Below are 53,797 nucleotides of genomic sequence, written 5' to 3'. Positions count from 1 at the left end.
TTTAGTCTAGGCCAATTCCTTCAATTGCTCAGGAAGGCTGCACGGATTGAAAACCATTCCTGCTCGACGAAGAGACCATTTTGGTGGTGGTGGACCACGAAGGGTTGAGGCTTGGGCGGTCGGAAGCTTGGGAGCTTACGGGCAGTCGTCGGTTGGACTGATCGCCATTCGGAAGAAACTGTGGGGCGGACGGATTTGAATCTTCCATTTTGGCAGGCTGGCTAGGTTTGCCTGATTGGACTGGAATATGCCTACATACGCAAAGTTAAGCAAAGTACCTGATTAATACCTGGAAGTTTTCATCGTGGAGTAGGCCCCAGGAAGGCCAAAGAATCGCTCTTATTATTTACCTCATCTCGAGTGGAGAGGCTGGTAAGACTACCCCGCCAGTTTTGATGATGAGAAGAGGGCTTCCTACCCGAGTGCGGTCGGAATCAGAGGAACAGACGGTTAGAGTCCTTTGGAAGTCATGACCTGATGAATAGCTTCCTTGCGGGTTGCTGCGGGTGGTCTGTCTCTGTATTCCTACAGACTGGACAACTGGCTAGGAAGTCGGATTAAACATTTTCCGGTTGGAAAGAGGTCCCGGTTTCATGAGTATTATTTTACTGTGGTATCAACTCCAGAAATTCTTTTAGCCAGGGACCCGTGTTCTACGTCTCAATTAGACAAAGCCAAGGCCAGTAATCGGATAAGGGTTTCATCAGTATAGGATTCATTGACGCAGTGCGACAATGTCAAAGCTTATGTAGCACTTCTCGACGCTCTCCGAGCTGCGCTTCGCCGCCAGCGCCAGTGCTCACCAGCGAGCCTGCCGCCACGGGACACGGCTGTTAAGTTAGGGACTGTGAACGCGGACATCGCTCAAATTGAAACATATGAACCAAACTGTCTGCGCGGTACATACTTATGTACCTTGTCTCCATTTTTACTGGTAAAGATTTTGTTGCTGTCGCATCGGTGTCTGACTGATGGCTATTTTAGGAGGACATTGCTGCTCACCTGCAGCTGTGGTTCTTGGTCCGCACGAACTACGTCAACTGGCCACTGTTTACCCTCTGAGTTGTCGGAATTTTCTATAATTTATCACCAGATCAGCACCTACATAGATTCTACATCAGAGCTCCATTTCCTTCTTGTCGCAGCTCGCCGGTACAACAATTTCTAGTGTGCCTCTTCTCTCTGCGTCGATATAGCCACTAGAACTTAAATCCGCCTCAAATTCCCTGGAGACTTGGAACTTGGAAGGTGGTTTCACTCTCTGCAATAAAAGTGAGTGTGATGCCTACAACCCCTCCACTAATTACACAGCCTTGACTCATACTCATCCAACGATAACTTTGACGTGAAGGACTTGATAGAAAGTGTCAAAGATGATGTTTTCCCCAGTATGGATTCTTGGTCTGCTGTACAGCATCGTCCACGTTGAGGGACTCGCGGAGTATCCTCACATGAGGTTATGTCCTGTTCCTAATCGTCAGAAAGGCGAAACGGACCGGGTCTCTGTGGAGTTTATGATCAAGAGTCCTTCATCTGATTCAGAACTCTCTGAAATGATCACCACTGCGACACTCAAAACGGAGGATATTAAATCGGCATTGGCTAAGCTAGGCGAGACGGACGAGAAAAGAGACGCAGTGGATAGCTTTAATGGGTTTCTAAACTTTAACGCACGCGAAGGCTTCTACTCGAATTATTTAACTGTGGATGCCGCTAGAGCCCCAGATGGAAGTGCACTAGGATATTGGGAAAAGGCCGATAGGTATGATTACAAATGCCTGGAAACCCTGGCCCCCGGACCGGCACAGCTGGTCAATCTGATCTGTGCCGAGAAGATCGCAGCTAAGTTTCCCAAGGAGTATCCTCACATGAGGTTATGTCCTGTTCCTAATCGTCAGAAAGGCGAAACGGACTGGGTTTCGGTGGACTTTATGAGCGAGAGTCCTTCATCTGGATCAGAACTCTCTGCAATGATCACCACTGCAAAACTGAAAACGAAGGAGATTAAATGGGCATTGGCCGAGCTAGACGAGACGCACGAGAAAAGAGACGCAGTGGATAGCTTTAATGGGTTTCTCAACTTCAACGCCCGCGAAGGCTTCTACTCGAATTATTTAACCGTGGATGCCGCTAGAGCCCCAGATGGAAGTGCACTAGGACATTGGGAAAAGGTCGATAGGTTTGATTACAGATGCCTGGAAACCCTGGCCCCCGGACCTGCCCATTTGGTCAATCGGATCTGTGCCGCGCAGATCTCAGCTAAGATTACTCCGGAGGTGGGTTACTCTCCAAGCTAGATTCTGACTCTTCCGCCAAGCCAATCGGTAAGCGGCGATTGTTGTTTTTCTCTTCCTATGATCAAATCTCCCTCTTCTGGGAGAAACAAAAAAAGACAAGTTGAATGAATCGCTCATTTTTACTCTATCTTCCGAGATCAGTTGTAGTGTCAGTCTCTCGAGAATCACATGGCCTGAATCCATCGGAAGAAGAGAAAGTGAAATAGATTCAAGCAGCTTTCCCTCTTTGAATTTTATCTTTTCCCACCATGTTCTTGCTCTGATATTGTTTCACATCTGCTTCTTCTGTTGCTTACTTCATTTGGCGTATTTTACCGTATCCGAATAGTCTATCCTTATGTGATCACGAAGCTTGTTGACATGTGGTGCAGTGTGGTGCTGATCAGGTGGAACACCATCTTTCATTTTCCTTTCTGGCCTTTTTTTGGCTTAGCCTTTTGTTGTGGAGTCCTGGAAATCTCTGAAGAAAATGATTGGACCAGGAGAAGGATGGAATTTTGATTGGCAACTATAAGACGCTCAGGGAGCGAATGCAAATCTGACGACAAGAGATGCGTCGCAGATCGGTCAGCCTCGCTCGGTATCGTGTCCAACCTCGGTGAGGAAAGGTTGGAACCGGTACCGGCGGAAAGCTCCGATTGGAAAGATTAACACTCACTTTTCGGTCGTGATAGGTACACGATCTTTGAAGAGCTCGAAGATAACCCGTCTCGCCGGTCCATTATCGACCGAGAAATCGAAAAACACTCGTGGGTTGCTGGGATTGCTCATGGTGTATTTAGATAAGTATCCCTCTGGTTCGTGCTGGACTGGGGACGGCCCGACGGGGTTGTTCACCTTGGGCGATTCTCACGAGCTTAACTAAGCATCTCTGTTAAGTTTCGGTGTGGAGAGGAGGGGCAAGAAAAGAAAAAAACTGGGAACCAGACTGCTTTTACTGTTGAGGGGGGGGGGGGGGGGGGAATGGGGTCACTTGGGCAGGGTTAATAAGAAGGACAGAAAGTGGGATGCAACCTGTGGATTGATTGGGTGGCACAGGGGGAGGTGGATTGATATACAGCTAACCCAGGAGAGCTTGCAACTTGGCGCGCAAACTCCGAGACTTTGTGCCGCAGCGGCCAGACTTGTCCGCAGCTCCAGACATCCGTGCGCGCGGACCGTGCCCGGGGGAACCCGGGGGAGGAGCCTGCAGGAGAGCTGCCTGCCGCCGACCCAAACCCTGCCTGCCGCCACCACCAACCCACCACCCACCACCGCCGAATCGACTGCCGAGCGACGCCAGCCTGCCACCGCCACCAATTTCATCCATCCACCGCCGCTGTCGAATCCAGCCACCACCACCATCATCAAACCCAGCAGTCGCCACTGACATTGCAGCTTGGATTCTCTCACAGGTATGTTCCTATTTGATTTCCCTTGAATGTCACAAAGCTGATCCCTCCTCTAGACACCATGTTTGTCAAGTATTCAGCCTCCTTCAAATTCATCGTTGTTCAGGCAGCCCTTGATGGAAAACCACTCGCCGAAATCAACGCGGCAAATGGATCTGAGGTTAGTTCTGATTCCCTCCGACGGTGGTGTGTTCTATACAAAAAGACTCGTTCGGTTGTCGTCGATCCCGAAACGTACGAAAAAAGGGGGCGCCCTTTGGCTCTCAGTGAAGAAGAACGATTGTTTCTCTTGGAGCTAGTCACCGACAACCCAACGATCTACCCACAAGAAATTCAGCAGGCACTATCCACCGAATGCAACCTCCAAATCTCAGTCCAAACCATCTCGAACGAGCTTCATGGACGCCTCCAAATGAGTCAAAAAACTATGCGTAAGGTAAATCCGAATCAAGACCGGACTCAACGAGCCAAGTACCTCCTTTTGATGGCCAACTTTGAGCCTGAATGCCTCGTCTTCACTGGTCAGTTTTATTTCTTCTCTCTCTGAATTTTTATTTGTATATAGTAGCTAACACCCTCCCTCTCTGAAAGATGAAAGCGGGGTATGTTTGGATGCAGTGATCCGCACTCGGGGTTGGGCTCAAGTGGGTGAGAGGACGTCACGGCTCCCGGTAGCGCGGGCTACCCACCGCTTCAATTTAATCCCAGCGGTGGCCCTGAGCGGGCTGGTTGCAGTGATGATACAGTCTGAAACTGTCAAGCGAATCGATTTCGAGACATACTTAGAGCATGTGTTGGTGAGTAGCTTGATGGATTCTGCGCGCGGCATCCTAACTGACCACTTTTTTTTTTGAAGCTTCCAAATATGAATCCATACCCAGGACCCCAAAGCATCGTTGTGATGGATAATGCGCAAATCCATCACAACGGGAACATCGAACGCATAGTTGAGGATCACGGCTGTCTGCTGATCTATCTTCCGGCCTACTCCCCCGACCTGAACCCAATTGAAAAGGGTTTTAGTGTGTTAAAATCATCACTCAGACAATATGGCGAACTTGATGGGGGCAAAACCGATGGGGAGGCAATCGAGGCCTTTGCAAGGCTTGTTTTCACCGACGAACTCATGCAAGGCCTGTTCCGAGGGTCTGGTTACACCGATTAATGGATCCCCGGACTACCGGCTGCCCGTTTTTTTGTATTGATAAACAACTTGCTCAATTCTTTGTAACATTACTTTGTAATCAATGTGCTCGATTCTTTGACTTAACATTCGGTTTTTCTGCATATTTATCTGACTCCGGATGTAATTAACCACAAGATTGAGACTTCATTGGGAAAACGGGTCTGCTGAGATCCACCACAAGATTGAGACTTCATTGGGAAAACGGGTCTGCTGAGATCCTCCCGTTCCAAGAGCCTCCCATTCCAAGAGACCCATGTGATGCGCAAACTCATCTTGGACCAATCAAATGGACTATTGATTGCTCCTTCAAATGGACTATCGATTATAACAACGTTAACCAGTTTTATTTACAAAAAGAGATGGTTGGAAGGAGGTTAGAATTTACATAAAGAGATGGTCGGAAGGAGGCTAGAATGCTGGAGCTACAATGTATTGATGACTTTGAAACAATAAGGAAAAGGAGTACATAAGAATGGATCGGGGGAGTAAGATACTTATTGGTTTCTAGAAACCTTCATTAAGTGATGCGCATATTTCTTTGCAGATGAGACAATGGATCGGGCGGGGCCTTCGGGGATACCTCTGCTGGCAAGCTCGTCAGAACTGAAGGACTTGAACATAGTCCAGTGAGTGATCCCAAGGGTTCCGATCCCCTCAATGACTCCGGGGGAATCTGGATTGACGTGTGCAAATTCGAGGAAATCCTCAAGGCTGTGGTCCTCGCCGCTTGGAGGGGTTATTGGTGACAAAGCCCGGGTGGGATGTTCTGGGGTGCTGGGGCCGGTCGGGCCGGTCATTGAGTTTGAGGCGGCCAGTTGCGAGGCGGCCAGTTGCGAGGCGGCCAGTTGCATTGGGTTCAAGAACACTCCCGGAGGCATTGAAAATCCAAACTGTGTTGGATATTGGAATCCGGCCGACGTTGTTGGATACTGAAACGCGGCCGAAACGGGAGCTGGAAGTGTGGGGTGAACTGGAGCTTGAGGCGGCGGTACATCCTCCTTGGTCTGAAATTGAAAGCTGTCCGATTTTGGGGGAACACGGAGGGTGACTTGGCCGGGGTTGGTCTTCTATGAATCTCATGAGCAGTCAGATCAGATCCTCAGCCATACATCCCAAGGAAATAAAGGGAATAGAACACACTCACAATTGCTTTGGCCCACATAGCAATTCGCTTGGGAGTCATCTTGAAAAACTCGTTGGGGTTCTCAGGATTGATGAACACGCCGACCTCGTGACTTCTAGTCAGGTGTTCAGCGGGTTCGTGGATACAGCCAAGTTGCTGCACCAAGTCCGTGAGGGAAGCCGCTTCCTGTGCACCTGCGGAGGGCCCATTGGATGGAGTTTCTTCAGAGCTGGGACCGGCATGCATGGTCCTGAGGTGTTTGTAGGCAGATTCTTTCTAAAATATCACACAAAATGAGGTCAATGAGACATTCCGACTGGGTTGAGGTGGACAGGAAAAAGCCACTTACCTGAGCTACAACTATCGGATCTTTCTGGACCAAGCGACATATAATCTGGCGGCTTTCCGGAGTGCCCTCGGCAACCAGGAGGAACTGGGTGAATATCTCATCGGAATCAATTCTTTTTTTTTGGGCTGCTGAAAACACGCGTCCATTTGGGATAATCGCATTCCAAACAATGTTACCTTTTAGAGCTTGGGCTTGGGCAAAGAATCCAAGCCCCTCGTCTTCGCTGTGTTCAATCTCATTGATTGCCGCAGCTTTGAAACTCTCGAGATTGTAGTTGTGAGTGTCCCAGTTGATCATCAGCTTGCCAGGTTCCGATTCGACTTTATTGTATTGGGGGCCAATGGAACCAGCTAGGCTTCGTCGCTTGCGGGGGTTTGCAGCAGGAGGTTTGGGAAGGGGCGTAAATAGGATGAACTCGATACTTATGGGAACCTCAGGGCGGCCCGAAGTGGATCCTGCACGATTGGGAAGTGCCTGGCTGTGTTGTTGAGAGTTGGTAGCCAATGATTGAGATAGTATCAAGTCGCTCGATCGGCTGGTGGCTGGTGAAGCTGGAGGTAAGCCCGAGAGTGATGGGTCGACGTGAGACGGTCTTTGCTGGCTTCGTATGAAGGCGTCCCGGTGGCGGTTGCGATCCGCGACCAAGTGAGCAGTGCCATCAAAAAGCGAGGGCACGTGTCTGTCGGCAGGCGGCGTCAGTGGATGGTGGAACCATTCGCGGTATTCGGACGGTGAAACTGAACGATAACGGGAGTTATTGTCCATCCCAAACCTGCTACTTTTACGGAAATGATCAATTGCGGCATAGAAATTAGTTCGTGGTGAGAAAAGGCCCACACATGATGATGATAAACCAAAATAACTCACGCGTGTTGGATTGTTCCCCAATGGCACAATGGTTCCAAAGGACCGTTGGGGTTGATTTTACTGGGGGTGGCGGTGGCGGGGTTGATGGATTCGGCGGTGGTGGGTGGTGGGTTGGTGGTGGCGGCAGGCAGGGTTTGGGTCGGCGGCAGGCAGCTCTCCTGCAGGCTCCTCCCCCGGGTTCCCCCGGGCACGGTCCGCGCGCACGGATGTCTGGAGCTGCGGACAAGTCTGGCCGCTGCGGCACAAAGTCTCGGAGTTTGCGCGCCAAGTTGCAAGCTCTCCTGGGTTAGCTGTACTTCGTATATACTTGTGGCGGTGGTACTGGAGCCGCAGCCGGAGGGTAGGTGAGTGTCTAGCTTAACTAAGCCTCTCGAACGGAGGGTCCGGGGGACCCCGCCCGGAGGGCTCTCCGTAGGAGAGGCTTATGAATAATGTCTGCAGGCTGGCAGACAAAGGAAGGATTTTCAATCCTAAAAACACGAAAGCACAATTTAAAATTCACCAAAATATGTACAAGAAAAACTGGATAGACAGTTTTCTTGGCAGTACTGATGGGCACCCTCCCCCAAGTTTTTGAGGCATGAACTCCAAAACTGATTGAAGGAATCCGTTTTGGAGGTCAAAGGAATCCTGGAGGATATTCCATTGCACTGAAGATCCAGTTTTGGATTTTCTGATAATATGCACAATTGAATATCCTATCTGCATCAATTGGGTGGCTACAGGTGTAGGATCTGCAGATATCTGCAGGCTTGTGAATCCAATATCCACAAGGCATGATGGTTGTAATGTCTTGGTTTACATTCCTTTGTGTTTTTTTATTTTTACAACATTAGTACAGCAAAAATGATAAGGATTGGGGAGATGAGACCAGTGCCATTTGAAAGCTGAGATTGAGAAGTGTAATTTGGCTCTGGGGCAGGTCCACAGGAGCTGAGGGGGAGGCTGGGTGATGCTAAGTATTTTTCCTCCAGCCATTGGTGATTTCTTTCTCAGCCAAAATTTTGACTTTGTGCACAAGTCCCTCCCTGCGGGAGGGGCCGCTTTGCGGCCAGCCACAGCGAGCCTCCCACCAGGGGGGACTTGTGTCAAGTTAGGGTGAGTGTGGTACCGCTCCAGCCTAGAACTGTAGACTTGATTCAGACTGAAAAATCATTACAGACAAGGATTTCAACCTTAGCTTGAGCCCCTGATTCTCATACATTTTTGGTTACTACCCCCCTTGCCCTCAGAAAAAATTCATACAATTGAGGTGAGTACCTTTACCGGCCAAAATGACCATTTGTACATCTGGGGTGCGTAGGTTTTTTGTTTTTTGACAAAAAAATCATACATTTTGGTTACTGTGTTCCATAGGGGCTTTCCTGGGTCCTGTTCCGGTCCTCTAACAGCAACCAATTCCTGTTTTGCGACATGTGCGCGGTGTCGAGTGTCACGGTCATCCGCTCGAACTGTCACAATCGCAAACTTAACAGAGATGCTTAGTTAAGCTCGTGAGAATCGCCCAAGGTGAACAACCCCGTCGGGCCGTCCCCAGTCCAGCACGAACCAGAGGGATACTTATCTAAATACACCATGAGCAATCCCAGCAACCCACGAGTGTTTTTCGATTTCTCGGTCGATAATGGACCGGCGAGACGGGTTATCTTCGAGCTCTTCAAAGATCGTGTACCTATCACGACCGAAAAGTGAGTGTTAATCTTTCCAATCGGAGCTTCAATATACCTTGACTTATATTACTGGTTCTTCTGTCGCAGTTTTCGCGCACTTTGCACGGGCGAGAAAGGGTACAGTACTATCGCACCAGAAACACCGTTATGCTACAAGGTCCTTTTTTTGTCTCATCTATCCTCTTTTTTCACAAAAAAAAAAGTGAACGCATACCGTCTGTTCTGATAAGATAACTTGTTTTCCGACGTGTATCTACTGCTAGGGATCACCAGTCCATCGAATTGTCCCCAACTTTATGATCCAAGGTGGTGATATTATCCAGCAAAATGGGAAATCTGGTCAGTTGAGTCTCAGTTTTACCAATAATCTGCGTGTGATGAGAAAGGAAAGAAATTTGTTAGATTGTTCAGATGCTAATCGAGCTACACCATTCTCCAGGTGAATCCATTTATGGTGGTGAATTTGACGATGAGAATTTCGAACTGGCTTGTGACCGAGAGGGGCAAGTACTCGATTAATCGACAAATCACTCGACCAACCAAAAAAACATTCCCGCTGACGTTGTTTTCACCAAACTTCATTCACTCCAGTTTGCTCGTCATGGCCAACAAGGGTCCCAATACCAACCAATCTCAGTGGTTTATCACTTTGGCACCGGCAGAACATCTTACAGGAAAGCATGTGGTCTTTGGTCGAGTCCAGTCCGGGTTTGAGGTCGTTCAAGAGATAGGTGGGCTCGAGACTGATAAAAAGCATCGACCTTTGGGCGGAGCCGAGTTTGTGAAGATCGTACATTGTGGTCAATTGGAGCGCAAACAGAAACCCCGGCCGGAGAAAGCTGCCGATGATTCCCATATGAGTTGCGCACCAAACTTCACCCGGGACCTCTCAATATCACCGCACAGACATGCCAAGACTGATTTTTTTTTCTTCTATTTATGGTTCTTTACATGGCCACCATACAGACAGGACTGATTCGCACCATGATCGAAAACGTCACTCTCGCTCTCCAAGTGAGACATCTACGGCTTCGCAACGGTCGCACTCGAGTTCTGGTAGCTCTGAATCTTCTGATGCGGCACGGAGAAGACGGAGGCGAGAAAAGAAGGAGAAAAAAAAGTCTCGCAAATCTCACAAATCCTCGAAGTCCAAAAAACTTAAGTTCAAAGAACAAACCAAGGAAGACGATCCTTCAGAGACCGAAGATCCTCGCGCCCAAGAGGAGCTGGCGCTGATGACAGTAGAGCTGGAACATCAACAGGCCGAACGACGGCGTCAAGAAGAAGAAGAGTTGGTCCGGCTCGCAGAAGAAAAAGCACGCAAAGCTCGGGCTCTCGAACTTCTTAAGAACAGCCAACAGCGGAAAGAGGGCGGCGTAATTTTTAAAGGTATTCTAGTTCTTACCCGAGGATATCCATCCGAATCACCTTTCTCATGGTTTGCGCTTTTTTTTCACGCGATAGGACGTGGGACGATGCGATATCGTGACGATGAGGTGACGTTCGGAAAGAGGGCTTGGAAGGACTGATTGTTTGTAAAACTAAGGATTGTCGTATCAAGTGGAGTTGTCAGTTTGAACAGATCATAAAATCAACAACCAATCTTCAGGCTCAACCTGTGGCTTACCTGAATGTAGCCTAAACAATCATAAATGAATGTGGTTGTTGATTTGCAAAAAAAGCTAAATAATGCAACCAAATGTGAAAAAGTAGGTAATTGGATGAGCAATTACATAACTACATATCCTTTCAGAGCCAAGCAAGCACGCACTGTGATTTCTCACTGGCATGCTGGCAAGGCATCACCCCCCGGACTTAACTAAGTCCCTCTCTTGCCTGAGGCTTTGCCGGAGGGACTTGTGACTTGTCAGGAATTCTTGCATGAGAGAACTGGATATTTCAGCCCTCATTTTGTTACATCCGCTGTATCTCATGTAATTCTCAACCATCATTCACAAGACCAACTTTTTATACATTGCATGCTTTTTCTCATATTTTACACATTTTTCAGATTCTCTATTTCTTAACTCAAAGTTTTTAAACATCTGATTGAGAAAATAATGATTCAATAAAAGTACAGCGCTTTGGCTGAGCGCGCGCGGACCTTTTCTGTGTGATCTGGTTGATTTCTTCAAAAATGAGACTTTTCACAAAATAAAAGAGGGATGAAGATTGAGCCCAGGGAGTCTGAAATTATATGAGAAGGAGGGACAGATGCAGGCGTACCATCCTGTACCATCCACCAAAAACATAGAAGGTTTGTGATGGTCAGAGTTGAGTTCTGGTGGTTCAAAGGAAAACACCACCAAAACAAAAATATCTCTCATGGAAAAATTCCCGATAAGTCATAAGTCCCTCCGGCAAAGCCTTAGGGGAGAGAGGGACTTAGTTAAGTTCAATCACCTCCGGCTGCCCAGTAGCAATAGCATCCCTGGGAAGCAGGCACACAGTTTAACTGCTTGCAGCAATCTTGCCCAGAATTCACCGCCTGGCAAGTGGAAGAAGCTCCAAGGATGATGTACAGTGGGTCATCTAATGTTTTTGGAATCACATTTTTCAATGCAGAATCTCAGGTCACAGACTTCAAGTCATGAGATTAGCTACAGTGGTGGAAAAGAAGTTCCCAACAATGATTATGAAAAAAAAGTATAACAAAAAAAATGAAAAATGTGAAAAATATCTGATTTCTTGCCAATTTCTCATGAGACGGACTTACTTCACACACTGCGGAAAACTCTTCATGCACTGCAGGTGAAGGAATAAAAGTTTTCAAGATTTCTTTTTGAAGAATCAATTGAAAGGCCTTTGATTGCCCTCTGCAAATTTTTTTAGGTGTTTTTCAAAGCTCCCTTGTGTGCTGAAAACATCCTTCAAGAAACAAAACAAGGTCTTTTGGGGAGCTTGAATTGAGGTTCCCGCATGCCAAAAATTCCAAATAATTTTTTGAAGAATGATAGATATATATTGAAGTGTTTCAGAGCTTTTTGGCCACTTTGTGCAATAATATTCCTTTGAACAATTAGGAAATTTTGCATGAAATCTGTCAAATGCGCCAGTAAGTGATGCTATCTCCTAATCTTTCAAAGCCTTGTTCTTGCACAACATGGCCAAAAAGTTCTGAAACACTTTAATATATATCTATCATGCTTCAAAAAAATATTTGGAATTTTTGGCATGCAGGAACCTTAATTCAAGCTCCGCACATGACTGAACTTGTGTTGTTTATTGAAGGGTGTTTTCAGCATACAAGGGAGCTTCAGAAAACTCCCCAAAAAAACGCAGAGGGCAATCAAAGGCCTTTCAATTGATTTGTCAAAAAAAAAAACTTGAAAACTTTGATTCCTCACCCACAGTGCACAAAGAGTTTGGAAATTTGCACACTGCACAGTGCACAAGGAGTTTTCTGCAGTGCGCAAAGTAAGTCCGTTCTCAGAATTTTCATTACTGTGCTCTCCAATCTTCCCTCCTTGGTTTGAACAGTAATGAACATTCTGAGAAATTGGCAAGAAATTAGACATTTTTCACATTTTTAATTTTTTTAATTTTTACTTTTTTTTATTTCATAATCATTCTTGGGAACTTCTTTTCCACCCCTGCAGCTAATCTCATGACTTGAAAAAACATTACATGACCCACTGTACATGTACATACTAACATTCCAGAGATGATTTGTCCCTGGCCTTGAAGTTGTACCTACTGGCCAAAGCCCTTCGTAAGCAGATACAAGGTGCTCACTCAAGAGGGAACCTCCTTGAAGAAAGGAAGAGAATCCATTAAAATACTTTCAGTTGGTAGTTTAGTGTAGTGTGGCAGAGCTAAACTACCACCAACAGGGTTTTCTGTTAGCATTCAATGATTTCCTGCTACTGCTAAAGGGCTTCCCTGAAAACTGCAGGGCCTCTATTGGCACTATTGACGCTAGCAGTGCTAATTAGCCCCTAAAAAAGCAGATGGCACTGTTAGTGCCTGTTAGCATAGCGTAGTGGCCCCGTAGCAGTGCTACCACTAACGGCATTGTGCCAGTAACTAAGCAACACTAAACTAGCAGATAGTGCATGCTACCACTAGTTTTGCGTAGAAGCCCAGTGTTTTGGCATCACTCATGAAAGTTGAGGTTGGGGGTTTGATTCCTTCATTATGCAGGGTTGTGAGTTCAACCCTCACATCTCTTAAAGTTATCTTTTCACATAGTTCAATAAATTTCTCCACTCACCCAAAGGATTCCTCCGGTGTAAACACCTTGCACCTGCTTGCCATGAAATCTTCCTCTTCAAGCAGGTTGTAAGTTGTTGTGGGGGAGCTTAAGAAGATTTCATCCCTGCAAAGTACAAAGTTGTACCCATTTGGAAAGCCTCCGCAGCAAGCGCGTGCATAGGTGCATGTACCTTTTTGCCCGGGATGATTCCTGTACTTTGGCAACCCCAGAGGAAGCTGCAGCATGCATACCTACTTAATCTAGTATGTAAAAATGTGGTTTTTTTTTCAGTCTGATAACCATGGGGATTTCCCAAAAGGAGAATTTCTTAGGCTGGAATCACCCCAGCTCCTGATACTGGTCAAAATTCAGTGGCTTAGATTGCCCCCCCCCCCCCCCCAAGAATCCATTGAAAAACTGGCTTAACCCATGAGTCAGCAGCTCCGGGCAGGTATGAGACCAATAACATGACCTTGGCTTAGTCATCAGTGAACATGGCGGGGTTGGAGGCAATGTACAGTGCCACTTGAGTGCAGTAAGTCTCTTCCTTTTCCCTGCGTGCTCTGTTGTATTTGTTGGAGGTCCCAATCTTTGGTATTTTTGTAACCACAGACAGAGCTGCCACTGTGAGGAGGTTGCCCCCCCCCCCCCCCCAGAGTCTTTGTTAGGTGAGCTTTGGCTTGTTCTGTATGCAGCTGCTTTGCCATGTTGGCTAGTTGCTGTGAGATTCCTTCTGCTTTGGCTGTGTCCATTTTTGAGTGTGTCAGAGGTGCAGAGTGGGGATATTGAGGGTTTTGGAGGCAGATTTGGGGTAGGGAGAATGGAATCAGAGGTGAGGAGGTTTGGAGTAGGGATGGAAATGGGTTTGCAGTCAGTAATGGGAGATGAGGGGTTTTGGAGTAGGGATAGACAATGCTTTGGAGACAGAGTTGGGATTTTCAGGGTTTTGGAGGGAATTGGTTTTATTTCTGCTGTTCTTATGGTTCATTCTTTTTGTCTCTGTGATATAGATCCTGCAATATTTTATGGTCTAGTCAATGGAGAGAAAGAGAGTCTGGGTTCTGGGGTTCTGGATCCTAAGATACTAGGTTGCAGGATGAGGAAGCATTCTGTAACTTCAGACTCTGAAAAATTGAGAGTGCTGTATTTTACATGTACATGTAAGCTATTAATGGGAGCCTGTGCTGCAGAGCCCACTCTACAGCTCATAACACAATTTCAGCTTAGCTCTCATGTCTGAGATATCCTGTCTCAATACTTCAATCTTCTCAAGATTGTTCTTGTATTCCTCTGTATCAAGATGTGAATTTCATGAGGAAACAGAGCCATTGTGATTTCTTTTGGGGCTGATAAGCTAAACCAAGACATATTTTGGCCGCCCAATTGGGGGCAGCCTTTTCAATTTCACTCTGGAGAACATGTTTCTCCTCCTTCAGCCAGTTTTGCTTGGCCTTCACGCTGGCCAATGCACACAAGGCTGCTAGACTGGCCTTGGAATAGAAGATCCAGAAGAGGTTGACTGTGTCAAATTTTTTGATGTGCTCAGAGCCTTTTGATGAGGCCAATATTTACCAGATTGATTCCACTGGTACACAAATTGTACCACTCCTTTGACAGGATAGGATCTGGCTGTCACAATTGTATAGCCATGCTACTTGCCTGGATGATACAAAAGCAATTGTCTTTTGAGGTATAATTCTGTGCTGGGGGTGCAGGAATTGTAGTACAGCCTTCTGGTTGTAATTTTTTGGTTCTAGATGCAGCCTCAAGCAGAGGATCTTCATCATTGTTTTGTATGGAAGCCATCAGAGAAGTTAGAGGATCCATTTTGTGAGGCGGAGGATCTTCCTCAGTGTTTGCAACCACTGAATGAAAAGAGCCAAGTACACATATAGAGTTTGAGGAAGGATAGCAAGTAGATAGTACTTCAGTGGAACAAAGATAATGGATCAAACATGTAAAGGAACAAGAAAGGGGAGATGGGTGAAGGAGATAAAAAAAGGGAGGAGGGAAGAAGAGAGCTTGATATAAAGGCTCCAATCACAACAATTTGTTTTGATCACTTAAGCTTGGTAGGTGCTTTAGACAGCAGGCTCTTGAGACAATGAACCTAAAAGCTGGGTTTGGTATAATCTGGGGGATCCTCCTAGTAGCAAGTACCCCTGTATTTAAGCTCTTTCATCACATAAGTTCACGCTTGGACCCATACTCTTTAAGAGATTGAGAGCCTAAAATACCTTTACAAATTTATTTATAGGGCAATGAAGACCTTATCAACTGATTCATCAAAAAAATAGGCAAAATTCTTGCCCCTTTTCTGCAGGGGTCAATCTAAATGCACACCACTTTTTGACTAGATGCACGCCAAAAAAGTGGCGTGCACGCCTGTACGCCAAAATAAACGGCGTACAGGAGCAGTGCACACCATTTGTCTGGCGTGCGTAGCCCTGCACGCCAAAAATACTCTTTTTTGGAAGAATTTTGGCGTGTACAAACCCTCCACGCCATTTTTTTTGGCGTACAGGCTTTGCACGCCACTTTTTTGGCGTGCATCTAGTCAAAAAGTGGCGTGCACCAGAACAGTGCCTCCGCCAAGCTCCGCACTATGAATAGTGCCTCTGCCAAGCTCCGCACTATGAATAGTGCCTCCGCCAAGCTCTGCACTATGAATAGTGCCTCTGCCAAACTCCGCCAATGAATAGTGCTTCCGCCAAGCTCCGCCACTATGAATAGTGCCTCCGCCAAGCTCCGCCACTATAAATAGTGACTCCACCAAGCTTGGCCACTATGAAAACTATTCATCCTGGCACTATTCATAGTGGCGGAGGCACTGTTCATCATTCCGTTGGGGCGCAGTGGCCAACTGTGCCCCCAAAAAAACTGCATGTAAAACGCAGCACGCCAACTCTTGACTATAGGCACGCCAAAAAAGTGGCGTGCAACGCCTGTACGCCAAAAAAAATGGCATGGAGGGTTTGTGCACGCCAAAATTCTTCCAAAAAGGAGTATTTTTGGCGTGCAGGGCTACGCACGCCAAACAAATGGCGTGCACTGCTCCTGTACGCCATTTGTTTTGGTGTGCAGGCGTGCACGCCACTTTTTTGGCGTGCATCTAGTCAAAAAGTGGCGTGCATTTAGATTGACCCTTTCTGCAGTGCGTGAAGTACTGCAACATTGGGAATTGGTTGCCCAAAGTGCACAAAGTGTGTTTTATGGTGCACAAAGTAAGTACATTAAAAATTATTTTTTTTGGAATTCTGAATGCATGATAATTATTTTCATCATTTTAGATGGATTGTGATTTGTGATACTAGGGTGTTTCAAAGTAGACCCGCACGTGCATGCAGGTCACTTTGCATAACCCAGTTTTGCGGGGAGACTGCAAGTCGACATTCGACATTTGAGTTGAACGCCGGCTTGCCTTGCCTTGCAAGTGGCATGCGCGGGTCTACTTTGAATCCCGCTACTATTTGTGTCATGTCAAAATGAGGAGGAAAAAACTGGGTATGATTCATGAATGCGGAATAGGGGGTATGCAAAACAGGCATGCGACAAGAATGATAATAAATGAAAAAAATCCCAAAATATATTATGAATTTTGGTGGGCACTGAAAACACAACAGGTCCTACGGTGCAAATTTAAGAAGAGCTAACTGCTTCTCTCACTCTTTAGAATCTACTAGCATCTCATCCGTTCAGCACCCGTTATCTTCACATAGCTATCCACAACTCCTTTCATCAGCTAAAACATCGACTCAAGCTCCCCGTAGTCTTTATTTCTTCCATTATTATATTTCTTCCATTATTATCATCAGCATACCCTCGTAATTTTGGACAAGCGAAGCAGGTTTTTGGGTCAAGAAGGAAGCCCACAATCGGGGAGTCTTTCGATTGCATACTGTTTCCTTTTGATGAACATCAACTATTGTGACAACGGTTATCAGAAAGCAAATGTGAATATGAGACAGAAAAAAGTTAGACTAAATGAAAAAGACGAACTGGAACTCCAGGAATTTTCCGCAGACGTCTTCTGAGACCTCTATCGCATGTAGCGACGATATAACAACGATGTGCGGTAACCCGTTGAACGATGCAATCGTCTGCATATGTGCCTCGATGAGAGCAAGGCAGCCGTTCGACTCGGGGATCTCTGGCCAGATTGAGCGCTAATCGGTACCGAGTACCGAGTTTTTCGAGCTCGGCGAGAACACAATCCGAGACGCATGGGATCGCCTTCGCATATAAACAGTCCAACATCCCCTTGATGAGATCGATCCGGTTGGTCAGCGATAAATTGAGAAAGTTGGTGTCCACCAGGACTCGATATGGGGGTGCGAGGGCTGTGTTATGAGTCAAGAACATCGATGTTGGTGGTGGAGCGCTGAATTATCCAACAAAAAAAACAGATTATATATATGTTTCTGTTCAGGTTCGGCGGACGGAAGCTTACACATGTTTCTTTTGAGCTTCTTCTTCTTTCTTCTTTTTCTCTTCCTCCTTCTGTTGATTTGATTTCAGTCGCGCATCGTTCGGATTGATGATCTTTTTAACGGCGGCAAACTTTCGGAATTTCGGTGCTTTGGGCTTTGATAAAGATGGGGACAGAAAAAGAATTTATTCAGTACCGCTTGTTTTTTTGGACAGTTGAAAGATAGATTCTGAGATCGATAGTGCTTACCATGTTGCAAATAGGAGCTAGGATACGTTGGACGGGTTGCTGTAGGTTCTGTTCGTGACGGGTTCGGGAGAGATTCCTTCGCTGAAGGAGGCCGCCGGGGTCTTCGGATATGTGCATATGCATATATGTACATAGCCCTGTATAACGCCCGCTGGGCCCGCCCCCAAGCGCGCAAGCCCCACTTGGCACATACACCACGGGACATGTCCGATGTTCATCGGATGTGGACTTGGACATGTTTTCTGCCGTCCAGAACTCGCGGGGCAGGAAGCGTCCAGCGGACACTAGTCTGCTGGACGGATCCTTAACATTTCAGAGCGTCACATCCGCTGGATGGTATCGAGGCATCCAGCGGATGTAACAAACCCATCGAGCGGATATGACAAACCCATCCGCTGGATGTTATCAAGCCATCCAGCGGATGTTACAATACCATCCGCTGGATGGTATCGAGCCATCCAGCGGATGTGAGAGAACCATCCACTGGATGGTATCCTATGGCATCGAACCATCCAGCGGATGCGGCAAAACCATCCAGCGGATATGAGTTTGGACTTTACGGCCCTGAGTGTCAATGTCCACCGGATATTCTCACTTGCCTGGCTGCAGCCAAGCTGCTGCGGCCCATTTTTTTCACACCAGTTTTGCTGCGGCCCATTTTTTTTTCGCACCTGCGGACCCAATTTTTTTTTTTCGCACCTGCAGCCTTTTTTTTTTGGCTGGCTCACGTACATAATAACGTTTTCAGTACTTTATTATTTTCATCGGTGAGATTGTAGCAAACAACACATATAAAAAGTGAAAATGTTGAGGGAGAAGCCTGCAATCCTAGCAGGATGATATCGGAGATGGTCATTGAGATGTTATCCAAAGTTGTTCCAGGTCCCACCTCCAGGAGACTGGTCGGAGACGATGAAAAAGTGAGAAATTTGGTGGGAGGGGCTAGTCGGGCCTCAGATCCTACCAGAGCAAGATTTTAGATGCTCGTCGAGCTGTTCTTGTTCTACCGGCACGAGTTCAATAGGCCTCAGATCCCACCGGAACGAGATCGGTGATGCTCATCAGGTTGTTCTTGAGCCTCGTTAGAGGTCCTACCGGCACGAGATCGCAGAAGAATGTTGAGTTGTTCCTGAACCTCGTCATCGGTGGGCATTTCGATGGTGTTTTCCTTTGCAATTTGTGCAAACGTTTTCCCCTGCCCAAAGAGGGCATGATCCTTGGCCAGGACTGCCTTGCCCCAGCTTTAATGAGTAAAAAATGTCAGGCTACTTTTTTGATGAACATAAATACGGAATATGCAGTGAAAGAGAAATGGAGACACTTACGCCGCACAGTAATCGGCGTTACGAGTCGCGAGTTCTTTGAGCTTTTGATCAACTAGGTCCCATTGCGAGATTTTCTTGAGTGGAGGATTTACTAGGTGATCGACGGTTTGTAATCGAAGGTGGGCAACTCGGGCGATGAAAAGGACTGAGATATTTCTAAGCTGCTCGTTTGAAACAGATGCTTCGACAGGGTGCAGGTGCCTGTAAACTGTCTCGGCAAGCTCATGGATATTCGGAACTTCACCTTCCTCAACGAATCCAGAGTTGTCGGGTCGAACAATGTTTGAAAGGAGCTTCTCACGGACACCGTACCGGACGTGGCGCTGGATCTCGCGTACTTGGGAGATAAAATCTTTTGTGGCTGCGTTGTCACCATCAATGACCCCTGGCGGGAATTCCTTTCTGCGGAACTCAAGGGGGAGTCCGTGTAAACTTGGCTGTTTAAATTGAGATCAGTGCTATGCATCAAGAATGAGAAATCATGTCAAAGACAACGCACCATTGTGAGGGTGAGCAAGGACCTGTCACCTGTCCCAGGGGTGTATCGCTTTCGTGTGTAGGCCTGGATGTCGGATCGCAGCATTGTTTCTTTGGAGATGTCCCGGATACGGTCCTAAAGAAAAAAGCACACACCAATGAGGATATGACATGAGAGAGGGAGATTGGAACAGACCTTTAGGACATTGCTGTACTGAAAACCTTTGGATGGGGGTTCAGCGGTGCTGTTGTTGTTATTTGCGGTGACCTTTGGCTCGTGTGTGGCTGAGCCTGAGGAGTCCTGCTGCAAGCGCTGCATCTCTCGGAAGACTAAGAAGGGCATGGCAGCTCCTGGCGTCTTTTTGATACAACTTCAATGAGATGGGTGGAAGCCAAAGAGTGAAAAAAAATGCTTACATTCAATATAGTGATAGCATCTTGATAGTGCTTATCATCAAGCTTGGTTTGAATCCGAAGCTTCCTGAGGAGATCCACAAGGGGATCGTCCTCGGTGGTCATAGCAGGGGCCGTTGAGGATGTTGCCGAGGGCATCAGACCGGATTGATTGCTGTGGAACAATTGATCTAGTTGGTCTATCTCTGGGTCTATTGATGGACCGAGTCAATTGGGGTGGGTGCTATCTTTGCCTGATTCTTGGATATAGTTTCCACCATCATCACCGTCTTCACCATTGCTTGATGAAGACGGACTCGCTTCACGGCGGGGCCGCTTGTGACTGCCTGAAGGTTCTGGCCCTAGTGTGAGCGAATAGAGACAGATGTCAGGGTCAGTTGGTGGCGGGCAAAAAGAGAAGGATGGTCATAGAAAAGGCTTAAAACGGTTGGGTGCTTGGTCCGGCAACTGCTGAGAAAGATTTTTTCTTGCTGGGAGCCTCAACACTGGTGTTCGAGTTGGTGTCATTGCGGAAAAAAGTTGTCCAATCCAAGTGAGATGGAGTGAGATGGTCAACCGCAGGGGGGATTAATGGTCAATCGAGTGGCTGATGCTGCTGGAGCTTTCAATATCGGATCATTTGAGAAAGTCAAACCGCACTTCATGGGCTGATGCTGGAGGGTTCAAGTCCTTTCAAGCAAGTCCCAACACGGCATTCGGCCCATAGAGCTGATCACTGGTGCTTGAGGAACGTTCGAGCAAGTTCCGCAGTCATCACTCACTGCAGGAACAGGCCCCTTGCAAGGGTAACACTGCACTGATTCTCATAAGTTAGCCCCCCACAAATCAATCAACTGCACTTGCGCACAATCAATGGCTGAGATCAACATGAACAAAAAACAAGGTCAGCTCATTTTGGTCTTATTTCATGAGAAAAAAAATTGACCCTTAACACCACTTTTGCAGAAAAAGTACCGGATTTCTTTGTATCTAGACTCAGAATCAGGGACAGACGTATGGTTTGGAGATGTGAGTTGTGTCAGGGCGGGGATTTTTTAAACTGGCGTCAGCATGCATTGGGAAAAAATCATCTGGAGAATCTCCAAGTGCATGATGAGCAAGTTTCAAGGGAAAGACTTGAAAGATACAAGGCCGAACTTGAAGAAAGCCTCCCTCAGCCGGATGTGCAAGATAATGATCTCTATCAGGATGAAAATCATCAAACGTACAATCATCAAGACGACCTCAATGCCATGGAAGCAACCACTGCACTTCAGGAATCACAAATCCAGAGCAGGTTGAACACGGACGATGAAATCAGTCTTCATGATTTGATTACTGCGCATCTTGAGGAAATGCTGCGTGAGGAAGATGCTGAAGTGTTTGATGGGCTTCCAGACAGCAAAAATGATAATGATCCAGGCGATTCTGCAAGGTGGTTCCCATTCAAGAACAAGATGGTGCGTCTTTTTTTTCTAAAATTGGGATCAGCAGTAAATATATTAAATATATTATGGTAGAAACCTGACCAAAATAACCATGTCCACCTGCAGGAACTTGTGGGCTCAATGTTGATTGGGCACACCCACTCCCTGATCTCAAGAGCAATCTACAACAAGGTCCGTGCTGTGATGTCAATCTGTGACATTAAGCTACCAGCCTGGGCAACTGTACGCAGTGCACAAGTGCGTGTCCGCAAATTGCTCCAGACTCAACTGAAAACTGCACCAAGTCCCTTTGGAACTCCTTGTTTTTCACTCAGTATCCAGGGAATCTTGTCGCAAGTAAGGAAGACTCATGGATGTTATTTTGATGATTTTTGGTCAAGAAATTGACTACTCTTTCCTATTTTTAACATATAGGATTTGGCAAACCCCTTAGTGAGTCGGCACATAGATTATTATCCCGAAATGACAAGTCAGGGCCACTTCAAATTTTCACAATCCAAGAAATGGCTTGAGGAGCTGGCGCCACAACATCGTGCTCCAATGTGTGAAGTCAACGGAGAACATTACTATCTCTACGAACCGGTTGAATTAGCTTCCGGATTACTCTTGATTCCAATTTACTTTTACATTCAAGATTCTCAACTTGTTTCCAAATGCATCGCCCCGGATCTTGAACCATTTGTCAAAAATCATCAAAACTTAATCAAAATGAAAATACCTCAAGATATCGAGTTCAATCATCCGCAACTTCTAGTTATCCCTGCGAGTGAATTCAAGAATTGCTACTGCAAAATTCAATTTAATGGGCAAAACCTCTCTAAAATATGTGGTGATGCTATTTTTGGTACTTTAAATTATCTGCTTCTTTGGGGTATCAATTTTGTTTTGATTACTAACAACTAATCTCCTTCCTTATAGAATGTGATGGTCAAAACAACCAAACAAAAAGAAAATTACCCAATCCTTGGCGCAAGAGAGCTGAAGGAAAAGTTATTCGACATATTCCAATCACCCTATATTGCGACGATACTTCCGGAAACATATCAAAGAAATTCAACAAACACATTTCTTTTTATTTTACGCTTTCTGGTCTTCCGCCAAACTTATCCAATCAGGAGTACAACTGCCATTTCTTATCCACCTCCAACAGAGCCTCAGCATTGGAAATTCTGGAGCAATTAGTTGCTGAAATGAAGTAAGTGCCACTTTTCTTTAGTTTTGATGACTTTTATTTTGACTAAATTTTAATTTTTTGCAGTGTTATTACAAGAACTGGTTTCACAGCATTTGATTCATCTATTATGCAGGAGGTTTTAGTTACTGGACTTGTCTTTTGCATTTTGGGAGACTCACCAATGCATGCCGAGCTCACAAACACGCCAAATCCTGGAAGCTCTTTGAATCCATGTCGGATATGTACTTTACACGCAGATGGAAAGGATCAGCGTAAAACATTGGATTATATGTTTCAATTCTTGCGAATGAATCCAGATGGATCTGAAGTAAGTATGATATGATTTTCCACATTTGGGAAGGTTTGGGTCATGTATGTATCTGAAGAATGTTTTGTTTAAAATTTTGGGGCGGATTTTAGGCCACAGGCAATGAAAGGATTTGGAGTCTTACCCACGAAAGAACCTATGAACTATATTCTACTGCCATTGAAGAAACTAATGCAGAGTATCTTCGAAAGAAGCGTCAATGGGGCCTCACCGACTCAATCAACACACGTTTTTTGGAAGAATCAAAGAACAATTTCAGAATTAGAGAAATTATGGAAACTCTTGAACAAAATCAGCCTGAAAGATTGTTCAATCCCATTTTAGAGCTTGAAGGTTTGTCTAAAGCCATTTGAGTTCCTGCTACCCTTTTTTGAACTGAACAAATTCAATCATTAAATTCTTTTTAAATTGATTGCACAGGTTTTGATGGTGTTAAGGATACTCCGGTTGAAATACTCCATGTTGCTCTCCTTGGATTTGTAAAATATCTTGCAAGGGATGTACTTTCCGGAAACAAACTGAAACCCCATGAAAAAACCCAACTTGCCACACGTCTCCAATCCTTCAACACTCTAGGTTTGAATATTCCGCCGATAAATGGGAAATCTTTTGTCACTCACATCAAAAGTCTAGTTGGAAAAGAATTCAAGATTCTTGTTCAAGCCGCCCCTTTATTTTTTTTGATCTTTTGACTCCCGAACGCAAAGAAATCTGGACGGCTCTCTGTCAACTTGCTCCCTTTATTTTCATTACAAAAATTGATAATATGGACAAATACCAATTAAATCTGAATGCTTACATCAAGAATTTCCTTTATCACGCCATCAAAACTACTGCGCAATGGGTCAACAAACCAAAATTTCACCACCTTCTCCATCTCCCTGAATCAATCCTTTGATTTGGACCAGCAAGTCTTTTTTCAACTGAGAAGTTTGAATCATTCAATGGTGTATTACGGAACACATCAATCCACTCAAACAGACAAAGTCCAGGACAAGACATTGCTATCACTTTTGATAATTATTATGTACTCCGGTTTATTCTCTCTGGCGGCTATATGTATGATCATTTAACTCAGACCTATTCCCAAGCCTCCCAAGAAGTCCTCAATATTTTTCTATGCAACAAAGTTATCCGCAAGTCTTTGGGTTACAACCTTGCCACTGCAAATCCGCTCTTGCCCCAACAGTATCCATTTGCAAAAATTACCAAAGTCCCTCAAGAAGACCAGCTTGGAGTACCTCAAACATTAATTGAACACTGCTCAAGCAACAGAATCAGACAAATTCACCAAGTTCAAATAAACCAACATGAAGTTTTGGAGAGAGGATGTTTTGTTCTGGTTAGTCACTTGAATTCTTGTTGTAATTGATTTTGTATTTTAACCATTTACCATCATTTATTGATTCAATTTCTCCTCACAGATTCCGCAACATGGCTCACAATTAATTGTTGGATCAGTTGAATCATTATGGGAACATTATTCAAGTGCAAGGTCAAAGTTCTATGTCCACGTTAATCATTTCAAGCTAATGGGAACAAATGAGCTTTATTCAATGCGAGAGATCTGCCGCACAAAGACAAATCAGTATGTTAATGTCAAAGTGAGTTTTTTAATTTGAATGATCCATTTGAAATTCAAGAATATTAACTTGGGGCACCTTTGTAGGATGTGCAAGCTTGTATCAACGTTCAGCATAATTGCCACAAAGGAAAATGTCCAATCATGAACACAGGACCATCCAGAATTGAACGCCAAGAAACAGAAATCAGGACCACTCAAGTCAAACACACAGACAACAGAAACTATGTCATCAACACTGCTTCATTTAATGATCCATTTCATCACCATCAAATCTCCCAGACTCATCTACCACAGATTTCCAATCAAGATATGGTTCAATCTGTTTTAGATGGCTTACAAAACTGGGGCTTACATCGCTTTGAATATCAACAAACCCATGCAGGGGATGAAGATAATGATGTGGATAATTCTATAGAGTTTTAAATTTTAGGCAGTGTTAGAATCTTGGATTCTTACCGTATTTTAGGTTATAACATATAATTTTGTTGAGAAATTACATAACAAATGAGAAATGATTGTAAATCCAAAATATCATATTGGAGGGTTTGAATTTTTTTTGATACTTTTTCTGGAGTAAATGACTTGTAAACAAAAAATCCAGGCAATGAAAAACAATGCTACCGTGTAGCAATAGTGAAATTAGGCACAGTTTGCTGGTGACTGCACTTGAGTTCAATTGTTCAATCAATGTCCCATTGGACACTTGTGCTCAGAGTGTGCGAGTGGCAGTCCTTTTTCTGGCTCCATCGGAGTGTCCGAAAAATGCTGATGGTGGGTGTCCATCGGACACACTTGATCCGCAGTGTCCGATGGATGGTGTCTTGTTAGTGCCCATCGGACACTCTCAGTGGAGAGTGTGCGGTTGTGGGTGTCCATCGGACATTCTTGATCCAGAGTGTCCAATGGACGGTGTCTTGTGGGTGTCCATCGGACACTCTCGGTCGAGTGTTCAATGGACGCTGTCTTGGTGGTGTCCATCGGACGCTCTCGGTCAAGAGTGTCCGATGGACGCTGTCTTGATGGTGTCCATCGGACACTCTCAGACAAGAGTGTCCACCGGACAGTGATGCTTTGGTGTCCATCGGACACTCTGCCTGGAGTGTCCGATGGATGCTTGACCCGAGGTGTCCATTGGACACTCTCAATGGAGAATGTCCAAAGGACGGTTTTTTGGGATGTCCACTCGACGCTCTTAAGAGCGGAGCATCACATGAACGCTTTCAAAAAACGTCCACGTGATGCTCAGCGCACCTGGCATCCGCGGGATGCTCCCTGGCCATCCAGTGGACACTCTTCAGTCCCAAGTGTCCACCGGACGTGTGCCGATTCCAGGAACACGATCCGTGGTGTAGCCAAGTTTGGGGGGTCCAGGGACAAGTCAAACTGAGCACAAGTCGCCTGCCAAGGGACGCGGCGCGAAGTGCCTCGCACTAAGTACGACCTCCCGTCAGCGTCAAGGAGGGACATGCATGCAATTCCTGATTTTTGGCATGAGAGCCCCACATACAGTTTGAGTTTTTTGCAGGTGGCCAACTTCGTGCCCCCAAAGACCCCACTTCCCAAAGGAAATGACTCCCGCCTCCACATCACTTGAAAGGCGCACTTCCCCTCTTCAAAATGGCGGCAGAGACTGTGAGCCCCACCTTTGGGGTCTCACAAGAACCCCTCACAAGACTTTCACATAGCCTTTCACAAGATTACATAAGCCTATTGTACTTAGTCTCAGTTCATCCCTTCCCTAGTGCAGTGGAGAACTTGGATCCCTTCTCTCTACTGGCTAGGTAAGCCTTTTCATTCTTCTCTTCCATCACTCTAGTTGTACTTAGTTGTACTTACACAGAGAACTTGGATCCCTTCTCTCTACTGGCTAGTCCCTGAAATCCAGTATACGTTGGCACTGGAATCACTTCCAGGCTCTTCAGCCTATCCCTCATGCCTCCTTTTGACCCATCAGTGAAGACCCCTATTTAGGAGTCTTACAGAGACAGCCGGATAGCTCTTGGTTCAGAATCATGGCCTGGAGAGCGGTTAGAAAAAGGTTTCTTTGAGATGCAGGTGATCAGCTGATCTAAGCAACAATGCAGTGTTCCACTGCCTTTCAATAGATTGAAACAGCTTTTGATACACAGCCATATGGATTTACAAAACATCTCTCCCTCAATATGGTTTCCTTTCTTGGTGTTTAGAAATTTCAAACACAAAGATCAGGCCTTATATTGGCAGCTACAAGGCCTAAATTGCATCAGAAGAAGCACACTCCCAAGCACTTCTTAATTCCAGAAGGGCAACCTCAGTGGGCTGACAGTTGATTTATAAAAGAGGAAAAGGTGAAAAAAGCCTGATACAGGCCGATATTCCTGGGGCTCTCAGACAAGATACAGGTTTTTGCAGGTAAGCCTCTCTGTGAGGCAGATTGGAGGACCCTGGTACAGCCTGGGGTTATTGGGCGGACTTGGACACAGCAGTTTTCACAGAGCGCGACGTCGCGAACCTAGTTGATAAATGGACAAAGAAGGGCGGGGTCTCCTCTGTAGCGGATTATCATGACTTCCGCAAATCTTGGGACCCCATCCAGGCATATCTAGTCTTGAAAAATCATGTTGAATCCGAGGAAGAGCTGAAAAAGCAGTTCTATCAGGCGTTCTCAGCGGGGTTTCAAGGTCGCATTAGGGATCAACTGATCAAGGATAACACGCTGGTAATGACGGCCAATAACCGTGCCAGACTCTTATCCTTTAAAACCCTCCGCAGCGCCGTAGATACTGTCATGAAGGGACAGATTTCCCTCTCCTTCAAAGATATGCGATCATCAGCTCCGGTAGCGGCTCCCTTTCAAGAAGCAAATGAGACCATGAAGAAGATGCTTGCAGATCAGCGGCCAGCGGCCGCCTCTTCAGATCCCAAACCCGAAACGTCGATGGAGGATCTCACCAAGATGTTTAAGGCCTTCAAGCAGTTTATGAAGCAAGGTGGAGGAAAGCCGGGACTGACGGTCAACAGAGGACTGATGATTTGCTACTACTGTCACAGGGAAAATCATGGGACTCTGCGTTGCGCCGAGCTCCAAAAAGATAAGGAAGCCGGTCTGGTCGAACAACGCAGTAACAATTTTTTCTTGCCCAATGGGGCGCTCATCCCATTCAATTGAAGTCGCCCAATCCGCCACGTAGTGGCTTCCTTTCCATCCAATCAGGCGTCAAGTTCTTGGGCCCAGTCTCCCGGCCCTTGTCCAACATCTCACTCGGCCTCCGTGGAGTTTAAGGCCAGCTGTGGGTCTTTAGAGCAATGGTACCCCCCGGCGGTTTCATCTCAATCGTTTTTGGGTGGGTATGACTCGGAAGCGGCTGGCAGGAAGAGGCATGAGGATTCTAGGCCTTACAAAGCTCCTTTGGCTCCGCCATCTCAGGCTAAACGAGGTGGTAGTCAGCACAGGTACCTGGGCTTACCAGTAGTAGATTCAGTACTAATATTTCTTCATTCATTTAAAAATCACATCCTAATCAATCATTCTACCATTATCTCTTGGTTATCCTTCTCCTTTCCTTTTTTCTTTTGTTCTTGCTTCTATCAACGCAAAACTCCACTTTTGATTAGATCGTTTTTTGAGTAAAATGCCACAGCCATCCCTGTCATGACAGATGAAGCGCTGGGTCAGACACATAATCCCTCCCAAAGCTAAACGATCTAAATTTCAACATCCACAGTGGTTGCTGTTATTGAATGATTTTTAACTTAGTTAGTTCCAAACTACAAGTGAAAACTGAAAATTTGAAAATCTGACCTGGACAGCTGAGCACATCAAGTGCCATTTGAATGAGACCACCATGAGTATTTCCACAGCGCCCTTGCGCAATCCACCATTTAAGGGGGTTCACTGGAATTCTTCCCAAATCCAGATGCAAACCCCCAGCGAGCCACATGCTGAGCGCGTCAGTGGAGATCTGCCCTGATCGGGCTTCAGACGCACCACTCAGCATGGCAAGCACATCCGTCTGAGGCCGCTGTGTAGTGTGCAAAATTTAAGCTTTATTCCAAGAGTCAATGCAACATCAAGGAGAAGATAGAAAATATTCACCTTTGGAGGAACATTGGGCTCTTGTAACATTGTTTCCTGAGTTCTACTTTTGTATTGAGTTTCCCAAATTTCACAAGCAATTTGTATTGCTTTGGAAATCCATTCTGGTTCCCATTTAGCCAGTTTGAAATATTCATCCTTGAACAATGGATGAAGAACTAAAAAAATAATGTGCAATCAAAGTCAAAAACGATAAATGATCAAGAGAAAGCAAGAAATACAAACTCATAGCAACTTGGTAAAGCAGAGAGCAGTCCGTAAGTACATCCCTATTTATAAAGCTTAGGGCTAAAAACCCGTCAAAATAAGGGTTTTGGGCCCTAGCACTATAACTGTGCTGATGTAAACACTGGTAATGTAAATTACCAAACTTGTTACGTGGCAAATGTGGCCACTACAAGGGTTTAAACAGTCTGTAACAGGGGAATGATTACATACAGGGAATTAATTTGGCGTAAAAAGTATGTGGTAAGTGCTTAAACTGATTGGCTGCTTAACAGAGGCGGAGGTCTTACGGCAACTACTTATAAGGATAAAGCTTTAAATATGCTAATAAAGGATTTTTGATTATTTAAAGGGTTTAATCCAGTGAATTTTGTGTGCAAAGGGTGGTTTAAAAGGAAAAGGGGCTACATTAGTAGCAGGGGAGAATATTCACGGCAAACTTACAGTTTCTGGGCAGTGAATGGTCTGGGGGATCTTTTCCTGAGGGCCAAATAGGCCTCTATTTATAGAGGGGACTTTAGTGGGTGTAACCACTAAGTCCTTTTCTCCCTATGGGAGTATCCTGAGGTGTAGGTGTGAGCAAAGCTTGGCTGTGGTCAACTTATATTATAATAGTCTAATTTCCCTGACTCTGTCACATGCATGACATGTTTATATAGTGCAGTTTTGACTTTTTGATGTGTTTTCACTGCCCGCAAAATTTCTGAATGGATTTTGGACTTCATTTTTTTCATTTATTATCATTCATTCCACATGTCAATTTATTGATTCTGATTATTCATTATTTTTTTGGAATGGTATTGAAGATTTTCCAAAATTGTCATTTAATGCAAGCAATTTTGTAAATTTTGTGATGTTCCAAATACTTTTTATTTTCTTATATACATTCTTCTGAAGTCGTTTTACACACTCATTCTTGAATACTCATGAATTCAAGTTTGTGGGTTGGCCTTCTAGAATGAGCTTTTGGGGGTACCAATGTATCTGTCCAGTGACTGTTCTTTTTATTCTTTTTTCACCAAATTCCAACACCTAGACCCAGAAACGGCACAGGCCCGCATGTACCAGGTCTATACAGGTATTGTTTGGTGATCCTTAGTGGATACCCCATTCAACCAAAAAATCCTTGAAAATGGGTTCAAGTTATTTTTTTCTGTTTCATCATTCCTGTCACATTTGTTCTCTAATTTTCTCTCTTTGGTTCAAACAATGATAATAAAGATTCTGAGTAGGGATTTAAATGGGTTGAGTTGACCCACAAAGACCCAAGACCCAATGGGTTTTGGGTCGGGTTTGGGCAGCCTTCAGGCCTCTGTTAGAAAATTCAACCCGACCCATTGAGACCCAATTAGATTGTTGGGTTGGGTTCAGGCAGGGTTTTTCCCATTTGGTTTGGCCCATGAACCCAATTGCGACCCAACTAACCACACTTTGGGGGGGACTGAAGATCAGTCCCACCACCAAGTACATTCTCAACCACCAATGGCCCGCTCAAAAAGAAACAGAATCATTCAATCATTGGCATCCTTGGAAGCTGCCAATATCAAAGTGACTGAATCTTCCCCCAACAGTCAGAAAGAAGTAGTTACTCCAGAAGCATCCCAGAAAACCTCAACAGAAAATGAAGCTCTTGATCTCACTACCGATTCCGATCAAGCCAAGAAGAAGCGCAAGGCCACCAGCAATATCTGGGCCCATTTCAAGAAGAAGGGGCAGGGTTTGTTGAATTTTTCTCTGTTTTTTTTTTTTTTTTTTGCCTGGAAAGTGGAAAATATTACTAATCTCATTAAATTGTTATGTCCCCCAGCAAATGACGTGAAGGAAACCTGTGTTTATTGTAAATCTCAGTTGGATGGGAAGAGCACAAACAGAACCAAATACCTCTGGCGCCACCTAGAACAATGTAGCTCCTATGCAACATCAAGCAAGCAATCTTTGCTGAAACTTGCGGATGGGTTGTTGTAATTAACAACTTGGACCTTTTCCCCCGAGAAATCTCAATATCTATTGATGCAAATGATTATTGCACATGAACATCCTTTCACTCTAGTTGAGCAGCCCCTCTTCTGAGCATTTGTGAACTCGTTGCAACCCTGATTCAAACTCCTTAGCCGTGGCACTGCCAAAACCGAGATCATCAATCTGTATAATTTGATGAAAGCCCAACTTATGATTGATATTCAAGACATTGATTGTATCACCTTGCACCAGGGGAGATATGTTCCCACTCCCCAGGGAGTGCCAGAGCTGAATTTTATGTGAGTTTTGGTTGGATGTGAGCCTGATGTGGATTAGTCACTCATCCCCAAAATAGTAAATTGGATGGAGAAGTTAGTGAAAAGTCAGTCACAATTGATTTGGAAGTCAACACAATGTTGTGTAGAATTCTTTTGTTTTCCATGTACAACTGTAGGAAGAAATATGATGAAATGATATTTCACCAAAGTCCAACTCATCAATTGCTCCTGTTTACTTATTTTCAAGGATAGCAAAGCAAAATTCCCATTCTCAAAAGTAATTCCTCCAAAAAAATGGGTTTCTTGTAATTCACATTATATGCCCTGATGTACAAAATTAAACTAAAAGTTGACTTGGTATTATTGGGTTTAGATTTTTGGAATGTGGTAATGTTGCAGTCATTGAAATTGAAACCCATTTTCTTGGAAATGCGGGAATTAATTTGAATTTGGCTGATAAAAATGACAAAAAACTGTTTTAATAGGGTGAAAGTCTGAGTTAAGTCAAGGTTGGATTGCGGTGCCAATTCACTTTGGCCATATATCCTGTCCTCCTCACAAAAATGATCTAGTGAATTTTGTATTTTTTTGCTTTTCAAAATTCACATGTGCACATGCAAGTTAACCTTTTTGCACTTTGCTAATAATCACCCTGATGTACGCGCGTACATTGAGGTGGAAATATCACAGGATGGGCCTTTCACAGCCACATGAAAAGTAAATTTTTTGTTTTGAGACACCAATTGTCCCCCTGATGTACACGAGTACATGAGGGGGAAAAAATCACAGGCTGGGCCTTTCACATCTCCATGGAAAGCACACACTGGTCATGGAGCCAAGAAAGGACTATATTCTGGATGAGTTCTGGATGAATTATAGATGAGTTCTGGATGATTTTTTGGCAAGTTATGGTTTATTTCTGGATAATTTCCAACTGATTTCCACACTGACTTCCAGTCTTGTTCATACCTATTCAATATTGCTTTACCAAAGGCCTCCAGCACAGTTATGGAAAAAAGTTACGGTAAGGCACTCCCTGGGGAGTGGGAACATATCTCCCCTGGTGTTGAAAACTGATGTCTGGACCTCATCAAACCAGACACCTTTCATGGTAATCACTTCTCATTTCATCGACTTCAACTGGAACCTCAAGAAAAGAATACTGTCTTTTAAGCATTTTCTAACTCCTCATACCGGTCTAGCCATTGCAGAGCAGTTGCTTACCACTATTGCCGAATGGAAGATATACAATAAGATTGGCTTTATGTCCGTGGACAACGCACTTGCAAACAACATCGGCCTAGCTCAGATCTGCTCCATTCTGAAAGATCAAAGCAGTGTTCCACCCAATATGAATGGACAATTTTTCCATGTTTGTTGTGCTGCTCATGTAATCAATCTGATTGTGAAGGATGGCCTCAAGCACGTCTCCTATTTGATCAACAAGATTTGGGATGCTGTTCAATATGCTAGAAGTAATCCTTCTCACAAGCAGCTCTTCAAGGAGGCAATCGAGCTAGCTAGCCTTGAAGGAGTGCAAGCCCTCCCCTCCCTTGATGTTCCGACCCGCTGGAACTCAACTTATCTGATGGTGAAATCAGCTATTCCTTACAAGGATGCTTTCACTACCTTGGCCTTGCAAGATGCTAACTTCACTGACTGCCTGACCCCCACCAAGTGGCAGGAAATATCAACTATGAAGGAATTTTTGGCAATATTCAATTCTGGTGAGGATTATTCTCCAGTTAGAAGTTATTTTAGTGACTGTCTGAATAATACTCTAAAAGGTTGTTCTGTTTTCCTACCCACTATGTAGCAACAAATAAACTCACTATGACCAAATATCCAACAGCTCCTGGTGTTTATAAATACATGAAAAGGATTGATGTGCAACTCAAAGCAAGTTCAAACAATGGCCAAGCAGATCTCATCGACTTAATCAATCCAATGGAGAGAGAAATTTGACAAGTACTGGGACAAAATGAAGGATTTTGCCGCAATCAACCTTGTTTTTGATCCTTAATTGCTGTAAACTGGCTATGATAGAATTCCTCCTTGCTGACAAGCTTGGTACCAATGAAGCAGAAAGTACTATTGATTCTATAAAAAGACCCTCTTGACCTGGTTTAGCAAAATCTTATCCAAGAAGACAAAGCCAGACGGGGATGGAGAATCTGCAAATACAAATCAATCCCAAGTTGATAAACCAACTTTGACTCAAGATGACGACAATGTTGACTTGCAATTCAAGAAATATGTCTCCGCAATCCACTCCACCCAAGTGGTATCAACAACTGCCAAGCTTGACCTTTACCGTCAAGCACCCCGGGCAAACCGGGGTCATGACAGGCATACAGGTTGCACAGTCCTGCATGTCACATAAAAAATTCCCGCGCCCTGTGTCATGCATCATTTGCAGGACTGGCTTTCATGTATGTGAACTGTAGCTGACAGGTCTGTGAAAGCCTCTGCACAGTCACTGTGCATGTGACATGTTGGAGATGTGAGCTGCATGTCATGATCCGGACAGCTTGTCATGTATATGTGACAGGACCTGCATGACCTGACATGCATACAGGACCATGCAACCTGTACAGCTCTCATGACCGTGATTTGCCCAGGGTGAAGAACCCCCAGTTGTGAATGATTCTTCAAGTTTCTTGATTCTTACCTGGTGGAGCACCCACTGTGGAAGATTTCCGAATCTCTCTAAGCTAGCTAGATCTTTATTAATGGTTCCAATGAAATTGATTGCTTCCAAGTCTGCATTCTCAACGTGGGAGAGTACTCTGTGACTATTGAACCAGGTTGAAGCCTGAAACACTCAAGGCCCTTATTTGTGGGCAAGATTGGATCCGCTGCAAGGACGGTCTATACCCAGAACCTGATACCAAGGCGGAGGAAATTGATTAACATCTGTCAAATATTTCATTCATTTTGTCTCTATAAATTCTATAAAATTGAACTCAGCTACTAGGGGGATTCAAAGTTGGCCATGCACGACTTGCATGCACTTTTGCAAGTTGGTGTTCAAGGCTTCTATTGAACACCAAATTTCAAAAAATACATTCAAGCAGGCTTAGGGGGTGTAGTACAGTGTGGCTTGCATGCACTTTTGCAACTCGGTGTTCAAGAATGAACTTGAACACCGACTTGCAAAAGTGCATGCAAGTCGCATCTGGCCAACTTTGAAACCCCCTACTATACACGATATTAGTCTGTTTTTTTTCTTTCCCTATGAAAAATTTACAGTCTACGTCTCATTTCTGAGAATGATTCAGCGAAAATGGTCGGGTCAACCCAAGACCCAACCCGGACCCGACTCCTCATTAATGGGTTTGGGTTTGGGCAGTACATTTGCAGTTTTGTCCCGACCCGACCCGACCCGGTGCTCACGTCGGGTCGGGTTTGGGCACCATTTCCGACCCGAACCCGACCCGTTTGCATCCCTAAAATTTCTGAGCAATTTGCAACAAATTGGATAATTTTCACACTTTTGATTTTCATCTTTCACAATCATTCTTGGAAACTATTTTCCACCCCTGTGGCCAATCTCATGACTTCAGGTCGGTGGCCTGAGCCTCTGCAACAAAAAATGTAGTGCCAATAACATCAGCGCACCCGCTGTACATAGTCCTGGTTGCAAGGGCCTCTTTCTGATGCTCACTTGGCGAGACGCCCCCGGCGCGCCGGTCGCCCGGCTCCTGAAACGAGGGAATTGTGTCACGCCACACAGCAAAACCCCCACCCGACCGCGTTCACCTATGGGCATCCCATCCCCACCCAAACAAACAAGCCAACAACGCGAGATCTAGATTACGAGAAGAAGCGAACGCAGAAGCGCCGGGCGAAAAGCGCGAAACGATTTGTAACATTTTGGGGTGTTTTGTACGAGGGGAGGCGAGGAAAAGGAACAGAAAAGCGGTCTCCGCGCGTGCGTCTCCCTGCGGCCAATAAAAAGCCCAATCCCTGGCCCTACACAGGCAGAAAAAAAGAGGAATAGAGAGGGAGGGATGGCGAAGATCAAGAAAGAGGAAAAGAGAAGCGTATTATCTTGTGATGTTGTTCTGTGACGTATATAGGAGGCAGGAGTGCTACAAAGAGAGAGAGAGAGAGAACTTGTATATGATTATCGAGAGGGATTCGAATGGGCGGAGGCGAGCACGAATCTCTTCTCCTCCCGCGCCTTCTGACCGTAATCCCTCCCATCCTCTCCGCGCCCGAGCCCATGTCCATCATCATCATCATCATCATCGTCGTCGTCGTCATCGTCGTCGAGATGGTCCTCACGAGTGCTGCGCCGGGTATGGTTGCTGCTCCTGCCGTTGTTGTTGTTGTTGTTGTTGTTGTTGTTGTTGCTATGGATGTGGATGATATCCTGGTCGTCGTCGTCGCAGTCCATAAACGCCTCGGAATCGCCGTCGGGAAAGCGGTCGATTTGGCCGGCGACGGCGGCGGCGACGACGGAGGATTTCGGCGGGGGTGTGAGGGTGGAGATGAGGGGCGGGAGAGGGGCGGGGTCGAGGGCGGCGTGGGCGCCGAAGGGGTTGGTGCTCGGGTGGACGTTGGAGCTCATGTACCGGTTAACAAGCTCGCGATGGTTGACTGAACCAGGTTGGGCGGGAAGGTCGGGCTGGCGTGCGGGTCGGCTGGTGGTGGTGGGAGTGGAGTCGGGGGCGGGCAGGCTGGGGAAGGCGGGGCTGAGGCTGAGCAGGGCGGGGTCGCAGTTCTCGAAGTTCTTGCCGAGCACGTTAGGCTCGAGCAGGCTGTCGTTGGTCTCCGGCTGCGGCGGGACAAGCTCGGCCGAGGATCCGTTGGAGGCGGGCATGATGGCGAGGATGTCCGGGGCCGCGGCGCTGGACGATGATGGGCCAGCGGCGAGCAGGAGCGGGTGGTGGTCCGTCGGGCGCAGCGCAGTATGGGGCGATACGCCGCCGCCGCCGGACGAGGGCGGCTGGGGCGAGTCGTGCGGCTTGAATCTCTTCTTGGCCCCGCGCAGCGGGCGCGGGACGGCCTTGATCTGCTTGAGCCGGATCAGGCCGAGCTCGAGCTCGAGCAGGATCCGCTTGCATTGCTGCAGCTGCAGGTTCTTCGGGCCCTTGTGGATCACCTCCGTCGTCAGCTTCGAGCCGCCCACCAGCTCGATCTGTAGGCCGATGGCCGCCAGCCTTTCTTCGGTGTCCGATCCGGGCCAGTGCATCTGTTGGTTGTTGGTCACATGGGAAATCAACTTGCCTAATGCGGCACTAAACAAAGCCACTTTTGATGTCAATTTTTTTGGTCTTCATATATATATATATAAGTTCTGTGTTGATACTTACCTGACTAGATTCCTAAGGATGGCAGATTGACCTAGACAGAAATCGGAGTGGGGGGGGGGGGGGGGGTCAATATGAGTTGGGGGATGATCGCGACTTGAAGATAGCTTACGACGCGAAGATTTAGCACCGCTGATACACGGTTTGAAGTAGTTTTCCAGGAGGGTCGGATGGGGGAGGAAGGAGGAATTCGGGTCGGTAGTGCTGGAGGGGGCAGGACTGCTACTGGTGATCGGCTGGACAGAGATGTCGTTGGAGGAGTGTTCTTGGGTTGGGTTGAGAGCGATGGAGTGGTGGAGGTTGAGTGTGCGGTGCTGGGAGCGTTTGAGGTATTGGGAGTAGCTGAGATGGTCTGGGACCGAGAATTCGTCGAGGAGGGCTTCGTCGTAGTCGAGGGCTGCGTCTGGCTGTTCGGCCCTCTTGCGTTTTGTGCTGAGCAGGAGTGCTGCGGAGGCTGATGATGGTGCTGCTGCTGATGGTTCTGCGGTCGGTTGGCATGCTGCTTGGAAGAGGTGGATGGGGGGGCTCTGTGGGTGGGGCGGCTGCTGCAGGGTGGGATGGATGTTTGGGTTGAGTGGTGTTGCTTGTGGGGATTGTGGGGATTGTGGTGGTGGGGGTAGTTCGCTGGCTGGCTGGATGAGGCTGCTGATCGCTGCTGGCTGGTATTCTCTGTGGGTTTCGAGCTGGATGATCTGCCTGCTGAGCTGGTTCTTCTGCTGCTTGAGTGCTGCGTGGCGTCTGTTGCGCGTGTCCCTGTCCGGGGTGCTGGCGTTGGAGATGAGCTGTCGGTCGATCTCGCTGAGCTGCTGCTGAGCCCGGTCGAGTGCGAAGTGGGTGTGGACTGAGTCGAGGACGTCGGTGAGCAGTGTCTGGACTGCTGTCTGGAACAGGCTGAGGGTGTGCTGGTTGTTGTGCTGGATGAGTTTGATGATCTGCTGGATGAGTGGTTCTTGGGGTGTGAGTGCGTTGGTTGACTGGTTGAGCTGCTGGTGGATCTGCTGGCACAGCTGTTCAGTGTAGTTCTTCTTCTGTTGTTCTTGTTTTTGTTCGTGTTCTTGTTGTTGTTCTTGTTCTTGTTGTTCTTGTTGTTGTTGTTGTTCTTGTTGTTGTTGTTCGTGTTGGGTTGGTTCTGGGCTGGACATGGCTGGTGGCTGGTGGGTGCTGGGAGTGTTGCGCTGCTGCTCCAGCTCGACTCGGCCCGGGCCCCGGGGCACCCTGGCTTACGTAATCACCCAGCTGCGGGCGCAGTCACTCCCTCAGATAAATAAATTACACAATCATGGATTTTTATGTACAAGCTCTAATCTCGACAAAATTCATTTCCCTGTTTCCTCTGTAGAATACACACTCTCCTCATCCCAGGCCCCAAACTGACTCTCGACGTTCTTACTGAAAATCTCATCCGCCCAGTCCTTAGCACTTTATATCCCCAACAACAAAAAACAACAAAAAAGGATCAGTGGAAATTAACTGGGGACAAATCATAGTCTGGCTTACAGGTTTTTGGATGCTCCATCGTAGTAGGAGGAAATGCTGTACGGACTCCTGCGAGGGCTCTTCTCGTGATCAGCATGAAACTCGGCGATGCCGAGCGGGTTTTTATCCAACGAGACTGCCGAGTGCGTCCGCCTACGGATATGCCGGCCGTCGGTCTGAGCCGCGGGCGAGCGGAGTTCTTCTTCGACCTGGCTCGGCTGGCGGCAGCGCGTGATGTCGAGCTCGGAGCGACGAGCCTCGACGGCAGTGCTCGTCGGCTCGAAGGACTTCGACTCGGAGACGCTCCGCCGATGGGCTGGAATGGCGGGCGGACGAGGATGCCAGGCGCCCTCGGGCTCGACCAGCCGGACGTGCGCCGAGGGCCGCTTCGACATGCCCGTCTGCAGGCCGGGCTGGTGCTGCTGCGGGGACAGGGGCACGGTCCAGAAGGGCCCCATCTCGTCGTGGAAGTCGGAGGCGTGCTTGAGCGGGTCGACGAGGGCCGTCTGGCGAGACTGCTGCTCCTCCATCTCTCCCCCTCTGGTGGGCCCCGTCGGCCCACCGATGATCGCCACCTCCGGCGAGAAAAATGACGGCGTCTGGTCTCGGATCCCTCCGTCGAATCGGCAGGGATGGAAGACGACCAGGAATAGCGCACAGAGAGAGAGCGGAAGCCCTTCCAGCAAGAAAACTGTCGACGATCATCAATCAGTACCCATCGATCTTTTTTTTTTTTTTTTTTTTTTTTTTTATAAAGGTAATCTACTCAGGAGTTCGTTCTTGAACGGCTCGAGCTGAGCGTTCTTGACATGCAAGGCCAGTCTAGAGAGGGTGCGGATGAAGACGAAGCCGACGGAGGCCGCAATCAGCTTGGCGAACGCGGAGAAGTTCGTGGAGGACTGTTGGTGATGGCCGGCGGAAGAAGCGAAGGAGCTGATCGAGAGCGCGGGACGACGGCGGGTGACGATGAGGAGCGAGAGCCAGACGGCCAGAACGTTGAGGATCTCGACGGCCGAGCCGAGCACGGTGACCAGGTTGGCGAGCGCCCAGTAGCGGGACAGCAGCGGGTTCGCCTGCACGAGCAGGCCGTACGACTGCAGCGAGAACGCACAGATCTCGAGCGTGATGATCTGCTGCGAAACTATCCTTGCCGGCCAGGGATACCGGCACGCCGGCGTCGCGCTGCCCTCTATCATCCGCCGGACCATCTGCGGCTCACCATCGTTACTTCAGCTGTTCGATGTATATCACTCATCCCATGGAATTCTAACGTACCCATCCAACACTTGTCAGGAATAGACATGGGGCCAAGTCGGTGACTAGCGAATATAGGACGTAGTAATTCAAGGCCTGGGAGGGCGAAGACGAAATGACACTAGAAGAAAAGAAAAAAAATTAGAGGAGAGATGTATGAACTAATGAAGAAGTTATGTTTACCAGATTATTTTGAATATCTCGCCGATGATTCCAAGGAGACAGCCGGCAGCCAAGGGTAACATGTAAAACCTCTGGAACGGAAAGAACATCAAGGATCAGGTCTTCATGTATGAATTAGCAGAAAGTAGAGGGAGTGGTTTACCTTAGTGATGAGGATGATGCAGAGATGGGTGAAGGAACACGTGAAGAAGAGAGCGCAGGCCAGGAGCGGAAGACTGGCATTAAAGAGCCTGGCAAACCAAGCCCGATCCGCTGTCAGCTTGCGACCCAAGAACCACGACAAGAAGCAGAAAAAGTCTGGGGGGGCGTTACGAGTTTTTGAACGTCCAGAAGTCCTGCAAGTCGCGTGCCGGGACGGCCTGGACGGACGGCACGGCGAGCGCGCCGAGGGTGGTGTTGTAAGCGGGCTCGGCGAAGTCAGCCATGATGCAGTGTGTGTGTGTATATGCGATGGGTTCGTGAACTCGGTGTTCTTGGGGGAGGAGGGCTTCTAAGAACTGGGGATCAGAGAGGGGGAGAGACCGTCGGATGGGCCATTATCCCTGTCCTGGTCTGCTCACTGACACAACTCTTCTTGCCCCCCTTATCCTCTGCCCTTTGCGTGCTCTTTGATTAAAAAGCCCGTCCTCAGCTCGCGCGTAAATCCTTCACGGATCTGTGAGATGTGGTCTGAACGCCTCGGACACCGTCTTGAAAAAAAAAAAAGAAAAAAAAGTAGTGACCGTGAATTGGACGCGGTTCTGAACCCAATTGGAGCCAGGTATGTACTGGAAGATGCGTGTATCTGCTTGCTCGTGACAGTGTGACTCTTGGTTATCACAACCTGCTGATCCGCTCAAGATCCAGCATCATGGAACTTGCCCTAGTCATTCAACATCTGGAAATTGGTTACCATTATGCGGCGATTGCCTTTCCTCTTTGATGTATGTACTTTTGGCCTTGCAGTGGCGTTCTCTGGTCATCAGATCCAAAAACTCATCCATGACAAGCATAAAAATCAAGAGACTATATCGACAGCTGGGCTAGCCTAGTAGATATGACTTGTTGAACAAGAATCTACTCCTACATTGACAGCAATAATCGACCCGATAACTTTATTTTCCCCGGTGACAAGATACGTGATAGGATATCTCGGCGAGCAGAGGGGAAATGGTAATCATTTCCGCCAGAAGGAAGGCTCGGGGATCCGGAAGCGTTTGCCCTCGGCAGTTTCCCGCCCGCCTTCCGGGTCGTCCTCCACCACATCCTCCAGCTCGGCCATCCTGGTCTTGATCCGTTTCCATCGGTTGCGCTGCTCCATCACTCGCGGCCGTCTCCGCCTGGCCGCTTCGATCTTGTCTAACAACTCCCGACTGTACACTTTCTGTTTTATATTTGACCCAAACATATCAGAAATCGATTTCCCCCTTGAAATAAGTGATCCGAAATCCTTACCTTCTCTCGCTCTTTGTCGAGTGTAAAACTGCGACTGATGTCGTTTAACCGGTCCAATATACCTTTGACTAAACCAGTCCACACAAGACAGGTGAGCGGGGACGAGGACAGAGAGGAGAGTGTTGAGAGACAAACCTTCTCTGTTGTGTTCCTGCTCGATAGCTTCCGACTGGTCGTGGCCAAGCGCCGAATCGAACTGATGCTCCTGACGGACGGTATCCAATTTATCCTTCAAATGGCGATGCTCGGCAACCCTGCGTTCGCGTTTCTTGCGACGAGAGTTCATCATCATGCTAATCTGTTGAGATCATCACGAGGAACCCAACACCAGTCAGCAGCGATGAGAGCCTTGGCCAGATTGATGGTCTCACATGCAATGGTTGATGGGCTAGTCGCGGGAGTGGACCATTGAGAACTGAGGGTCTTAGGAACCGCCCAGTCATGATCGGCGTGCGAGGTTTTTGCGCATTCTTGTAAAATTTTCCGAGTCAAATCAGCGAGTTGATCGGGATGATCGGAGGGGGGAATGCGCCCAGGTGGGCTGGACTGACGAGGTGGGCCTTGTAGGTCTTGCCCCAAATCTTCCGATGTCTGGCTTCTATCAACTCATCCCGGTACGATTTGAGCTGGTCGAGCTGGTCGAGGTCGCCAGCTTTGGCGTCGACGAGTTTGGTCAACAGCTGTGCTTTTGAAGAGCGGGATGGTCCAGGTCAAGGGTGGCGATCCAGGAGATGGATTGGCAGGCAGGGACTGCTAACCAGATATGCCTGTCTCAGTAATTCCTGGGTATGCGGGATGGTCCTGAGGGTTCTGTGCTGCTTGAACTGCGATCGGATCTGGTTGGCCAGGACGGGGGTGGATGCGAAGGCGGCAGGGCGTGGGTGCTGGGGGACGGAGGGTGTTCTGAGCTGGTGGTCGAGCCAGGCGGCGTGTCTGAGCAGATGGCGATAGAGGGACCACCGGGTCGGCCGTCGGTGCGCGGGCAGCCGCCACCAGTGTCTGGGCCGGCTGAGTGGGGTGGTCTGGAACAGCCGGGGTCTGTTCTGGATGATCGTCTGGATCTGCCCGAGCAGCTCGGCGGTCTCTGCGGGCAGCTCGGCCTGCTTGAGTGGCCGCTTCGGAACGGCGGTCTTGCGCGGGCCGAAGTGCGGCAGGCGGAACCTGGCGGGCGGGGCGGCCATTTCTTTTGGGCAGGGCAGCCTGGCTGCATGCGCAGGAGTGCTGGCCAGCTGGCCCCCCGGTCCAGTGCACAGTCACTGCGCAGGGACAACCCCCCGGGGACATGGACATACAACAAAACCCCCACCCCGCCACCGCCACCGCCATCGCCCATCTCGAACCCCATCGACTGACCACACCATCCACTCACACACATCCATATCTCAATATCAACATACATACATATCACATCATGATGTCCCTTTCCGAACCAGAGAACGCGCTCAAGAACCTCAGCCTGGGCGACAAACCAGCCCACGAAGCTTCCAACCACATCAGCTCATGCACCTCCATCGACCGAACCCGCTTCGTCGGCAATCTCGACATCACCTCCGACAGCCAAGAGCCCCTCCTCAAGGAGGATGGCCACCGATTCGTGCTCTTCCCAATCAAGTACCACGAGGTCTGTCCACCCACCTCCCCCATCCCTGCCCCCCAGAGGGACACACCCCACTTACTCTGCCTCGAACGCGTCCTGTCCAGATCTGGGCATCCTATAAACGCGCCGAAGCTTCCTTCTGGACGGCCGAGGAGATCGACCTGTCCAAGGACATGCACGACTGGGACAACAAACTGAACGCCGACGAGAAACACTTCATCAAACACGTCCTCGCCTTCTTTGCCGCCTCCGACGGGATCGTCAACGAGAACCTCATCGAGAGATTCAGTGGCGAGGTCCAGATAGCCGAAGCACGTTGCTTCTACGGCTTCCAAATCATGATGTCTGTCCTACCCCCCGCGCGCGTCTCCCTCCCACCCCTGGCTCATCATGCTGACGCGCGTCTACTTCATCCAGGGAAAACATTCATTCTGAAGTCTATTCCTTGCTCATCGACACCTACGTGCGAGAGCCCACCGAGCGCGGCCATCTGTTCGATGCCATCGATACCATTCCCTGTATCCGAAAGAAGGCCGACTGGGCTCTCACCTGGATCTCGGACAAGAAATCGACTTTTGGTGAACGACTGATCGCGTTCGCCGCTGTCGAGGGCATCTTTTTCTCAGGTGATTTTCTCACCATCCTGGCTTTGCTCTCCGACTACTCCGCTTGACAAATGCCACTGACTTGACACTTGGGCAACACACTCATCAGGATCATTTGCATCGATCTTTTGGCTCAAGAAGCGCGGACTGATGCCTGGCCTGACGTTCTCCAACGAGCTGATCTCTCGAGACGAAGGTCTCCACACCGATTTCGCTTGTCTACTCTTTTCCCACCTCGAACGTCGCCCCCATCCCGACACCGTCCAAGCCATCATCGCCCAGGCTGTCGAAATCGAAAAGGAGTTCCTCTCCGACGCCCTCCCCTGCAAGCTCATCGGGATGAATGCTGACCTGATGTGCCAGTCAGTATAATCTTCATGGTACCTGCCCGAGGGTCTAGCACTCACTTCATATCCCTTCATTTGCTTAGGTATATTGAATTCGTCGCTGACCGACTTCTTGTGGCATTGGGCAACGAGAAATTTTACAATGCGACCAATCCGTTTGACTTGTACGTCTCACTCTTATCCCACACCAGCGCGAGCATTGATTTCATCATGCTGATACACCCCCGCATCGCTTGCGCCCAACAGTATGGAGATGATTTCCTTGTCAGGAAAGACGAACTTCTTTGAGAAGCGGGTTTCAGATTACGCCAAGGCCGGAGTGATGACCCGGTCGAGGGGCGAAGACGGAGCAGAGGCCAAGGAAGCAGGCGGGGGTGGTCTCTTCTCATTGGACGAAGACTTCTAAAAGAAGATTCATGCCTTTTGGATCTTGGCCCCCTTGTTTAGCATAGGTCTCTCACAGCCTTGGAGTCCTCCTCTCGCGTCATCCCCACTCGTCTCCTCCTCATCATCTCTCCCTCCCTCGTTCATGTTCTTGGAGTAAACTACAGTCATTCGTGTAACCATACCTTTTTTTTTTATAGGAAAAATCACATTAGTCTAATAGTCAGTAGTGGTTGCGTGCGCTAATTGAGTAATGTCCGGTAAGCGGAAGTTGAAAAGACAGTTGGCTGTGAGGAAAGAGTCGATGAAAAGCCTATCAGTATATGCGCCAAGCCTTTTCCAAACAGGCTTGAGGTAGGTTTCTTTTTTGAAGATGTGTTCCACAGCGGCCAAGAAACCTAACACAGATGCTACCAAGGCCAATTGACAATTGCCCGGTGTTAAACTGAAATTGTGCAAACACGGCGTACAAGGTAAAGGCAGAAAGGGCATGCAACACAAAATCAACTGTTTTGATGTATAATTTAGCAGCCTTTAGTACAGTTGAATCTGTCATGAAGTTTCTTATAAAAACTATCAAGTAAAATATTTTATGCCTGAATGAATATTTAAACTTGTTCAAACACTTATGGTATTCAAAATTGCATAAGATTTTTTGACATAAAATCATAAACTGCAATTTTGGCTGGGAGATGTCACTTGAAGTTTTATGCACGCTGACATCTCCCAGCCAAAATTGGTTTTATGATTTTATGTAAATAGTGCAATTTTGAATACCATAACTGCAAGAAAAAGTCAAGCATCTGCAAGCAGTTCACAGTCACTGTGCAGAAAAAGCTTATGTGTGTTTGGGTGGAGCTGGAACATCAGTCCTCAGCAGTCCCAAAGCAGTAACCCACATGTCAACTGCTAGGAGTTGACATGTGAGAGCTCTAAGCAAGCTTATGCTATTACACAAGCCTTTGTCAAGGCTTACTGTTGACCAAGCTTCAATGCACAGTTGCTTTGCATCATGCACAGTGACTGTGCAGAAAAAGCTTATGTGTGTTTGGGTGGAGCTAGAACAGCAGTTCCACAGCAGCAACCCACTTGTCAACTGCTAGCAGTTGCTTGACTTTTTCTTGCAGTGTTATATATTGATCTTCAGACAGAAAAAAAAGTTGAAAATGTCCAAAAGCTGTTTACTATTGTTTGATTAGGGGTCATTTTAAGGTGAATGGGTGAGATGCTTGGGATTTCAGCTCTGAACTGCAATAAGTTGAGTCATCAGCCCAAATACAGTAAACCAGGGCTACCAGACCATGTGTATCTTACAGTCAGAAAAAAATTGAAACAAAGAAAAAGATATACCCCGGGGCTTTGGGGCTCCCCGGGGACTTTCTGGGGTATGAGGTTTGGGATGGACCTTAGAGCATCTCCACCGCGGGAGCTAAATCGAGGGACTAAACCAAATTTAGCTCCCCAGATCCGATTTAGCTCCTCCACCGGAGGCGCTAAAGGCTACCCTAAAGTAGGAAAACCCATCCGGGGAGCTAAACCAAGACCAGATTTAGGACACTATAGCTCCCCATATAGCTCCTCTGACACACATATCACACAGCCGGAGGCCTGTGATACTCCGCTCCTTCCCGCACACAACCCCCGATATCCCCAACCCCAGAGATCCACGTATCAACGGCCGTCCCAGCCGAACCGACTATGTACACAAAAAACACATATGAACAGCCGGTACCAGACATTGAGGGGACTCAGCAGTACAGTACCTCCTTCAATGACCGGTCTGTGCCAGTAATTGAGGGGACTCACCACCTCTTGATGACCGGTACAGACCGGTCATTGGGAGGATGCACAGCTCTCGATGACCATTCTATACCGGTCATCTAGGGGAGTACCTCTCGATGACTGGCACAGGCCGGTCCTCGGGAGGACGCACAACTCTCAATGACTGGGCTGTACCGGTCATCAAGAGGACACACATCTCCTCTTGATGACCGGTCAATCACCGGTCATCGAGTGACTCACACAGCCATGTCAATGGCCGGTACTGACCGGCCATCAAGAGGACTACATCTTGATGGCCAGTACTGAGCGGCCATTGAGAGGACTGCAAGTCGATGGCCGGTACTGATCGGCCATTGAAAGGACTGCAAGTCAATGGCCGGTACTGACCGGCCATCAAAAGGACTGCAAGTTGATGGCTGGTACTGACCGGCCATCAAAAGGACTGCACGTCGATGGCCAGTACTGACCGGCCATCGAGAGGACTACATCTCGATGGCCGGTGCTGACCGGCCATTGAGAGGACTGCATCTCGATGGCCGGTACTGACCGGCCATGAAAAGGACTGCATGTCAATGGCTGGTCAGTACCGGCCATTGAGAGGACCGGTCTTGCACCTCTTGTGCTGACCGGCCATCAGGGAGTCGGGGGTAGCCAGTTTCACAACCTGGAGGTGCTACTTTGGGAACCTTGCGGTGTGATAGAGACCTCGGTTGGGAAGCTAAAACTGCGCCACAGTCGCGCAAGCCTGGGATTTAGTCCCTCAGATAGTCCCCCGCGGTGGAGATGCTCTTACCCCGGGTCACAGCCTTGAAATTTGTGGCCCCACATTGGGAAAAAAGTGCAGAGTGGAATTCTTTTTTTCAACTGTATGCTGCACATTTTGAATCCGTGGGTAGATTCATGGTGTTCAAAGTTGGTTTGCATAATTTTATGCATGCATAAATCATAAAATCATAAGAATATTTTGGTGAGGAAATTTTGTATTACATAATCAGACAGTCATATCCCCTGCAAAAAAGATTTTATGATTTTATGATTTATGCATGCATAAAATTATGCAAACCAACTTTGAACACCATAATTGAATACAGGGAGACCCATGCAAGTCTACACGGCGGGAGCGATCGAGGATGATCCAGCCCGTCCAGCCGACGGGCGGGCCGGATTGACGCCAAAATGTCCTCAGATGACGGCAAATTGCCTGATCAGGGCCCTGCAGACGACGCGCTGCCCCATCTCTGACGGCCAGGACGTGAGGTCGGACCCGACCCCGGCAAAACCACGTCCGCTTCGCTAGGGACCGGCATCATGACCAGATATTATCGGTCATGATTCCAGACCTGTTGGGAGCTGCTCAACTCGGTCAGTTTCCCGGGCAGATGGCGGTCGGTCCTGTGCACAAGTCCTTGGGGCAACTTTGAACAGCAGGGGTGACGTCACCTGCTTCAGAAATTCTTGACTTTGACTCACTGCTCCTGTCTTCTCAAGTCTTAAGTCCCCCCTCATCATCTCCCCCATCCGCCTCCCTTCCTCGCTCCTCCATCCAGCTCCCTTCCTTGCTCCTCCTCCTTCCTTCGCTCCTCCATCCTCCCTTCCTTACTCCTCCCCCCCTCCCTCCCTCTTGCTCCTTCCCCCTCTCTCCCTCGCTCCTCTCTCCATTGCTCCTCTCTCCCTCTCTCCTCTCTCCATTGCCCCTCCCTTGTCTCTTGATCCCCACTTTGTTCTCTTCTTGTTTGCCTTTTGGCCCGTTTATTGCGGATAATCAGCTCAAATCATTGTAATAGTAGTCTATGTGACATGTTTGTAGTTGTATCAGCTCGGTGTACATATATCTTGTTCCTTGTTTAATTCTTGAAACAAAACCATTCTGCTAATGTAAATATTGTTGCTGTCTATCAATAATATTGCCAATCGGGCCGGCGGCCCACCCGGGTCTGAACGCCAGCATTCTGCCGCCTCAATGGCCGACCTGGTTGGTTCGGTGTACAAAGTTATGGCGTGGTGGGCTGGTCGCAATGCCACACATGTTGTCGTCTTCAACACGGCCCAGGTCGGATGGACAATCTGCTTGCTGGCATTGGCACTGCTATTACACCGGCCATCCGACCGGTGTGCCTGCCAGCTCTTTGGCAGACATCGTGCGCCCCGCCATGATGTCGTCAACCACTGGTGGGTCAAACAGAGTCCCGAGTACGGGAAATCTCTGTCCTCTTGACGGCGAAACGCGCCCGCCGTGTATACAGCTTTTGGATTTTTTCCGCTGCTCTGTTGATTTGTTCGTTGGGCCGGTTGCCATTGCATATGCATTTTGCTATGCATCTGTACACGCCCCCCGCGCCCCGCCATGTGCCCCCCGCGGCCGGTGAGCCTCGGTGAACCCACAAGCTGTCCTGGGCAGCGGAGTTCAACAGAAATATAGTATTCAGAAATTCATCAACAGAAACATATTATTCAGAAATTCAGAAGTATTTCGAGCGGCCAGAACACAGCGAACCCGACCACTACGAGCGTACGAGCGCTTATTCTGCGTGGCAAAGGCGAGGAAAGCGACCAGGACGGAATTCTAGTCAGTCCTAGCCAAGCTCTTGATCCCGCGACAGCTGCTAACCAATTTTGTTTTATTCGGCTGACATAGACCATCCATCTTAGCCGTTCTCAGCTAGCTCGTGCTTCCTCATGGCCCAGCTCCAACTCCCATTCACCCTTTCTTCTCATCCGACAACAGCACCCGTCAAGCATGATTCAGATCATCGGAGCCTAATCAATCATCCTTCTCCATCCTTCTCAACATACCCCGTACTACGACTGTCCGACTCACAACGCACTTCTAAACAGCCCCTTCAAGTCATCGTCACCGTTCCTGGTCAAGGATGGTCTATCCATAAGGTTGATTGTTGGTCCCTGAGTGCCTTACTCGTTGGGCTGAGACTAATCATCCTGCACCACGATTTTTCTCCAGGTCTCCGATCAAACAATCCTGTCATCACAAAAGGTTTCCCCAAGCTTAATCTTCACTGCCCCGTCCGTTGCACTCTCGATTCCCCGAATCGCACCAGCAGAACAGCAATCAGAGCGACCCGCCAAACTGACATCTGAAAAATCAAGAAAAACTCGGACCCGATACATCTACGCAGCCATTGCTTCCTGTTCATCTGATCCATCCCCAGCCGTCAACCAAGGTCGTACAATTTGGGTATGGATTGAAAATGAAGTCAGTGGCGGCTTCGGTGAACGCGACGACTCAAATGGAGACCCTGGCAAATCTAGTTCAGCCAGTATCATCAAAGAATTTCATTCTCGTGTCGAAACGATATACCCCCTACCTCCGACCGACCCTAACGGTGGCTCTACCACTCAACTGGCTCGAATTCTTGTCTTGCTTCAATCCGGAGAAGCCCTGCTGTGCGATGAAAAACTGACAACCATTGCCACATGTCGTCTACATTGTAGCCCCCCGCCCTCAATTTCCACTGAATCTCCTCACGTTCGCATTCAGACGTACAACAACAATCACGAATCTGACGCCACATCAAACCTGATTAGACGCACGGGAATATCTATCGCCAGCGTGCCTGGACTAATGATCTATATATCTCGGTTGAAACCTGAATTTCCGACGTCCTCGGAGCAATTGCCAAACGGATCAACCCCAAAAGGTCGCTCGAAGAAACGCAAATCTGTCGCAACTCAGTCCTCAAAACCCCCCTCTAGTCGTCTCAGCCATTATTCCCACCTCGAAATCTGTATCTTGGAATTACAATCCGACAAACTGCATTCATTAGGTCGCACTTCGCACAAAGAAGATTTCTTGGACGTGGCCATCGGGGCTCAGGGTTGGATTACCATCATGGGTCAGTAGTCATCTTTATTCCTCAAAATATAGAAATCATACTAACAAAGATTCTGACTCCCACCAAACATGTGATCCAGCACGGAGTCATGTTTTATCAACTTATATCTTGTCCCACTCCCCCAGTTCGGCCGCAGAAGTCGAATTATTGCCTTCACGTGATCTGACACTAATGCCTCACCCTCAATGCAGTGCGATGCAATTAGCAGCTAAATTCCGATCAGTCGAAATGGCTTCCCCTTCAAGCACATCAACACCGGTCCTTGTAGCGCTCCCCTGCTCTATTCCGCTCGTCCTCGTCTTCATGTCACACTCGACCCAACCATCCACCGACTCAACAACCTCTTGCCTAGGTCTCGTGCTTGATTTATACCATCAAGCTGTTCTGTTTGTTCTCCAGTCACCTTGGCCAACCGCACCGAAGCATAGTCATTCCTCGCCTTCTGACTACGAACCTATGACTGTCTCAGCAACTCTGTCCACATCATCGCAACCTCCACATGTTTACATCTGTTTATCCTACCCAAGTATTCGAATAGTCCAAGTACTTCAAGCACCCGAATTTCCGCCGGATGGACCAACTTGGATTGAAGTATTGAACCCAGTGGTCACAGATGCCACATTTGCTTGGATAATCCCTGAATCCAATGGCGCTATTGCACCCGCGCAGACTGTTCCGGATCGCCAGAAGAATCTCTTACTATCAGACTCACTGTTGGACGCTCATTCTTTCGTTTTACAATCGGATGCTCGTACCGAAAAGGCTACCCATCCGCAACGTTTAAGGTCATTCATTTCCCGTTTTAATGATATTTGCGCTGGGAACACCAAGAAAACTGGACATTGGGACTTTGAAACCGTTAGAGCGGCCGAAATCGCTTGGGCAGAATGCATCTTAACCCCCTTGAGTGGCCAAGAGGGAAGTGAGACACAAGACGTGATTATGGCGGGCGATGACTCATCTGAACATGCTACAGACAAGCTGGTCGCAGAATTTCTTCGGGGAGCCAAGGTGGCGTCAAAGCTCGGCGTAAGTGGCCGAACTTGCTCATCCTCTCGTCTCTTTTGACTGATTTACTTAGTTAGCTAATCATTGTTTTCAATATATTTGCTTGGTAACAGTCAATGCTGTCGAAAGCATTCATTCAAGTCCTGCTTCAAATATGCTTAGGCCAATTCGCGGCAGAGGTAGGCAAAGATTTGACGGTCAATTTAGCTGATGGAAGCGCATCAAGCTCGGGCAACAAGTCCAAGTCTTCAAAGCCTTACCCGGTTCAGATTGTCAATTGTTTGTTGCATTCAGGCTTTGTGGAACAAAGCATGGTTTCTGGGGGTTTGATACCCGCGCTCAGACGAGCTGGCGATGCTACAGCAGTCGAAGTGGCGATTTCTAAGCTGTTTGATGTGGATGAATCCGAGCTGGTCGAGACGATTCGTTGGGCGATTCGATTCCATAATTCTTCACCACCGGCTTCAAAATCAGAAGGAGTAACCGATCGCAAGCCACCACTCTTCCACCGCCTCTTGGCGAAAATTGTGTCCCAACCACTTTCTCCCGGCCCATTGAAAAAGGCATTAAAGGAAATTTTGAGCACAAACGACATCCTGATCGTTTTTCGTGTCCTCAACCAGTGGATCGACTGGTGGTTACAAGAAGGCTTGCAAGTTCTGCGGCTTGATTGCAAATCCTCTCAAACTAGCGGGAACCTGACTTCGAACCCGAACCCCAATGGCGAGGCTTCGGACTCTAAAAATGCCCACCCACCTTCCAATAATGTATGTATGTTTGGCCAATCGGATTGTAATAGTTAACGCAAACTCATGTCCTTTCTATTTATTTATCCGTCCAGACGATAGGCTATGAGCACGACTCAGGCTCAAATAAGAGTGGTCTACCTGGTCTCCGCCGCGTAAATGTTTCTCTCGGCCCTGTTTGCTGTCGAAAGCCGACCTCAAGTCTGACTAAACTGTGTTTCCACAAACAGATTTTGGAATTTGTAGAGTGTTCGCTTGATGCGCACCTGATCGGACTGATCCAATACAAGCAGGCCAATTCAATATTAAAGGCACTGAAGTCAAAACTAAAGCAGGAGATAGAGATCGATAACGTTTTACAAATGTTGAACGGGACTCTAACCCAGTCGGTTAAACTAAGCAAGGAAAAACAACTTCGACAGAAAAAGAAGCTCGAGATTTCCTCCAAACAAAAGGGAAGGTCACGCCGGAAATCAAACCCAGTAACAACTATGGAAATAGACTTATAAACTAGTTATCAAATAACTTTCCCTGACAAGATGTCATCATTTGGCTGTAGAATATCATTTTTGATGACCTTGAACGATATACGAGATTCTAGCTCTCATGTGAATTGATGATCAAGATCAGCTCATCGAGTTTCTTCATAAGCGGCTGATGATGACGTTTAAATACAGAACTATGTGCTTCTCTTTGTCCTTCCTTTCCTTCTTCATCCTGGAATTTTGTTTCTTCATTCCATCGTTATTGAGATCAAGACAATCCACAGCCTTTTTGAGACCATTATCTTCAATTGAAACTCTTGACATGTTATAAAACTTCGGATGTACTTCGCGCACTGCGATAAACTCGTCGCGCACTGCAGGGGGCGTCCACTCGACGTCCCGGCCACAGTGCGCGGAAGCTCAAAACGCTTCGCGCACTGCAGAAAATAAACCATCAAATTCTCATTTTCTTTTCTGCCAGCCGGCAGAGGGGATTTTTCTTGCCCCTGCTCCATTTTCTTGGGGTATTTGGAGCCCCCAGCATGACATAAAAAAAGGATGATAAAAAATACAAAAAATAAGCGGAGCGCCTACCCGGGGCGCACCCCCCGGGGATTTTCAACCTGCAAAAAAGCCATGGATCGGGTCTGATCGGGTATACAGCCCCTCAAAAACAGAGTTCGAGGGGCAGAAGTACATACCCCATGACTTCACCGTGCGGATGGCCGGCACAGGCTGGTCCCGGAGCGGAGTACATGCACACTCCCCCGATGACCGGCCAGCACGCACGTGGAGTGCAAATCACTGGTCATCGAGGGGATTACGCATTCCTCTCGATAACCGGGACCGGGCCATCCGCACGGTGAAGTCATGGGGTATGTACTTCTGCCCCTCGAACTCTTAGGCGCTCCGCTTATTTTTTGTATTTTTTATCATCCTTTTTTTATGTCATGCTGGGGGCTCCGAATACCCCAAGAAAATGGAGCAGGGGCAAGAAAAATTCCCTCTGCCGGCTGGTAGAAAAAAAATGAGAATTTGATGGTTTATTTTCTGCAGTGCGCGAAGCGTTTTGAGCTTCCGCGCACTTTGGCCGGGACGTCGAGTGAACGCCCCCTGCAGTGCGCGACGAGTTTTTTGCAGTGCGCGAAGTACATCCGTAAAACTTCAACCATTTGCAATTGGTGCAGTGGTCTTCTTGGACTTAGCTGTACCACAACAATATATGTACCTAAGTTCTAGCAACACTGTGCTTATACTGTGTTATCCAACACATTTGAACCCATCATTACCAATAAGGCCTCTGCTGTTACTGTGATTTCATTTCTTGGCTGAAGCACTTATGGCTAACACACTAGCCATGTTATCCACTGTGTAAAAGACTCAAAAAGGGGAGCAAATAATCATCTTTATAATTAGTGGGTATCAAATATGACCTAATCCACCATTACGTAATTGACCAGTTTGAAAAAAACACCATTTTTAAAACAAGAGGCCAAGGCGGCTTTGCTGCTGCACTCTTAAGGTAATGTTTGGCAACCCATTTTATCTCACAGTGCCACAAATATCTTAAGGTTTGGGTTCTCCAAAATTAGTAAATTAACCCTGCCTACAGAGTGCAAGGGATTCTTGTGAACAAAGCCTGAATCAGGAAATTAAGCAGCACTGAATTTATCCACAGCTATGTTCACTTCATTTTGCTAACCAAGCTAAATTTCAATTTCTGAACAGATATAAATCTTGAGAACAGTTTCACCCTGGTCTATCCAGTATTTAAAACAATTATACAACTCTCTGAAGGACCAAAAATATTTGATAAACTTAGATGTATAGTTTATTCAACTTGAATGACACTCAGTGACTCATGAGCAGAGAAAGATGAGACTTTATTTACAACTGAGCATAAAACATCTCCAGCATTAGTGGAAAATTTTGGATCACTGAAGCTGCAGTAAACATGTCAAAAAGATAAATAGAGAAGAAATAAAACAAGTGGACAGTCAAACATGTCAAAAAGATAAATAGAGAAGAAGAAAAAAAAAATAGACGGTTATGGTTGAGGGCCATGTCATGGGTGAATTTATTGCCTATGTATTTATCTATGTAGAGCCAATCTTACTCCTTTTCATTTGTTGAATTGGAAATACTGAAGTGAATTTATCAATGCTTTGGGTATACCATTGCAGAAATATTAGGCGGGTTCCGGTCTGTCAGTTCAAGGAAGCAATTTGCTTGAGATGTTTCCCGCGGACTCAGGTACGTACATCAATGATCCTTGCGGATTGTTGCAACAAGGCTTCAAGAGCC

The 53,797-nt window shown here is 47.3% G+C and overlaps 7 protein-coding genes across 7 annotated transcripts; 4 read left to right on the top strand and 3 right to left on the bottom strand.

Moving 5' to 3' along the window:
* Positions 1–1,373: 1,373 nt before the first annotated feature.
* On the top strand, positions 1,374–2,297 carry PtA15_9A60 (uncharacterized protein; the record flags this gene model as incomplete). The annotated part of the gene is made up of 1 exon (XM_053172837.1): positions 1,374–2,297. The coding sequence occupies one exon, from the start codon at positions 1,374–1,376 to the stop codon at positions 2,295–2,297; it is 924 nt and encodes a 307-aa protein (XP_053023491.1).
* A 6,329-nt stretch (positions 2,298–8,626) lies between these two features.
* PtA15_9A59 (uncharacterized protein) lies at positions 8,627–10,412 on the top strand (the record flags this gene model as incomplete). The annotated part of the gene is made up of 8 exons (XM_053172825.1): positions 8,627–8,650; positions 8,723–8,901; positions 8,971–9,040; positions 9,147–9,222; positions 9,323–9,386; positions 9,475–9,743; positions 9,850–10,272; positions 10,348–10,412. 8 exons carry the CDS (start codon positions 8,627–8,629, stop codon positions 10,410–10,412), a joined length of 1,170 nt encoding a protein of 389 aa, XP_053023490.1.
* A 6,522-nt stretch (positions 10,413–16,934) lies between these two features.
* PtA15_9A58 (uncharacterized protein) lies at positions 16,935–17,759 on the bottom strand (the record flags this gene model as incomplete). Its single annotated transcript, XM_053172814.1, has 4 exons — positions 16,935–17,000; positions 17,078–17,459; positions 17,529–17,662; positions 17,757–17,759. The coding sequence occupies 4 exons, from the start codon at positions 17,757–17,759 to the stop codon at positions 16,935–16,937; spliced, it is 585 nt and encodes a 194-aa protein (XP_053023489.1).
* Positions 17,760–37,657: 19,898 nt separating this feature from the next.
* PtA15_9A57 (uncharacterized protein) lies at positions 37,658–39,679 on the bottom strand (the record flags this gene model as incomplete). The annotated part of the gene is made up of 7 exons (XM_053172803.1): positions 37,658–37,760; positions 37,839–38,508; positions 38,584–39,025; positions 39,093–39,192; positions 39,255–39,325; positions 39,397–39,469; positions 39,567–39,679. The coding sequence occupies 7 exons, from the start codon at positions 39,677–39,679 to the stop codon at positions 37,658–37,660; spliced, it is 1,572 nt and encodes a 523-aa protein (XP_053023488.1).
* A 731-nt stretch (positions 39,680–40,410) lies between these two features.
* PtA15_9A56 (uncharacterized protein) lies at positions 40,411–41,869 on the bottom strand (the record flags this gene model as incomplete). The annotated part of the gene is made up of 6 exons (XM_053172792.1): positions 40,411–40,617; positions 40,689–40,756; positions 40,824–40,986; positions 41,060–41,158; positions 41,240–41,368; positions 41,447–41,869. The coding sequence occupies 6 exons, from the start codon at positions 41,867–41,869 to the stop codon at positions 40,411–40,413; spliced, it is 1,089 nt and encodes a 362-aa protein (XP_053023487.1).
* A 233-nt stretch (positions 41,870–42,102) lies between these two features.
* Positions 42,103–43,643, top strand: PtA15_9A55 (uncharacterized protein; the record flags this gene model as incomplete). Its single annotated transcript, XM_053172781.1, has 6 exons — positions 42,103–42,309; positions 42,390–42,628; positions 42,703–42,911; positions 43,000–43,252; positions 43,321–43,401; positions 43,484–43,643. 6 exons carry the CDS (start codon positions 42,103–42,105, stop codon positions 43,641–43,643), a joined length of 1,149 nt encoding a protein of 382 aa, XP_053023486.1.
* Positions 43,644–47,747: 4,104 nt separating this feature from the next.
* Positions 47,748–51,517, top strand: PtA15_9A54 (uncharacterized protein; the record flags this gene model as incomplete). The annotated part of the gene is made up of 8 exons (XM_053172770.1): positions 47,748–47,765; positions 47,859–47,969; positions 48,053–48,289; positions 48,363–49,254; positions 49,334–50,283; positions 50,376–51,029; positions 51,104–51,163; positions 51,239–51,517. 8 exons carry the CDS (start codon positions 47,748–47,750, stop codon positions 51,515–51,517), a joined length of 3,201 nt encoding a protein of 1,066 aa, XP_053023485.1.
* Positions 51,518–53,797: the final 2,280 nt, after the last annotated feature.

This window comes from Puccinia triticina, chromosome 9A (assembly GCF_026914185.1).
Source record: "Puccinia triticina chromosome 9A, complete sequence".
Taxonomy (NCBI): Eukaryota; Fungi; Basidiomycota; class Pucciniomycetes; order Pucciniales; family Pucciniaceae; genus Puccinia; species Puccinia triticina.
This window is presented reverse-complemented; position numbering and strand designations above follow the sequence as displayed.